This window comes from Homo sapiens, chromosome 5 (assembly GCF_000001405.40).
Source record: "Homo sapiens chromosome 5, GRCh38.p14 Primary Assembly".
Lineage (NCBI taxonomy): Eukaryota > Metazoa > Chordata > Mammalia > Primates > Hominidae > Homo > Homo sapiens.
This window is the reverse complement of record NC_000005.10, coordinates 51,529,539-51,601,627: the sequence shown is the minus strand read 5'-3', so window position 1 is coordinate 51,601,627 and position 72,089 is coordinate 51,529,539. Positions and strand designations below refer to the sequence as shown.

Below are 72,089 nucleotides of genomic sequence, written 5' to 3'. Positions count from 1 at the left end.
TCTCAAGCTTATGGTTGTGACCAGTGTCTCTAGAATCATTTTACCTTTGTGGGGAGCAGAGGGTGATCATCAGGAACTACAAGTCATTCCATGCCAGCAACTTTTTTATAGCAAAGTTTCAGAAAATAAACCCTATCCCTTAATAGAGTCTGTGTATATACCACTTAGACTTCAACTAATAAAACAGAAGAGAAATGAATAAATAGTTGCTCAATTCTATTCTCAACCCTGTGTCCTAACATTATTAAAAGTCAAAATATATCCTCAGATTAGACACTATTTCCTCCACATTTTCATGGTTTCACATGTGTTCTTCAGTTAGAATCCTTATGGTTTCAGAATGGAAACAATGAACATTTTACAGATGACTTGAAATGTGACAGGGTCCAAGATTTTTATTCTTCAACCTACATGTCAATCTGCCCTAATCAATACTTACAGGCTTTTAGTTGAGGAAAACAAAACCATTTCCATTTGACTACTGTGATAAATAAAAATTTATTTAAAAAGTTCTAGAATACTTATCCATGATTACACAACTCAATATATGAAGAGTATTAGCTGGAAGAACAGATTCTTAAAAGCTTATTAGTTTCATTCTAATCACTATTAAAACTTGTTTTTGAATCACCTCCACAGCAAAATAGTGGAACCACTGATTCCACTGTAGCTCATTCCTATGGTCTCATGACTAAAAATGCACACTAGTCTAACCCTTTTACAATATTCTGTTCATCCAAGCTAATCAATACTTCATTTATAGAATGATTCCAGGCCAAATTGAACTTGAACAAGCTTTTAAAGTAAAAAAGTATAGGTCTTTGTCTGGAATATTTTAATTTGGCTTTCACTGTGATTTAAGAGAAGTGGTATTCCTATAATAGCATGTGGTCCTGGAATCAGAACCACTGGCATGAGCAAGCAGAGACCCAAGTAGAACAAATGGGAAAAAAAATGGCTTCTCTCCAAGCAGCAAATTTCCTTGAAACATATTCTCTTAGAGCATATTAAAAAGAACTAGAATGTCTGGTTAATGTTTAGATCACTTTATAAGATCTCACATGTAGGCTTCAGGTTGTGTACAATAGTGGCCATATAATAAATCCACTGGAGATTTTGGTTTTGTCTAGATTTATTGTTTTATCCATCATTCAAAAGATCTTACTTGATTTCATTTACAAGGCCATTGTGAAAACTCCCCACTTCTAGATGGCTTATAGGGAATGGGGTGTTTTAATTTAAAAGCCAACAAGCAGCAATATATGCAGTAAGGATCTCTGTTCTAGAGCCTTAGAAAGCCTTTCATATACCTTGATAGTTAATTGTCAGATATCTGAAATCTTTTCAAATTTGATTCCTCTATAGTAATTTAAGTTAAATTTAGGAAATATTTTGTGAAACTTGGTCATTTTCAGATATGAATCATAAAGTACTGTAATAAGTCAGTGTACATTTTAGAATAGCTGTGAATTGTTCTCACTGTAATAAAAAGATAACCCTTCTAATATTTGTAAATTTAACCATTTCAATGGATTAATATTTTATCTCACTTCTGACAGTAGAAAAAATTCTCATTTCTGTCCAAATTAATTGTTAATAATTTTCTTGATCTTTAAGTGAGATTAGGTACAGAATTCTCATACAAGTTAGAATAAGCTATCGAAAAGAAACTGACCTCATGGGGGTTTTATCCAAACCTACAAATCTTTGAAAGTTTATGCATCACCACTTTTTAACTTGAATTAGGAATTCCAGCCAGAAGAAGCAGAAGGACATGAGCCAAGTGAATTATAATACCTAATAGTTGTTATTACACTGGGAAGAATTGGTTGAAAAACTGGGCCTGGAGCCAGGCAGCTTTTAGCTACTAACACTATACACAAAAATCATGGTCCATATTCTCAGCATGGGTTAGAGGAGTAATAACAGAGTGGAGCTTACAGACCACACCCCTAAAGAACTAAATTAAAATTACCTTATCTCTAATTAAAAGTTGGCAGAAGTCACTCTATTTCATCTGTCAGTTCTCATAGTACAAGCATGCATTGCTTAAAGAGGGGGATATATTCTGAGAAATGTGTCATTAGGTGATTTTGTCATTGTGTGATCATCTAAAGTATACTTACACAAACGTTAATGGTAGAGTCTACTATTCCCCTAGGTCACATGGTATCATCTATTATCCTAGGCTACAAACCTATACAGCTTGTTACTGTTTTGAATACTGTAGGCAATTGTAACACGATGGTAAATATTTGTGTATATAAACATATCTAATCATAGAAAAGTTGCAGAAAAAAATATGATATAAACTTAAAATGTGGTATACCCTTATAGGACACACAGCATGAATGGAGGTTGTAGAACTGAAAGTTACTGCAGGTGAGTCAGTGAGTGAGCCATAAATGAATGTGGAGATCTAGGGCATTACTGTACACTACTGTAGACATTATAAGCACTGTACATATAGGCTATACTAAATTCATGTCAAAATAGTTTTCTTCATTAATAAATTAACCTTAGCTTACTATTTTTTATTAAATTTTATTTTAAATGTTTTTTAATTGAATTTTTTTTTAACATTTTGACTCTTTTGTGAAAACACTTTGGTTGGCCAAGTGCGGTGGCTCATGCCTGTAATCTCAGCGCTTTGGGAGGCCGAGGCGGGTGGATCACTTAAGGTCAGGAGTTCAAGACCAGCCTGGCCCACATGGTGAAACCCTGTCTCTACTGATAACAAAATTAACTGGGCATGGTAGCGCACGCTTGTAATCCCAGCTACACGGAAGGCTGAGGCAGGAGAATAGCTTGAACCTGAGAGGCAAAGGTTGCAGTGAGCCAGGATCGCGCCATTGCACTCCAGCCTGGGCAACAAGAGTGAAACTCTACCTCAAAAAAAAAAAAGAAAAAGAAAAAAAAGAAAACTTGGGTTAAATACAAACACATTGTACAACTGAACAAAAATATCATCTGTCTTTCTATCTTTATTGTATAAGCTTTTCTATTTTTAGATATTTTTACTGTTAAAACTTTTTTTTTGTTAAAAAGTAAGACACAAGTACACATACTAGCCTAGGCCTACACAGGGTCAGGTTCATTAATATCAATGTCCGCCACCTCCACATCTTGTTGCACTGGAAGGTCTTAGGGGTAATAACATGCATGGAGCAGTCATCGCCTATGACAATGCCTTCTTTTGGATACCTCCTGAAGGGCCTGCCTAAGGCTGTTTTACAGTTAACTTTTTTTATATGTAGAAAAAGTGCACTCTAAAATAAAGGTGAAAAGTATAGTATAGTAAATCCATAAGCCAGTAACATAATTGTTTAATATCACTATCAAGTATTAATAACTGTTTGTAATTGTACGTGCTAGGCTCTTACGCAACTGCCATTGCCACAGACATGTGAGTAATGCCTTGCACTATGATGTTAAGATGGCTACAAAATCACTGGGCAATAGGTCTTTTTCAGCTGCATTATAATCTTATGGAACCACCATCATAACTGCAGCCTGTCATTGACTGAAATGTCATAATGCAGTGCATGACTATATTTTGAGAAAGCCTGTATTGATTATCATTAGCTCTGAAGGGCCTAATGTCATGCCTAAGAAATGTTCATAATAACACAATTTCTGCTGCGCATGGTGGCTCACGCTTGTAATCCCATCACTTTGGGAGGCTGAGGCAGGTGGATCACTTGAGGTCAGTTTGAGACCAGCCTGGCCAACATGGCGAAACCCCATCTCTACTAAAAATACAAAAAATTAGCTGGGCAAGGTCCTGCATCCCTGCAATCCCAAGTACTCGGGAGGCTGAGGCAGGATAATCACTTGAACCTGGAGGCAGAAGTGAGCCAAAATAACACTGCTGCACTCCAGTCTGGGTGACAGAGTGAGACTCTGTCTCAAAAAAAACAAAAACAAAACAAACAAACAAACAAACAAAACACACACAAAAAAACCACATACACACATAGTTTCCAACCAAACTATTTATCAGCAATAAGAAATTATTTACATGTGAAACTCCTGGTTTTAAATATATTTATGCTTTTGTGGACAGAGCTACTAGTTGAGTATCATATGATTAAAAATTGGAATATTATAGGAAATTATAAATAAAATATTGCATGAATGATTTACATAAAGACTTAATGATACAGTCAGATGTAAAGTACACTTTTTCTTTTGAATTATGAACTCATCGTAATGTTACTCAGGCCTAATAAGACATGTGAGTCCTTTGTTTTAAATTACATATATTCAGCTTCCCTTCTCATTCACTAATCATGCAATCACCAGTTTATATTTTTGTTATTGCTGCTACTCTTCTGTGGATAATATAAAAGGGTATAATTTACTTGAATTAGAAAGATGAAGAAAAAGAAGCGTCTTTATCCTGAATTGAATAACCAGGGTTGGTCCTCGTTGCAATGGAGGTAACAATTGATGGTTTTCAGAGATCATCCTGTGAGTTTTATAGTTAGACTGTAAAACACTGTGAGAACACGGACTGCCCCCTAAAAGTAAAACTACAAAGAAAGATCACTCCAAGGAGTGGGCACATTGATAATTGTATCAGTTGTCAGGCACAATAAATGTTTTCAATTATTCAAGAAAAAAATGAGTGTATATTAATATTAATAGAAATTATTTAGAACAAAGCATTTTAGATCACACTGAGTTTGGATTCCATTCAGTTTTCACCAAACAAAAATATTTAGTTTATTTTCTTTACCTTGCTACTGTGACAGGTAAGCTATATATATAAAGTAAAATCAAAAGTAAGAGATATTTAATTTTTAAAAATATTGGATGGAAAGGCTTTTCCAAGAAGACTTAATGCAAACAATTCAAAATTTACTACGATTTCTTTTTTAATCCTATACAATAACAAAATATCATAAAACAAGTCAGTAGCCAAATGATAATCAGTAAGAAATATTTTCAACTCACAAGAGTCAAAGTGCTGATAGCCTTAAAATGAAAAGATCACTTACAACTCAATAGCAAACTGATGTGCAAATGAAATAGAGGGATGAAAAAAATGAAATAAGCAGATAATGAAAAAAGAAATATAAAAAGGTAGTAAATATAGGAAAAGTGCTGATCAATTCTCATAATTTAAAAAATGTACATCAAAATGTAATACTGTCTTTTATCTATCATGTTGATTAAAATTTCACAAAGAAACAGAAAAATAGATCTTTTCATACTACTCTAGTAATTGATCCAATCTCTATGGAAGATGTTTTGTCAATATCAAAATTTGAAATACTTAAAATTTTGACCCAGATTCCTATTCTAGAAATTTGTTCTATGAACATTTCCCCACTGCTACACAAAGGCACACATGCAAGGACCATCAAGATATATTTCAATAGTAATAAGTTAAAAACAAACTAAATATTCACTCATAGGACACTAGTTAATTAAGCAATGGTACATCTATACAATGGGTTTCTGGGCAACAGATCCAAGTAATGTTGCAAGTGTTGTTATGGAAAATAGCCATAATATATTATTAACTGTTAAAAATCAAGTTGAGAACAGTGTATACTGTAATTATATAATATAATCCAATCTGTAATAATATTTTAAGAAGTGTGTATGTGTGTAGATATGGATAGCATCTTTTCCTCTGGTTATTAGCTTATTAGCTTTTTATATTTCTTCTTTTTACCCATTTATTTCATTTTACTATAAAATTTTGTAGTAAATATTTTAATATTGCAATTACATAAGCATCATGGAATCTGTTCAAAATCATTCTTTGTCTTTGAGTTTTCTGTAGAATGTCTATATTCTTTAAAAACATAATTTCTCTACATGAGTGCTATATTTCATTATTTACATCTTCTGGTTTCCATTGTAAAGTACAACTTTATCTACACATATGCACAAGTTGAGAACAGTATATACTGTAATTATATACCCCAATCCAATTGGTAATCATATTTTAAGATGTGTATGAGTATGCAGATATGGATACAGAAGAACCTATTAGCAATAGTACCTATGTGAAGTAGAAAGGTGGGTATGGAGAGTTTTAATTTTTACTTACTTTCTTCAGTACAGTTTGAAACTTAAGCATCTCTTGTACAAAACTTTCATTTTATACCTATAATTTACTTAAGACCCCCCCCTTAAATTGAATGGTAATTTTTTCCACTCCATCTTTATTTTCAAATATATACAAATATTTTAATATTGTAAATACTTAAGCATCACAGAATCTGTTCAAAATAATTCCTTGTCTTTGAGTTTTCCATAGAATGTCTACATTCTTTAGAACACAGTTTTTCTCCGCTAGCACTAATTTTATTACTTTTTTTCTGATTTCTATTGTAAATTAAAACTCAGTCTATACATACACACAATTTAGACATGACAGATAATTTTTCTGTATTAGTTGTTAACTTTGTAGTTGGTGATTTGGGGCACCTTTTTAATTCAGAGTAGCATCTCCATCTCTTAATGATGAAACTAACCAATGTCTGCAATCGTATAGACCTAGTTGCACTAACTTTATTATAGGTTATTGATCATGTTTTTGTAATGTCTTTGGCCTTCAGGCCAGGCAGTATCATTTTTGCACAGAATGGTCCCCTTGTTGATGAGGACCAATTCCCAGTTTAGTTATCATATGCCACTAGGTAATGTTTCTTTAAATATCTACATATGTTCTTAATGAATATAGTATTAGAAACTAAGGTGCATTAAAATAGCAAACAAAAGTTATTTTGAAAACACAGGATTAGAGCCATATTATAAATAATTAAAACACAATAAGAACCTCTTTGTAGCATGTGAATGACCTGATTGCTTGCTGGGAAATTTACCCACCAAAAGTGTAACAACAAAAGTACTGCATTTATTCGGTATGCAATTTAACATACTCTAATGAATACTGCATAATATTAATAATTGTATATGAATTGTAAGACCAATATATCAATATTCACAAGGGGTCTAATCTATGTTTAAACTAAGAATTTATAAGTAGTACCTGTAGAAGAAAATTGTGTTTCTTTTGTGAAATATGATCTTTAGATAAAGAGATTAAAGAGTGAGTGAAATGTTCTGGAAACCCTAGTCAATATTTGTTTGGATTTCAGTTGTTTAAAAAAGTGACTACCAATAATGAGGCTAATTTCCTAGAATAATATGATAGTATTTTAGATCTTTCTCAGTATTCATATCACAAATAAATTTGTGGGATTCAGCTCCACACAAAACAATTTGATAGCTAAAATGGCTTTTGATAACTTCTTCATCTTTTCTTCATTTCCTAAGTACTCGGTGCTAACCATACATTACCAAATTATTATATACTTACAGAATTTCAAACCCAACTTCTAGTGTCCATAGCTACAAGCACCAGAAGGAATTATGCAATATACAAAACACTGTAATAAATGCTTCTGAATTTTAATTTTAGAAACTGCTTCTTCTATTTACGTTTTCTCTTTAATACAATTACATGCACTTGGCAAGAATAAGATGTGCTTTTAAAAATTCTTTGAACTTTCTGGATCTTAAGACTTATTCGGTTGGGTGTGGTGGCTTACGCCTGTAATCCCAGCACTTTGGGAGACCGAGGCGGGCGGATCACTTGGGGCCAGGAGTTGGAGACCAGCCTGGCTAATATGGAGAAATTCCGTCTCTACTAAAAACACAAAAAAATTAGCAGGACATGTGGCACACGATTGTCATCCCAGCTACAATCCAGTGAGGCTGAAGTCGGATAATTGCTTGAACCCGGGAGGTGGAGGTTGCAGCGAGCCGAGATCGGCGCCACTGCACTCCAGCCTGAGTGACAGAGCATGACTCTGTCTCAAAAAAAAAAAAAAAAAAAAAAGGAATTATTCATTCACAAATATGCATAAATCAACCTAAACATTCAACACAATGATGTTAACCCATGCAACATCCAATGTTCTTACTCCGACAAGATGCTGGAAAAGAGAACACTGAGGATTAAAGAGCTTGGCTTTTTGGAATCAGACAATTTGAGTTAGAATGCCAGTTCCTCCAGCTGCTAGATGTATCACTGAGCCACAGTTTTCTCATCCGAGAAACAATTATTTATTGAATGCCACTATGTGCCAAGCATCAGATCATAACACTTCCCATGTAAATTCACTGGGGGAATTAATTATTATAGGGATTCTTGATAAGGCAATTTACACAGTGTCTGAAACACAGACCATATTCTTTACATGGTAGCCACAGTAATTTTATTGTAGAAAGGGATTTCATCCTTCTTGAAATCACCTTTAAATATTATATATGGCCCTCAAAACAACTTCATTTCCTTTACTGATAATCTGTCGTGAGCATTTTGGGCTGAATATATTTAAACATTTTTTAAGTGATGCTGTCTGCAGTCCATAGTGCCTCTTTAAACTGTTTTATCCATTGCATGCTTTGATTCCTTATGCTCCATTACAGAGTGTCACTGTATGTTTAGAATAATTGAATTCAAGGTGAATAAGCAGTTCTTATTGACTAATGCTTGTCAAGTACAACATGCTTATACTTTTATACATTGTGTTTTAGAGACTTGAAATTCTCTTTTTATGTGTGGCAAAACCTGAGATAATGAGACGTGTCCCGTGTGAGCACAAATATAATAATTTTGACAAGCTCTTTTACGTTGCTTCCAAAGTACAGTTTGCTACTCTTTGATCATAAACATAATCCCCAAGCCAAAGCCATGATGGTAAAGCAAGCATTGCAGAGTGACAAATACTTGTGTTACTAGAAATAAACTTGTGGCAGGGTCTTAACTAGGAGACCACGTAATCATGTTTAAAAAACAATTCAGTGTTTTTTATACACAAGATTGGACATCATGAGACCTGAATTCTAGTACTGGCTCTGACACTGACCAGCTGTACCCCTCTCTACCTGATCCAGATATTTATTGCCTATATAAAGAAAATTCTGGGCTGGGCGCGGCGGCTTACGCCTGTAATCTCGGCACTTTGGGAGGCCGAGGCGGGTGGATCACGAGGTCAGGAGATCGAGACCACCCTGGCTAACACGGTGAAACCCCGTCTCTACTGAAAATAAAAAAAAAATAGCTGGGCGTGGTGGCGGGTGCCTGTAGTCCTAGCTACTCGGGAGGCTGAGGCAGGAGAATGGCATGAACCTGTGGGGTGGAGCTTGCAGTGAGCCGAGATCGCACCACTGCACTCCAGCCTGGGTGACAAAGTGAGACTCCGTATCAAAAAAAAAAAAAAAAAAAAAAAAAGAATGTGAAGATCTCATTCAGATAAAAATTGTCACATTCTTATGGTGAGCAGAGCTTCTGAATGCTTTGGTAAGCAGCTAAAACAATCTTTGACCTGGATTCTTCAACCTGTATCTCTACAGCTTCAAACATTTCTGAACAGATGCAGAACCACTGACTCTAAAACTATGGATAGAGCATAAAGCAATGATTAGAGATGGTGTATTTAATAAACAGGAAGCTCTTAATAGGTGCCATGCACACTCCTAAGTATTTTACAGTTGTTAATTTATTAAATCCTCATAACAACCTTATGAGGTCATCACTACTATAAATCCGTATTACAGATGAGAAAACTGAGGTAAGTAATTCACCTAAGGTAATACAAATAGTAACTGGCAGAGCAGAGCTTCAAATTAAGGCAGTCCAGTTCATATGGGCTCTTGACTGCTATGCAACTTGCATAATCATTTGATGTAATTAATTTATTTTAGGAATCATCTAGTCTTTGGTAAGGAAGGCAAGACTTTTCCCCCTTTTGATTAGTCATGAGTTTTAAGCACCGACAGGAACTGATAAATAATATTATCATGAGGCCTGAAATGTAGATGGTGGTGCTGATATGGAAAAATAAAACTTGGTCACTTGGGAAGGCAATAGTGAGGTGATTGTTAATGTGGACTCCAAAGTGAGCAGCTTCAACAAGTGTTTGCAGTGTGCCTTTGAGCAAGTGAAAGTACCTCTCTAAAGTTCGGTTTTCTCATCTTGGGATAATTACTGTATCTCACAGAAGTGATGTGAAAATAAAGAAAATATTGCTTATAAAATGCTTACCACAATACTCACAAAAATAGCAAGTGCTCGATAAATGCCAGTTATTGTGATTCTAAGGTTATTGTGAAGTATACTCCAAAATGTTTAATTAAAAGCTTTCATGTAAGTAAAATAAAAATTCCATCTTTATTCACTTTTTCCATGGCCATTCTCAGCCATGTCACCATCAACTTCATCTGTGCTATGACAACCCACTTCTAAGTAGTTCTCTTGCTTCTACCCATGTCTTCTTCTCAAATCCATTCTCTCCGTACCGATCAACACGGCTTTTAAAAACTCTCATGCCTTTTTACTGCTATTAGAACAAAATGCAAATTCCATACGCTAGCCTTTAAGAAACTTCATTGTTTCATGAAAAACCAGTCTGATTCCTGCCCTAGAGTCTTCACACTGGTTAGTTCCTCAGCCTAGAATATTCCACTTCCAGAACTGGTTCTTTCTGCTTACAAACCTCTCAGGAAAACTAATCCCTCCTCATCCCTTCACTTACCCAGCTTCTTGTTTTATTTGCATCATAGAACCAGAGTACATCCTTAATTATTTAGCTGCTAGATTATTCTCTCTCATGTCCATCATGATAGTAGGGACTGTGCTCTCAAATTTTTCACTTCTTTTGGATTTTTCTCATCGGTCCACAAATACGTTAATTTTTTTCCATTAAATAATCCTTTCTTGGTTTCACTTACAACTTCAGCCACCACTCCTTTTCCTTTAATAATATATATATATATGAAATTTATATTGAATGAATGTATTCTGCCTAATGGGAGAATTTCAGGAAATCTAATGAGATTGTCAACTGCAATTACTTCTGGTTGGTGTTGCATCCTAAAATCTCGTATTCAGTATGTAAGACTATTTTTTCCTGACTCAATGAGAGTCATTGAAGAGTACTCTATTTTAGCGCATTCCTGTACTTGAAGTCAATAGGAGGAGGAGAAATATGCCTTCTCTATGAATACATTATAATTGCTAACTTTTACTCTTTTAGAGATGGGCAATGAATAGACTACTCTTCAAAATGATTTCACTCTAAGGAAGTATTTTAAGACCCTTTAAATATGTTAATGACAAGTGAATCCTCTTATATATTAAGTACCCTCACACCACATGGCCAGACAGGAACTTCCATTTTAAAGTATTTAACAGGGAATCAAATATCACAAAACAAATAGAGTATCACTTTCATGGATTAGACAGTTATAATGCATACTCAGGTAAACTTGATTTACTACTTCAAGGCTCATGCCTGAAAGCTTTTAAAGGAGACTCATATATTTTTTAAAAAATCAAAATTCTTAGGACAAGGACATCTAAGTGATGTTCTCTTGAGCACAGAGCCAAGTTACACAATTAGAAATATATGACTCTATGACCACACAACTTCCTAGGCTGAAAAGATACTTCTCATGCTTAATACACTTGGCTGTCTTCTTGCTACATAAAGAATGAATCTGATTTTAAGCTTCCACATGAATTATTCTTTATTGTATTAAATTATAGTTCTTTTCTTATTTACAGTCTTCATAGAATATAAGAACTATTCTATAATGTGCATTTCAGGCAATGAAGGAAACTTTCTAGAATCAATCAGATTTTTGGAGAAAACTACAAATAATATATAGCTTACAAATAGTTGTGTAAATCTATAGATTAAGAAGATGTATTTTTATGCTTTCAACTTTTATAATAAATAGAAACTTTTATGTATAATGAGAGTATGCATTGGCCATGTCAAATCCTTTTTCATTTGTTGATTCATACATTCAAAAATATTTAGGACTTATATCCTTCTCACCCCCACCATTGAATTTAGCTTAAGCTGTTTCAGAAGTAAGTGGAGAATAAATTTTATATTAATGAATTATCTATTCATCAGCAACCTCTAATAGCAGGATTTAAATATATATACTTTTTAATGTTTTATGTAATAGTCAAAAAAGATATTGTAGGTTTAAATTGCTCTCCCAAGTTAAACACAATGAATTAGTTAATTTATGAGACTAAAACCTATTACAGATTTTTGTGACATTGGAAGTTTCTCCTTCAATATGAATTTGTTTCTATCAGAATGTATGCCTATGAACACCAGCAAAAACAAGACTGCCTTACTCACCATTACAGCAATAAATTTGGGGTGTTAGAATAACCATGAAATTTAAACATCAAGTAATTAACGTTGCTCTCTTATTCCTTTAAGTTTTCATCAATATACTTAGTTTTTACTAGCAAAAATAATGCAAGGTATTTGTAGCTATTAATTATAAATATTATAATTTTAAATTATAATATAAATTATTGATATCCCTGTGACACGAGTTTACCTATATAACAAACTTGCACATGTATCCCTGAACTTTTATTTTAATGAAAGTTTAAACAATTTTTAAAAAGGAAAATGAGTGAAAAAACTTTTTTCACCTTTAAAATTTCTCTTATCAACATGCATGACTCTCTTTACCAATGCAAAAAAGTAATTAGAGTTTGCCCTTTACATAAGAAAGCATATACTGCTTCATAATAGGACATGAAGTCCTATTTTTCCTGTATTATATTTTCTCCTCATTATTCTTAAGAAAAAATGGCTATTTTTATAATATCAACTCTGCCTAAGTAATCACATGAACTTATATAAATTAATAGACTCTTTAAGATACATTGCATGTTTATTTAAAAATGTCATCCTGCAGTAAGACAGAGAGGCCTGAATGGAGATCATCAAGTCACAGTGAAAAACTAGAGACCACTAACCAGAGTAATAAACAGGAAGGGCTCATTTAGGTTCTGCAATTAAAATCTTTGTGTGAGAACGGGAATGAGTAGCACAGGGAAAGGGGACTGTGTCTGTCATCATTCTTGTAGATAAGTTTATTATAAAAGTGATCAATATCTAAGCCACTAATCATTGAGGCTGAGGTACCAAAGTACCAAGAGGAACAAAATATGAGACTTTTAATTATGTCTTGTTCCTATCAGGTAGATGATGAAGATATTATTTCAGAAACTCTGTGAAAATATTATTGCCTCTGCAATGAAATTATATATATATTTTAAATCCACTATTTGAGGTTTTGACTTAAATTGAAATAAAAATGCCAGCTGATTGATAGATGCTTAATAAAACCTGTGCTGTGCACTGTGTGAAGAGATTAGAGAGGTATTAGACACAGTTTCTGTCCATAGAAATTTTACAATCTCTTTGGAGATATAGTATGCATATTCAGAAAAATGTACCAAGCAATGACTCCTTGGAAATACTGCTACTATTGGATGTGTAAGAGCCAAGAATATAAATGAATCTTTAGAAGTAAAAGTATATGTGTGCTCACTTATGTGTTCCATAGGGAATTAAATAAAAATTAACATGACCAATAATGTTTCCTTTTTCCAAGCCCTGAATCATCTAAGTTTCTCTTTTCCTGTCAGATTCAATCACCACATTTTGTTCATCTTAATTCCTAGACCTTTTTCCTGTATTTATATCCATCCACAATTCTCCACCCTCTACCACCACTCCCCTGGGTCAGGCTTCTCTCTCTCTTATCAATAACTACCAAAATGTGTGTTCGTTTATTCAACAAAAATCTATTGAGCACCTGCTCACTTTGCAGGTAATTGTGACAGTGGTGAATAGGAAAAACACTGTTTCTGCAGTTCTGAAGCCTAGAGTCTTTGCACCATCACTCCCCAAGGACAGCAGAACAATGCAGCCAGAGACATCAGTTTAAAATACAAATACAGTTATGCCTTGCCCCTACTGAAAACCACGTAATGCCTCCATTACCTGCAGTGTTAATTCCAAATTCCAGAAGGTGGCTATAAGCCCCCTTCTGACCTCACCAGTCCCTGTCCAGCTACATAGCTTCAACTTTTATCAACCTCCAACTTCAGCCTCACCCAATTATTTCACACTTGATACGCTAAGAATTACAAACTCTTTGTGCTCCTGCTAGCACCACAGAAATCCTGTCTTTTAGTTAGTCTCTATCTGCTGAAGGATATTCACTACTCATTCTTATAGACAGCTGAGCCCTACTTCCTCCAAGACGTCTTGCTCAATTCCTGGAAGGTCCTGCTCTGTGTTCCCAGACATCCTGCATGGGCTGCTCCGTTCTTACAATTTGCCACAATATTTTTGAATTATCTGTTTATTTGTCTACTTTGGAAGACTATGAAAGTCTCAAGGGCAAGGCGTGTGTCTTACCTATATGTGTACTCTGCCTTCCACCACTTACAAGGTATTTAATCCGTGTTTACTGAATCCATTTGAATCATGTTGTGTGCTCTCCCCCACATGCTGATTGCATAGCTTTTGCCAACGATTTAGTTGATTTAGATTATTACACGTATCTTTTATTTATACTGAATATAATACAAGAAAATAAGAGAACAAGGAATACAATGTTTTTACTTCTGAATGTTCAGTGCAACCAACATAAAAGCAGTGGTTTCTCTTTTCCTTTGAACTGTAATATCTATGCTTGAATGTTGGGAACCTCTGGAATAGTTGTTGCATTTAGTGGTATAATTTTGAAGGACACAAGACAATCATAATGAAGAACACAGTACTAGAGAAACTTCCTGGATTCTCTACCAATATTTTTAAAGTAAATAAACTAAGAAAAGCTCTTTGTGATCTAGCCCAAACCTGAGTCTTTTAATTACATCAAACTATTCTGTGCCCCATAAATATGTTAATCTCACTCCCTCCTTGGGACCTTGATTCCTACCCTCATCATCTGGGATGTCTCCCACATGCACCCTTTTGGTCAGCTTTCTACCTGGTGAACTTCTAATTATCTTCTAAGGCATATAGCTCAGATATTAAATTTGCTCCATTTTTAAAATTCTTGTACTGTGTTGTACACATTTCTACTATTCACAATTCCATTATATCTTCATTATGAATTTCATTGCATGTCTTTCACATTAGGTAGGAAACTCTTCATACATGTTTTTAGCCCACAGTCTTAACAGAAAGCTCATTCCCAAAAATGTTTGTTGAATCTAAGAATGAACAAATGTAGTGTCTTAATTTGTTAAAAGATCTACACTGACTTTTTATATCAAAATATATTTTATTTACCCCAAAGGAGAGGAGATTATCAAAATAAACCAATCAGTCATCTATCTAACAAAATACCCTTAATATGTATGATTATTTTTTATTCAAACCAAAGCATTAGCATTAATAAAATTAGTTTAATTTTCCAAGGATTCTAAAAAAATTATGTGATCATTTTTATTTGTATTTGATATGAGGATAGAGGTGAATGTGTCTGAACAATCACTGTTAGAGATGCAATTAAATATTTGAACAGTCTATTTTTTATTACAAATAAACTTTTTTATTTTTCTTCAACAGTATAGTAGAGTAGCTACATATGTTATATAAAGCTATTTATAAATTGTCGGTAATTAGAAATTGGCTGTTAGTAGAAATGAACAGAAACATGAGCTAAATGTAACTATGGTGTTCCTAATCTCAGCACCATATTTTCTTATTACTGTATAACTTTTTGTATATAATTAGCTATGATTAGAAGGAAATTTATTTTATATAACAATTTATTCCTCTGAAGATGGAAGGAGAATAACAGATTTATAAAGTCTAAAAAGTTTGATAATTGTTTCAAAATCTTATTTAACAATAAAATAAATGTTTCTAGTATAAGTTAAAATAAATTGAAATTTTTGTGAATTAAATAATTTTAGATTTTAAAATTCAAAAGATATAAATTAATAAGTAGTACACATCAGCAATGAAATGAGTTTTTAAAGATAAAAATCTTTAAATATGTACCTTATTAGGAAGGCTAATGTTTTGACAGACAAAACTGTGTTTGGGAATTGCTAGAAGATTATTCCTCAAGGGAAAGTCACTTGCACATCACAAGAAAAGGACATGGAATCTGTCAAAGAGATTAATTAATTTTTTAAAAAACAGTCACTGGACTCTAAAATAGTGATCTGGGTTATTCCACTGTCTATTAGATTTGTACGGCCAAATTCATACTCTATATACTCATACAACTCCCATGGAAGCCAGAAGGAGGACAGAGGTTGATGTATGCTGTCTGACATTCACCTCAGACACCATTTAATAAAAGCAAAGCCATCCTGCTCTAACTGGGTCACAATTAGTCTGGCTCCTCAAAGTCCACAAAACCAGCCTTTTCTGGTCACAATAAAACTAATTTAAAAATGGGATCTAGTTCATCAGAGTTGCTTGCAGTGAACACAGTACCAAATAGAAAGTTTTATTAAGAGTTATATTTTTAATTAGAATTCAAATATTTAAAAGAATATAGCCACAATAATCAAAATAACATCCTCTCTGTCTCTCTCTCTCTCTCTCTCTCCCTGGAAGTTGGAATGCATCCTAGACTAACAGAATCAAAGAAGATTTAGGGATCAATGAGACTCAAGAGAGGACTAAATCTACATGAAATTCAGATTTTTGTTTACCTGTTTTCAAAAGTCCTCCCTGAAGGAGATTATACTTTTTGCTAACTCACATCACTATGTTAGCAAGATGCAAACGTGAGAGATCTTGATCATAACTTTAATAATTAACACATATAAAAGCCTAAAAGAAAAGTGAAGAAAAACGTATTAAATTTGACTTATCTAATAGCACCAGAAATTTTTCATATGTAAACATCAACCTCAGGCAAATAAAGAGTGTGATCAAATATGAGCAAATCCTAAATAGAAATTCTCAGCTTTGATTCTTTAGGTCACATGAGGTTTAAAATTCCAAAACCACTGCCCTGCTCCCGTGGGGCCCTTCTTGTCCTCTGCTCCCAGTTGATTTTTCTTCATAGCACTTGTGCTTGTCGGACACACTCTATTTTGTATTTCCTCTCTCTGCAGTGAATTTCCTATAGGGTAGAATTCTTTTCCTAATTATTCATTGTTCTAGCTCCAATGCCTAGTGCCATGCCTATCATAATACAGGCACAAAAATCATTAATAAATAGATTAATTAATGTGTGAGACAATACATTGTGTATTGTTCATGAGACTGAAGTCATGGGACAGATGTATATTCAAAATATAAAAATTCATCCTATCTTTTGATTCCTAGCCTAGATTAAGATTTGGAAAATTTGAGAAAAAAATATGTGATACCTTATAAATTAACTGAACAAGAAGACCAAGAATATGCATATATCCCTCTTACAAATACGTATCGTTATTTTATTCTTTCCTTTAAACAAGGGCCAGTTTTGGCCTATTATAAAGTCTGTACTGGGCATACCAGTTAGAGGAGTGATAGAGCCAGAAAATGATAGATTCTGGCCTTTGGGCAGCCTACTTGGTGTTCTGTATAACTGTCCTTGTGATTACATGAATTACCTTCTATTTTTGTTAGTTGGTCTAATACCTGACCACTCACCACTCAGCTTTCAAGAAAAAAGGGAAAGAGTGTACATTTAGTCCTATTTAACTAATCAAAGATAGTTTAAAATTATTTATTGCATTTAATTTCATTTTTCCTGGAATAAAATATTTCTGTGCAAATCAAATCAGAGCATTCATGTGAGTATAGCCTGATTTAAGACTTACCTTTTATTTCTTTCTTTAGTAGAAAAGATTCAGTAGTTGCATAGGATTATTAGTAAATATGGCATATTAAATGGCACCAACCAATCAAAATGGATAGCAATGGATTATCTTAGTGAAAACAGCATAAAATGGTGGTTTTAGTGGCCTTTTGACAGGAATGCCAAAGGAAGCTTCTGACCACTTACAATAGAATGTTAATAGCTCATGCCACTTCAATACTGACAGCTCTGAAGTGAGAGGCCACTAATCTCTGTTTGTAATATCCACAATTGAAAAGAAAAAAATAAGTATTTCTTCTTAAGCATGGGATAAGCATTAACTGTCTAAAAATTTCGGGAATGTTCTACATGTCTGAAAGTCAGAGAAAAAAGAAGGCAACAATAGACAAGGATTCAGTTTTTTTCACTCCTGAACCAAAATATATGATTAAAATGGAATGCAGTTTTCAAGACCAATCAATTCATCATTCAGTTCGTATTAGAATAGCTGTATATGTGCTATAGCAATTTACACATAATTTTAATGAAAAATTTAGCATCTATATGAAGACAGAGGTTGTGCTGAGAAGAGTCTCTATATTTTTATTTTTACTTATGTATTTTTTTAGTAAGCCAAATCACACACACAGAAAAACCTTTGCTAGAGAGCTGATGCTTTCAGATCTAAAATGGAATCTGTTCATTAGCTCTACATTATTCAGGACTATAAAAAGGAGACATTTTAACAATCCCAGGCTCAATTAGGCATCAACTGTTATCCTGGCAGAAACCTGGCATGCATCTTGTTCTCAGGAATTTGGATGGCGTTATTTACAATTCGTTCCTTAGGGAATGCCCTAAAAAAGAAAAAAAAAAAAAAGGAGTCTGGTTGCCATCATAACTTATGTCTTAACCTCATAATTCTTTACCTGACAGCTCAATTGTACATCCTTCATTTAATTAGATGGGAATACACTCCCGCTTAAATGGCAGCCATTCACCACTCAGCTTTCAAGAAACAAGGGCAAGTGTGTACATTTATGAAATTATCTTACCTAAGCATCAACTTTTGTGAATTTCAGTTTTACCCAAAGGTAAGCACTGAAAGAGTCAGAGTCAATAGTTCCTATTAAATAAACTGATTTAAACTTCAAATTTTCCCAAGTGCTCAATATATAGTTAAAATCAACTATATCACTACATTGTTCTCTATATTCTTACCCACTATTTTATTTGAATGCTTGGAATCTGTACTTTTGTTTGCTGTAACAAACCCAGTGATCTGACTTGCCCTTTAAGTCAGATGAAATTTTTTTTAATATAGATATTGCATAAAATGGAAGTCAAGGGGTTTTTAAACAAAACTTAAATACAAAATAACAAAAAAATTGCTAATTGTGTTTAACAAATTATATTTTAGAAAATGTATAGTAATGCATTTTCATCCTTAGATTTATTTCATGGCAGAGTCATCTATGGGGTTAAATTTTAGAAACTAGTTAAATTCTTTTTATTTGTGTCAATTTTACTTATTATTCCTTTTCTTTTCCTTTTAGTCTTACTTTAGTTCATTAGATGCCATAATATCTCCCTTGTCTGTGACAATTTCCATTAATATCTCAAAAGCAGCTATTAAGTCTCATTACAAGAAAAGATTACAGAAGGATACTGCACACAATAACAGTGGAGATAAAGACAATAGTCACATTTTCATTTATTTCTTTGTTCTTAAGATGCAAATCAAATGACTCTTTTTCTAGCCTGCTTTTCTCAGCTTATACTTTCAAAGCTTTTGGAAAAGGAAAAACCTCCACAGCTAAATACATTCTAGTACTTGGATTATTTCTTTCTCAGAATGCAACAAAGAAATGTACCTGCTGTCAGAAATTTGCCACACTTATTACTCTCAAAGTCTCATTGTCAGGAAATTCAGAAAAACTAATAGAGTTTCATCATTTACATAAGTTATTCACAAGAATTAGCTGTGGGCTATAATGAAGCTAATTAGTGGTTGTTGCAGAGACACTTTATAAAGCATTCATTATTACCAACAATAGTCCATCATTTCATCAAAATACTTAAAACATCAATTCTTAGACAATTATCTAAACATATCCTTGTGAAAGTATGTCTGAGAAAAACTCAGTCAAACCCCCAAGAAATCAAATGTTCATCAGTTTTTAATCTAAATAGATTAATTTTAATAAATATATTAGTGGCTTTTAGGAAAGGTATGAAATCAAGCCCTGTGTTAATATTTTTTCTACTTAGAAGATATTAAAATATTGATCATAATTCTAAAACATCAATACCAAATGCATTAATTTTTCACTTACAGAACTACAAAGTTGCAGAATGAGGAATATATACAGGTCAGGGGCTTAACCCCTAATGTCTAGACAAAAGGACAATTATCTTGCCATGTTTTCCTTTTGAACTGTATTCTAGATTACAGGCTTAATAAAGATGAAGATATAATTGGTCATTGTATAAATCTCATTGCTCAATACATAGATGTGGAATTCAATTACTAAAATTAATAAATGGTGAAAAGAAAACTTTAAATAAAATATTATGCTTCGTATTCCATATTAGTGATAAGAAATTCTACAGTAGGTGCTACCTTACCTGTGAAATTAAACATTTATGAATTTCTATGCCACAAAAAGAGAAATGAAACTATACTAAAACACTTTGGCCTGTATTTGTTGCTTCCTTTGTCAGCAGAATGGCTCTCCTTCTTCCTGGACCCTCCACTTTCCTCTTCCATCTGCCTCTCTGTCTCCTTTCATCTCCTCTACTTCCCTGGTTCATTCTCCTACATTTGCAATAATGCTCACAACTTCCCTACTCTTATTTACCATCATCCTTCAGAGTGTAATTCCACTGAGAAAATAGTTGTAATTTGCTGCTTTTTCCTTCTTTCTTTGTTTCTTATTTTATTTTATTTATTTTATTTTTTTTGAGACAGGGTCTCACTCTGTCACCGAGGCTGGAGTGCAGTGTGCAATGGCGTGATCTTGGCTCACTGCAGCCTTGAATTCCTGGGCTCAAGTGATCTTTATGCCTCATCCTTCCAAGGAGCTGAGACTGCAGGCGTGGGCCACCACACCCAGCGATGCTTGTTTGTTTATTTATTTATTTACTTATTTAGTAGAGACAGGGTTTCCACATGTTGCCCAGGCTGATCTGGAACTTCTGGGCTCTAGCGATCTGCCGGCCCTATCCTCCTAAAGTGCTAAGATTACAGGCATGAGCCACTGCACCTGGCCACTGTCTCTTCTTTCTAACTACAAATCCACCATTTGCTGCCTGGTCTCTTGTTTTCATCATTTGTTCAAAAGTGCTCACTTGTGGATCAGCATTAGCATCCTCATTACCAAATTCAAGAGCGTCTGTTCAATATGTTCCCCTCTTACCTCCCATGGTATAAACAGAGTTGACTAGCCTGTCTCTCTCCTGTGTGACACCAGTGCACCCTTCTATTCCGATTCTTCAGTATCTCTCACTGCTCCTCTTAGTCCCTGCATAAATTTGTTTACAGTTTTGTTTTCAGAGGTTTCAATGTTTATACTTCTTTTCCTGGCAATTCAGTCCACACTCCTCACTGACTTTGAATATCCCCAGACATACTTCCGAACTGCCTGCCAAAAACACTGGTTTGAATACAACAAACTGTCGTTCATAGAACCCTCTTTCCCATAAGGGATTAATAGGTATTCAAGATTACAAATATATATATAATGTATAATTATTGAAATGTGTGTATATATTCATACATATATAGTATATCAATGTATCTATATATCTAGAAATATATAGATACCTATATCTATATTATAGAAAACATAGGTAAAATAACAGTTTCGTTTATTTTGATTTTGCAAGATCTCTACTCACTACCATTGGTAAAGACTTAATACTGGAAAATAGCATACAGAAGTCTACTTGGCCATGAACCAAGGCATCCTTTCTTTCTCTCTATCTCTCTGCCTTTCTTTGATATATATATGTATATACATATCTATAGATATTTGGATGTAGCTATAAATACACACACACACACACACACACACACACACACTCACACACATATATATATATAGAGAGAGAGAGAGAGAAATCGAGAAATAGCCAGATAGTTATATCTGGCTATCTAGCTATTTCTCTCTCTCTCTGTGTGTGTGTGTGTGTGTGTGTGTGTGTGTATTTATAGCTACATCCAAATATCTATCTCTCTCTATATATATACATATACATACCTATCTCTATAGCTATGTATATATCTATAGATAGAGATAGAGATGAAGATAGTATATATAGAGAGAAATTCTATCACTTGGTCGATGGTCAAGTAAAATTTTGCACACTATTTCCTACCCTTGTGTCTTTACAATGGGAATGAGCAGAAGTTTTACAAAATCAAAATCAACAAAACTTTTCTTTTACCCATATTTTCTATAATTTATTTAATCATAGGGTGACTGTTTTGAAGGGGGGATAGCTTAACATCTTATGGAACATAGTGTTCTAGAGAACACATTTTAAGATGGGCATTGCTATAAATCCTCAACTCTTATGCACTCTTTTTCCTTGTTTAATATGTATATATATTTAAACACCTCTTCTCCAAACATTCCAAGACCTCCATCTCATCTTATTCTTCCTAGTCTCTCATCCCCAAGTTCAATCATGTAATAAATATGGTCACTTCTACTTTTAAAGATTTACCCTGTCTCACTTAACCTTTGCTCTCTGTTTCTACATCTTAGCATGGGGCCTCTAATGATTTTGGAGAAATATTTCAAAACTTTAAAATCAAACACACTACAATAAAATGTTTTTGAATTATATAAATGTAATATTCTACTCATATGTTAAGTGTATTGTAATATATACATAATTAGAAATGTTTAAATATGAGATAAATAGGAGATTAATAAGTAGCTCATGACTTGTTAACCCTGATGAATTTTTAATATCAGTGTATTTACAAGTGTATACATTGAGGCCAAGGTTCGTTATTAACATTAGTGGTGGCAAATCTAATTTCAAGCTATCTTGATAATTTCATTTTTTTCCCTGACTTCTTATCACTCCAGTTAGGTCCTAAGTAAATCCATAATGTGGCTGAGAAGAAGTGTCAGTCTGCTATCCTGTGGATTTTTGCCTTGTACTTGCTTTGTCATAATGTCTTTAATCTTCAGTTTTATTGCAAACATCTATTTAAGCCCCTTGTACATGATGTGCTAGTTTAAAAAGTATGTATATAATCTACCCATGCACTTACTTAGCTTTCTATACATTGTAGTAGATTGCAGTAAGTTTTACTCTAACAAGGGCGGGTGACTTTTCCAAACCCGCTTGGTTTGTGGAAGACCCACCCTTCCCTAGTCAACAGCCAGCATAATAAGCCATCTCATAGAGAGTTACGCAGAGAAGACACCAGAGGCAGTCAACACATTAAATACTGAAAAGGCTAAGTTATTTCTTATATTTTAAATAAAAGTAAAATATAGAGACCAGTTCAAGTATTTCCTCTTGATCTCAACCCATCACTGTCTTCATCTTCTCCTAGACGACCACCAATTTACATTTCAGTATACCCTGATTAATTTATCTAATTCTTACCCTTCTCTAACCTGTTATATTAGAGTAAAAGCTCCCTGAAGACACGGATGATGTCTTCTTCATTTTTGTTTCGGATGACCATGGCAATATTTGGCACATAAAATTTTCTGAATAAATATTTGTTACATTATAGAATAAATGAGATAAGCCACTATGACTATTTTAAAAATATTTTATCGTTATATAATATTTGTATGTTTCTATGGGGTACATGTGTAATTTTATTACATTCATACAATATGTAATGATCAAAGTCAGTGTATTTAGGGTGTGCATCACCTCAAGTATTTATCATTTTTATGTGTTAGAAACATTTCAAGTCCTCTCTTCCAGCTACTTTGAAATGTACAACACATTGTTGTTAAAAATAGTCACCTACTCTGTTTGAACATTGGAACTTATTCTAACTGTATGTTTGCACCCATTAATCAACCTCTCTTCATCCCCCCAAAGAATCTTCCCAGTTTCTAGTATCTATCATTCTACTCTCAACCTCTATGAGATGAACTCTTTTAGCTCCCACATAGGAGTGAGAACATGCCAAATTTGTCTTTCTGTGCCTGACATATTTCACTTAACATAATGACATCCAGTTCCATTCACGTTGCTGCAAATGGTAGGATTTCATTATTTTTTATGGCTGAGTAGTATTCCTTTGTGTATGTATACCAGATTTTCTTTATCTATTCATTCATTGATGGACACTTAGGTTGATTCCATCTTTGCTATTGTCAATAGTGCTGGAGTAAATGTAGGGGTGCAGGCATCCCTTTGATATAATGGTTTCCTTTCTTTTGTATAAATACCAAATATTGGGACTGCTGGATCATACAATAGTTCTATTTTTAACCTTTTGAGAACCCTCCATACTGTTTTCCATAAAGGCTTTACTAATTTACATTCCTGACAAAGGTGTATAAGAGTTACCTCTTCTCCACATCCTCACCAACAGCTGTCATTTTATTGTCTTTTTAGTAATAGGCATTCTAACTAGGGTAAAATGATATTTCACTGTGGTTTTGATTTGCATTTTCCCTGATAATTAGTGACATGAAAATGGAACAGAATATTTTTTCATATACCTGTTGGTCATTTGTATGCCTTTTTTTAAAAGAAATGTCCATTCACACATTTTGTCTACATTTTTTTTTTTGAGACAGAGTCTTGCTGTGTTGCCCAGGCTGGAGTGCAGTGGCTCAGCTCACTGCAACCTCCACCTCCCAGGTTCAAGCAATTCTCCCACCTCAGCGTCCCAAGTAGCTGGGATTACAGGCACACGCCACCATGCCCAGCTAAATTTTGTATTTCTTTAGTAGACATGGGGTTTCACCATGTTGGCCAGGCTGGTCTTGAACTCCTGACCTTGTGATCCACCCACCTCGGCCTCCCAAAGTGCTGGGATTACAGGCATGAGCCACCTTGCCCGGCCTTGTCTGCTTTTTAATTGGATTATTAGGTTTTGTGGTTTTGTTTGGTGGGGGCAGGGGGAGTTTGTTGTTGTTTTGCTGTTGAGCTGAATTCCTTATATATTTTGGATATTAATTTCTTATTGGATAAATAATTTGCAAATATTTTCTCCCATTCAACAGGTTGTCTCTTCATTCTACTGATTATTTCCTTTGCTGTACAGAAGCTTTTTAGTTTAATATTGTTCCATTTGTCTATTTTTTGTTTCATTGCCTACACTTTTGAGGTGTTAGATGTAAAACCTTTGCCTAGACTAATGTCCTTTAATGTTTCCCCCATGTTTTCTTTTAATGGTTTTGTAATTTTGGTCTTACATTTAGGTCTTCAATCCATTTTGAGTTAATTTTTATATATGGTGACCAATATGGGCCTGGTTTCATTCTTCTGCAGATGGATATCCACTTTTCCTTGTGCCATGTAATTAAGAGGTGTCTAGAACAATGTATTTTCTTGGCAACTTTGCTGAAAATCAGTTGTCTATAAATATGTGGATTTATTTTGGGTCCTCTATTCTGTTCCACTGGTCTATGTGTCTGTTTTTATACCAACACCATTCTGTTTTGGTTACTATAGCTTGGTAATATATTTTGAAGTCAAGTAATGTGATGCCTCCAGCTTTGCTTTTTTTGCTCAGTATTGCTTTGGCTATTTCGGCTTTTACTGGTTCCATACCAGTTTTAAGACTTTTTTTTTCTGCTGCTGTGAAACATGATGTTGATATTTTGATAGAGATTGCATTCAATCTGTAAATTGTTTGGGGTAGTGGTATGGTCATTTTAACAGTATTAATTTTTCTGATACATGAGCATGAGATGTCTTTCCATGTGTTGGTGTCCTTTTCAATTTCTTTCTTCAGTGTTTTGTAGTTTTCATTTCAGAGGTCTTTCACCTCCTTGGTTAAATTTATTCCTAGGTATTTCAGTATTTTTTGTAGCTATTGTCAATGAGATTGCCTTATTGATTTCTTTTTTGGCTATTTTCTTACTGATGTATAGAAACACAACTGATTTTTTTCATGTTAGTTATGTATCCTGCAACTTTACTGGATTTGTTCATGATGTCTAAGAGTTGTTTTGATGGAGTCTTTAGGTTTTTCTAAATATAAGATCATGTCATCTGCAAAGAGAGACAATTGACTTCTTTTCTAATTTGGATGCCTTATATTTCTTTCTTTTGCCTGATTGCTCTGGCTAGGACTTACAGCATTATATTCAATAGGAATGGCAAAATTGGGCATCCTTGTCTTGTTCCAGTTCTTAGAACAAAGACTGTTGGCTTTTTTTCATTCAGTATGATGTTACCTGTGGTTTTGTCATATATGGCTTTTATTATGTTTAGGTATATTCCTTCTGTGCCTAGTTTGTTGAGAGTTTTTATCATGAAGCGTTGTTGGACTTTATCAAAAGCTTTTTCTTTGTCTATTGAGATGATCATATGATTTTTGTCTTTTATTCTGTTGATACAATCTATGATGTTTTTTGATTTGCATATGTTGAACCATCATTGCATTCCTGGACGAAATCTCATTTAATTTTATGTATTATCTTTTTGATGTGCTGTTGGATTCAGTTTGCTGGTATTTTGTTGAATATTTTTCTGTTTATCTTCATTAGTCTATAGTTTTCTTTTTTGTTGTTGCTGTCTGGTTTTTCTGTGTCAGTTGAGATTTGTTGATAGTCTTTTAATTCTAGACATTAATTTTTGGAGAATAGGAAACAGAGATTATGATATAAGGTCATGTCTACCACCAACTTGGGTCTAACAGGAGCAAATTGACATCTAAGTGCAAAGAGAGGAAAATTTCAGTGCTCAAAGTTGTAATATTTTAATAACATATATTTTAATTAAAGTATTTTATACCAGAAATAGAAATAATTAGTAGCTATTGATTATCATCTTCTCTAAAGGAGAGGCTATACTAATTTTGAGATGCCTACCTGAAATGTAGTAGTAAGAAAAGAATACACTAGCTCATCAGTATGAAATTGTTCATTAATATAACATAATATAAAATAAATCACATGTAAAATAAAATTATTATATTAGCCTAATTTTTTATCATCCTGAATTGCTTTTCAAATGTCCATCATTGCATCTCTGGACTAAATCCCATTTAATTTTGGATTACTCATGTAAATAACCGAATATTGCTATTTTTAATAACTGGCTTTCTCTATTTACACCTAGCTTTTAACCCAACCAATGTAGATCAGCTTCCAAGAATATTGTCTATAGGAATACCTATAAGAATCATATTTATAGCAATGACTACATTCATTCAAACATTTTAAAGCTACATTCATAGGCATTTTCTTTGATCAAATTCTTTCAAATTTCCATTGACTCTTTTCCCCAAAAGGATTTATTTTTATCAGAAATATTCAATCCTGATCCAAAGAGCTGAGTGCCCTCATGTACACATATTATTTCATGATGATTATAAACAAATATAGAATATACTTAACTCTGAAATTTCTGTGACAATTGGGTCAATAATGAAATGAAGTTTATCTAAGTCTTCTTTCTTTCTGTCCTCTCTTACTCTTTCTTATTCCTATTCTTCTACCTCCTATTTAAATTTCTAAAGGCAGCAAAAGTCACTTATCTCTCACTGATTGTCCTCCATTAGAGGACACTGAAAGAAAAAGAAGTAATGAGCATGAATATTTACAAGCACCTGGTTGGCACCGTTTAGTGAAAAATAATAAAACTCTTATTCAACATCTGGAACTAAGACACCTTTTGCATAAAATTAAGATCTCTTTGCACAATAAGACTGATCTCAGCGTAAAACTAAGGTCTCTTTGCACAATAAGACTAATCTCAAAAAACAGCAAACTCTCAAGAGAGCAACCAAAGACCCAACACGGATTACTTTAGGAACAGGGAGTCAGACGAATGGCCTAAGGATTAGTGCTTTCTGTAATACAATAAGAGCGTGACAGTATGAGAACTCTGTTTAATATAGTATGATCTTTTTCAAGAAAGATTGTATTCCATCAAGGAGAATTATGAAGCTGTAAATTACATTGTGTCACAGCTAGTAGTATTAAATACCAAGTGTTTAATTAGCAGTTTTAATTTTATATTCTTGCTTAGATATACCTCTACAATACTTGAAAGATGCTTTTTGCTGAAAACATTTTTAATCAGATAAAAATCAAAGAAGAAATGTCTAAGCACCACAAATATGATGTATGACTTGGCAGTGAAGAAAAACTAAATTATTAGTAAGATAAAGTAATCTATATTTATATTGTACTTGCTTACAATGTATTATATTAAACCTAAAAGTAATAGCAATCTAAGATACTTCTGACACTGAGAATTCTTTCCAGAAATCTTAGAAAAGGCATTAAGAAAAATTAATCCAACAAATGTATTATGAGAGCATGTGCCACTTGTATACACATCTCCAATCTTCTGCTTGTCATAATACTTTTGGGTTGCTTAAGTTCACTTAAATTAAAAGGAATTAATTGCCTTGGAATCAGCTGTCTTGGAACTGTCTTGAAATCAGCTCCACCATTTGATTGACAAAATAATTTTATCTCTTTGGTCTTGTGGTGCTACATAACTGAATTTATACATCAACCTACGCCCTTGTAGTTCTTGAGCAGGACACTACAAAGAGACAAAGGGGAAACTGTATAAAAACCACATAACAAACTTGGGGCAGTTCTTTCTTCATCTCCCTAGAATTAATCAGTCTTCTAACATTTGTAATTATGATATCCTTGCTTTTCATTTTAGTTTTGCAGCACACACATACACACATCTATGATATACATATACATATACATTATATATGTATATATGTAGGTATGTGTGTGTGCTACAAAAAGACTAGTACAAAAGGATTAAGCCCTTAATGGAATACAATCTTTCTTTGCTTTCTTCTACAGAAAAATCATAACGTATTAAACAGTTCTGATACTGTCATGCTCTTATATTACAGAAAGCACTAATCCGTCGGCCAAATAAGCACACACATGTGGACATATTACAAACACATATGTGTATATATGTGTGTGTATCATACATGTTTTGGTTTGAATGTTTCTGTTCCCTAAAAGTTAGTATGTTGAAATTCTAATCCCTGAAGTGATGACATTAGGAGGTAGGGCCCTTAGGAGGTGATTAGACCATGAGAGTAGAGGCCTCATGGGGAAATGTACTTATAAAAGAGGCTGGGCGCGGTGGCTCACACTTGTAATCTCAGCACTTTGGGAGGCCGAGGCGGGCGGATCACGAGGTCAGGAGATCGAGACCATCCTGGCTAACACGGTGAAACCTCGTCTCAACTAAAAATAGAAAAAAATTAGCCGGGCGTGGTGGCGGGCGCCTGTGGTCCCAGATACTCTGGAGGCTGAGGCAGGAGAATGGCGTGAACCTGGGAGGCGGAGCTTGCAGTGAGCCGAGATGGCACCACTGCACTCTAGCCTGGGCGACAGAGCGAGATTCCATCTCAATAAAAAATAAAAATTAAAAAAATTTAAAAAAATTTTTTAAAAAAGGCCCAAGGGAACTAGCTAGCCCCTTCCACCATCGGAGGACACAGTGAGAAAGCATAGTCTTTGAACAAGAAAGAGCTTTCACTACACACTAAATCTGTCAGTGTGTTGATCTTGGACTCCCCGCCTCCAGAATGGTGAGAAAATATATTGCTGTTGTTTATAAGCTACACAGTCTATGGTATTTTGTTAAATCAGCCCAAAGATTAAGGCAATTCGTGTGTGTGTTTGTTTCTGAATGATATAGAGTCGCTCTGTCTGATTTTGAACTATATGTAAATAATGTCATTTAATATGTTTGTACTTTGCTTCTTTCACATAACGTTTGTAGAATAGGAATTCACCTATGTTGTATGTACAGCTCTAGTTCTCACATTTAACATGTGCTACATAACATTAATTCCTCTGAATGTATCGTAAATTATACATCAATTCCACTTTTTTTTTCAATAAGTAGTTTTGTTGCCCAGGCTGGAGTGCAATGGCATGATCTCGGCTCACTGCAACCTTTGCCTCCCGGGTTCAAGCGATTCTCCTGCCTCAGCCTCCTGAGTAACTGGGATTACTGGGGACCACCACCATGCCCGGCTAATTTTTTTGTATTTTTGATAGAGACGGGGTTTCACCATGTTGGCCAGGCTCTTCTGGAACTCCTGACCTCAAGTGATCCACCCTCCTCGGCCTCCCAAAGCGCTGGGATTACAGGCTTCAGCCACTGCGCCCTGCCCCATTCCACTATTAACAGACATTTTAGTTTTTCTGGGTTGGGGCTATCGTGAACATTGCTGCTATAAAAATTCATGTGCATGTCACCTGGTTCACACTGACAAGAGTTTCTCTGGGGTATACAGCAAGAAGTAAAATTATTAAATATTAGCAAAGTTTTCTCTATTATGTTTAAGAAATCCTTTACTGGCATGAGATGAAGGACCTATTCTCCCAGGTTATTTCCTGAAGTCTGATAGCTTTGCCCTTCACATTTATGTTTTTCATTTATTAGCAATTGATTTTTTAGTATAGGGTGTGGTCAGGATATAATTTCATTTTTTAAGTTTGAATACTTATATGTTAGTAATTGTTGTATACATTAATTTTATATTAACCCTTTGATAAATTATTTATATTTTCAATTTTATTTATGTATGTTCCACTTATTTATTTCACTTGTTATTTCTTCCATATGACAACTTTATTTGGATTTCTGTTTCTTATCAATGGAGTACATTCATGAAAGTTTTCTTCAGCTGGGTACATTGGTGGACTGACTTTTATTTTGCCTGAATTCTTAAAATATATGTTTGTTTATTGTGGAATTTGAGGTTGGCATTTATTTGTAATTTTCAGTGACAGAGAAGTCAGTTGTCTGTCTAACTTTTGCTTCTTTGTAGTTAATTTATCATCTCTGACTGCGTCCAACATCTGTTTGTCTTTCATATTCTACGTTATATTTTTGATGTTTCTAAGTGTAGATGAATTTTTAAATTTCTTGCTTTGGATGTGCAAATTTTTGAGTTTATATAGGGTAGAATATTCTGAGTTATTTGCCCTTCAGGTATAAAAACTCTGTCACATTCTCTTTCTTCTCTCTGGAATTCTGATTAGATAAGTATTAGAATGTCTTGCTATATTTTCCTCATCTATTAACCTCTCTTTCATATTTTCTATTTTTCTGTGCTGCACTCTGATTGGTTTCCATTAACCCATCATCCAGGACACTCTAGTTGTATTTAATTTACTGTTAAATAGATCTTTATGCTTGTAATTTCAATTATCTCATTCTTATAATTTCTAGAATTCTGTTGGACAATTTTTCAAATTTCTCAGTCACTTTTATAGTTTACTGTTCTCTGGGTGTATTTTCTGGTTTGTCTTTAAATTTTTTTTAACAAAATAAACACAGTTATTTTATAATCTGTGTCCGGTAATTCCCATATCTGCAATCTTTGCAGGTTTGGCTTATGGCATTCTTTTTTCTACTAGATCTGAGTTTAATCTGAGTTTAGAGCTGTTCTTTTTTTCTTTTAGCTACTCAGTTACTTTAAAAAATTATTTGGGCCTTATATATAGCTTCTTTCCTCCAGAAGAGACTAGAATTTGCTTATGCTTGATTTTTGGAGCCACTACCAGCAAAGGTATTCTTTTAAATATATGACTTGATATATTTTTGCTCCATCCAGGTAATAGTAGTTTGTTGCATGTCTGTACAAAGATTGGCTAGTCATTACACCACCTTGTGAATTTTCCTTCTTTTCTGCTCTGCTCAGCATTAAATCAAATTTCCTGCAGAGTAAGGAGGAAGTGGAGAACTTTACCTCTCCTTCCCACTTAAACTGAGAAGGTAGGCTTTCAGGTCCTGCCTTAAGCAGGGAGACTTAAGGCCCCAACTTGAGTGGACCCAGGCTTTGGTTTTTGGTCATTTCCTCCCCACAGGACCTTGGAAAATGAATGCCAGTTTCTACTGGTTCTACGAATCCCCTCGGGACAGAAAAAGGTGCAGTGTTCTTCCTATCTTTCAGATTCTCTCCTCCATCAGGAGGAGAGATTTTGGCCTGATCATTTCTTACTGTTGTGTTTATTATTTGATGCTTTTAAGAATATTTTCAAGGTAATGGTTGCCAGGACATTTAATAGTTTTTAAAGAGAGAGTTTGCCCAGATACCTATAGAATTAAATATATATATATATATATGTTTATATATACAGACATCGATATATACACATACACACACGTACATGTATATGAAAAGCACTTATAAATTAATAAGGGCTTTATGAATAAAAGATAGTATCTGAAGTTTCACAAAAGAAGAAAGGAATAAAGAAAGAAAGGGAGACGAGGGAGAGAGAATGGAAATTGAGAGAGAGAAAAAGAAAGAGCAAAATGCTAAATAAAATGTAAAATAAATGCTTAGCTCTGCTCATTATTAAAGCAGCGCAATATAAAAAAATAAATAATAGATATGTGTCAGATGGGAAAATATAGAAAGTGGGGAAATAGGCACTTTTCTGCTTGTTTCAGAGGTGTACATTAATACAAAGTTTCAGGAACAAAATATAAAATAACTATCAAACTGTTAAATATACTTAAATGTCTATCTAGCTTCTTATATTTTTAGAAATTTATCTTGCACACACTGGTACCAGAGCAAAACATATATGCATTAGAATACATTTTGTAGCACTGTTTAATAGAAAAAAAAAACAGAAAGAACTTCAGTCATTATCTGAAATACAGATTGAGCATGACTAAACTAGAAATTCAACTAAAATGTGTTTGAAATGCTCTGAAATCCAAAATTTTTTGAGTTCCCACATGACTCCACAATAGAAAATTCCACACCTAACCTCATGTGATAGGTTACAGTCAAAATGTGGTTAAAACTTTGTTTCATGTACAATATTATATAAAATATTTTATAAAATTACTTTCAGGCTAAATATTTAAGGTGTATATAAAACATGAATAAATTTTGTGTTAAACTTGAGTCCCATCCCCAAGATACCTCATTATGATATGTAAATATTCCAAAACCCAAAAAAAAATCCAAAATCTGAAACACTTCTGGTCTCAAGTATTTCAGATTAGGGATATTCAATCTGTAATTAAATATATTATGGCATTGCTTGTGCATAAAATGCAATATTATGTAAACATTAGAAATAAGCTATTTATTTATATTCAAATGTGGAAAATTCCCAAGATAGACTGAGATTTTTTTTTAAACAGCAAGCTGCAACACATACAAAATGTTCTCATTTTTAAAATATTCTGAAAGGATACACAAAAAACTGTTAATGGTAGAAATGTCTGCAAGTCAGATCAGGCATCTGATGGGAAGAAAACACCTATTCATATTTAAACCTGTCTATACTTTATGAATTTTTCCCTATGAATATGTATTAATAAAAATCCATTAGAACAAAAATCAGCAATATATGCAATATTTTACAAACATGAACCCTCAGTATAATTGTAAAATAAAAATGTTGAAAAAGAGTCTAGTTTAAATAAATTATGATATTTCACCTCTTGTAATATCATGCTATCATTAGTGCATCTTCATTTTTTTCCGTAACATGGAAAATGCTCATGATGCAATGTGAAAACTGTAGGGTACACACACATATAATATGACTTCAATATTATGAAAATAAGAGAGAAAATGCAAACATGGACAACTTCATTGAAAAACTGTCCCAAAATACTAACTTTTTCTGGATGGAAACACTTGTTTATTTTAATTTCCTCTTTATTTTTTCTCTATTTTCAATGTTTTTATACTAAAATATCCATTATTTCAATAATGTGTAGAAAACGACACTGTTACAAATGTGATTGTTTATAAATGTTTAGAGCCATAATAGAGTGCCCAATGAAAAGTTACTTATCTTCCCTAGAAAGCATTATCTTTATATTTTAACCTTTATAAAAGCATACAAATAACAGTAAAACAAAAGGTGAAGTTACATAACAGGACAGTCATGTATTTACAGCTTCCAACAAGCAAACTCAAGTTGATGCAAAGGCCTGACCTAAGAACAGTGATGCTTATCTACTTGGAATTATGATTCACTTGCTGTTGTAACAGAAGCATCAGAAAGCTGTTCAGTGTCTGGAATGAACACACAGAAAGATATATGTGAGGTACTACTAAAGTGAGTGGAAGATAATACTGAGGGTCATTTAAAAAAATACTGGTGCATGTTTCTTTAAAACAGCAATAGGTTCTGGTGTATATAACTTTTTTCTCTCTGCTCAAGAAAAGGGATGATGGACTTGAAAACTATCAAATTAATACATTTGTTGTTTTTACCCAGATGAGTGTCATGATGCTATTTTTTTCAGCTATTAAAAATGAAGAAGGAAAGTGAAATTAAAAAGATATTGAAATATAAGCAACACACACACACACACACACACACACACACACACATATATATATATATATATACAGTCACAATTAGGAAAGTCTCTACCTGATTCTATGATACGGCAAGTTAAAGGTTCATATGTATGTTCTCATTCTATTTGGAAACATCACAGTTCTGGTTTCCTGGTTTGTAATTGTACAGTATGTTCTGTACAGAAGAAGCACAGCCAAGTCCCCTCGACATATGTCTCAGTTCTATCTCTCTCTCCCTCTCTCTGTGAGTGATAGAAATCTCCTAACAAAAATAAACCTCTTATTTATTATGGTTCATCACAAGGCCTAATAAGTACCCTCAGGCAAAATTAGATTTGTTAACCATAACTCATAACTCAACAAGTTGTCCAAAATATTTTATTTTAATCCTTGAGTAACAATAAACATATGTAATTCTTCAAGTGTTCAAGAAAGAATGCTCTCATCTTTAGTATTTTTAATTGCATCTAGTTATTTTCCATTAATTTTCATATGAAATATCATTAATCATAGCTTTTCTGACAGCTGAATTGCTTGCATGCAGAGAAATTCTTTGAAGCTTAATGTTAGTACTCATTTACCTGCTTCAGGGAAGCTTTAAGACAATAAATGTATATTCACCTGAGGAAAAAAAAAGTCTGTCTTCAATATGAAGAGGACTCAAGAAGTATTTGAGAGTAGGGGCTCCTGAGAAAAACAGACCCAAAAGCTTCCTGACCCAGGTTAAGTCTTTAGAGGTTGGTTTTGTTGCTCTCTGAGAAGGGAATTTTCTACTATCAGAAATGCCTGAATCCAAAATTCACAGTTCACAATTGAATATTAATTCTTTATATAACTTCCTTGACAACATAAAAATAGCTTATATTTCTTATGTATTTCTCATTACATACATTGTAATGAGTCCGTAGTTTTGAACAAATAACCTCCAGAGTTGAATTAATTATTTAATTTGCCTTTTTCCATTATGTAGTTTTTGCTACTCTCAAATATTTGGAATAATCTAAAGTTGTGTATATTTATTTTTATCATATTTCATAGTCGCATTCACCAATTTAATAGCTTCCCATTGCCTCATATACTCATTAAAAGTTTTGTAATAAGTGAATTCATTACTAAATAAAAGCTTGTGTGATTAATGAATGAATTAATAATAAATGGCTGAGATCTTTGAAATAATAGAAGACACCAATATTATCCTCCCTTCAGTGACTTTAAAAATAAGGAAAATACAGTAAGGCCTAGTTACTCTACTGTTTGAAAAAAAAAAAAATATATATATATATATATATATATATACTTTTAGACTCTTATACTTGAAATAAGAAAACAATATTATTATATTTATAAGAGTGAACTTTTGCAAATGATCCACTATTATATGTCTGTATTTGATTTGAGGGGTTAGGGGAAGGAATGAGATGAGTTTTAGGAAAATTTTGAAACTGGTAAAAAAATCTTTATTAATATTTATATACCACTTAACTATTTAGCTGAACACTCTTAACCTAACTTAAAAGCCATTTGTCTATAGATGTATATATATGATTCTCCAAAAAAGTTTACTTTTAGATGAGGAAAACATGAAGAAAAATACTTGAACATGTTAATCAAAATATCATTTTAGAATCATGACACCTTCACCATAGGATAACTTAAAACAAATAGTTTGCATATATTCCCTCTTGCTCCTATTGTAGTTATTATATTTGGTTATTAAAAGCGTTTATTTAGAAATATTTCTATATCTAAAACTGACTTGCTGAAAACATATAAAATAAAATGTAGTAAACATTGGATATCTAAGATTTATGTTGTCCTACATTGTAGGCAAAGATAAGGATGACATATAAGAAGATCTCCATAATTAAGTATAAAGGAGCATAATTATCCTTAGAAGAGAAGGAAATGTAACAAGTTAAAATAATTTAAAAGTGTTTACTAAGAAAACCTACCTATGATAATAATTTTTGAATTTTTAAAAGTCTTACCTTTCTCTATAAAGCATATTCAATTAAGATCAAAGTTTAGAATTTTGTTTTAGGATTTAAAAACATTAGTATTTACAACTATTTTAGTCAACTAGTAGAAAAGAGGTAAGCTTATTTGGTAATTTGATGCCAGAGCAGATTGATTTTTATTTTTGAAAAGAGCTTCTTAATCAAATAGTTTTAAATTGTCACAAGTTGGGGAGGGGGAGATTATTTTTCTCATCTTGGTATTATTGGACTGCTTTTCTTTTTGACATTCAGCAAAATTTCCCCATACACAAGAAAGGAAAATAGAGTTGCTAGCGTTCTGCAGCAAGATCCAATATTTTTCTTCCTTTGCAGAGAAACCACACTGGGACCCAGATGGTCAAATGGTCATTCTGCACATTGTACCTATTTTCTCAGGTATCTAAAATATATTCACAGCTGGTAATGCTAGACTTCTAGTATCTTGATAAACTAAGAATGTTTCACATATGTGTAACCAATACTTTAGAGAATATTAGGAAATAAAAGAAGCCAGTACCTTATCAGTCATGGAGACTTTTCAACATTTTTAGAAGTGAACAATTGATCAAGTTATAGCAGGTTCATTGTAAATAAAATAGTATTCTCATATATTCCCATCCGTAGTTTACTTTTAAAGTAAAGACAGAGACGATTTGCAGTTTTATTGTGAATATTTTGGTTTTATAGAAGGGTCTTTCTATAGAAGCACATTCAGATGATTCTTTTCTTGACTATTACCTTTGAGAAAGAAGGCTGCTTTCTCAAGGCAGTGAAAGATCATGCTGATTAATGCATGCCCTATATGATAACAGTAAACCTAGCTAGATTTCATTTGAGAATTTCAGTACAGGTGGGCCTTTGTTAATGTGACTTGTACCAACTGTTTTTAAACTCTTGGAAGAAACAAAGACAAAATCAGCTCCAATGCAGCAAAAACCTCGTGGGAATCTTTAACTCATTAAAACTCAAAGGTAGATGGATCTGTAGAAAGAAAAAAGTCTTTCAAATGAACAATCAGTGTTGTTTAATCTTAGGCAATAATTTCTTCAGCATCAGGGAAAAAAAAGAAGACAATTACTATTGAAAAATTACTGTTGAAAAATGCGAGAGGAAACGACAGGAAAGGATATCTTTGGCAACAAAAATTTTCCTGCATTTACAGTTTTAATAAAGCACTATACTTTGGTTTTTGCCCTTCCAAAATCACAATTTTTATTCATTTGATCATATCAGGAGTTAATATTTAGTAATAATTATGTTAGTTTAGTACTATATAGCCAAAAGTTTAATCATACTTTTGCAAAGTGCTTTAGCTTCTCAGGGCACTGTACACAATACCTAACACAAGTCTAAACCATGATTATTGTTACCAAGATGATAACTAGTAAAGCAAAAATATGCCAAAACTTGGACAATCCAGTTTAACAGCTTCTGTTCTTGATATCTAAGTCACTCTCAACTATTTAAAAATAAATGGGCTTAACAGCTAAGGCAAGAGAAGGAACGGTTATTACTCAGTACCAGATATATTAAGTGTTACACAGTAGTTTCAGATACTTTCAGAAAGTGGCTTAATATATGGGAGATAAAAATCCTCTGGGTTCAAAATACAAACATACGGATCTATTGATCATTCCAACAGCAAGTAAGTCAGCCTCAGAATTTTTTTCTAAAACCACAATTTATTAGGATCAAATTTTTCAGAAATTCAATGATTATTATTATAGCCATGATTATAAATACCAAATTGCAAAGCCTCCACAGATACTAATATCCTGAGCATAGCTATTGCCTAATAAAGAACTCTAGGGTATCATATAGTTTTTATTATACAAAGTTTAGTGTTTTATTAAGCTCTTAAATCAGATGGTTAAAATGAAGTTCCATGATACAGAAAACTGCTTTTAAACCAACTAGTCAAAAAATCCAAGACCTAATTGTCCTTGTTTCTATGCTTTATTCAGTGCTCATTTGAATGCTGTCCAACATACTTACACCTGCAAATAAATTGTGTAATTTTGCTCAAATGTTAAGGGAAAGATCATCCTTTCTCATGCAATGGACTATGAATTCTCCTGCAAATAAATAACATTCTTGCTAACTTTACATTTATGACAAGAAGTGAAAATCTGAATCTTAATAATGCAAACATTTGAACATCTAAACAGAAATGGAACTGCAATAATTATTAATGTATTTTTTAGTTTTTTTAATCAGAGTAGCTTCTTTAGTTCATTATAGATTGAAAATCCAGATAAATTTCTCATCAATTTACTATCTTTTTTCTGATGCTTAAGATTTACTTTCATCTGGTAAAGTCATTTTTCTTTAGGTTTATGAATTTAAGTATCAGGAAAAATTCCCTGATTATGAAATAACCAAGGAAGATTGTGCAGTTTTTTTTTCTGGTTTATTCTCAACTCAATAAGTCCAGGCGTCTATTACTGCACTAAGTACCAGCTTTTATGTTTATATTTTGCATCGTAAGTGACATATTAACAGGAAACTATAGGTCATAGGCCAATCGTTTTCTTAGTAACCACAGAAAAGAACCAATGAACAAATGGCCACTTTGTTATGAGGGAAGTTTCCAGACTTGGGAAAGAAGTGTTCCCTGGCCCTAGCAAATGGTAAAGTTTATACTCAGCAAGACTCTTCTCATTATAATTTGAGAGCTCTATATAACAGGGTGTTTATTTTCTTTGACAAAACCAAGAAACTTGAAGAATAAAACTAGACCAGAAAATGATTTGATCCAAACACTAAATACTTTTTTAAATTCTAAAACTCTTCAAGATTCTTCTCCTCTAAGTTTCAACTTAAATTGAGATATGTTTTTTCTCAGTATGGACATATGAATGTAATACTTTCATACCTAGAAAAAAAATTCCTTCACTATGCTTTATAACTTATTATAATGATTGAATTATCACCATGCATTTTACAGTGCAGTGACTTTTAAAATATAGTGAATTAATGGTTGTAATTCTGTATATATTTTAAAGTTGCCTATGTTATCTGTCAGTTCAAAATCTGAAAAATTATTTTCAAATTAGAATCTTATTGGGAATTCATACCATTAATTCAAATCTACTTCAAAATGTTTGGTATTTCAGTATAAAAATTATTTATTGTCTATCAAGTTTTTGAAACAAAATATTCAGGAATGTCAGTAACATGAAAAGTCACACAAATGACTAATTATTCTTTACTACTTTTAGATATGTATGTGTCTTACACAAGCCTTCTTAAATTTAACCTAAAATGTTAATGGGGAAAAAAAATCTCATCCTAGCTGGAAACCAAGTTATTTTTCTTAATTAACAAAATGATAATAAAGCCTTTCAACAGGCTGAAGCTGGTTTTAAGCTCATGTCTTATGAACTGGTGTATTTCTCCCCAACACACTTGTCATATAGATGGAAACTTTGCTTTTTCTAATCCAATTCCATACTTATTTTGCATTCCTTTTGATGTCTCCAGTTTGGCAAAGAATCTGATTCTGCCTATACAACTTTAAAGGATGTGATGTTTCCAAAGGTTTTTGTCAGCCTGAATCACCACAGTTCATGAACTATTGAAATCTGTGGGCTTTGAATCTCTTTACTTCCATCATCAAATTGTTCATATATATGATTGAATTATAGAGTTTAAAAATATATCAATGGCCATGTTTGATTATATTTCATAAAAACCCTTTCTCTGTTATTAGAATAGAAAGATAGAAAATGGACCATATATCATAAGTGTGTAATATACAAATCACAATTAGTGGTTTAAATCTCAATTATATACAATCACAGTGGCAACTCTCGAATAGATACAAACACACCACTGTGTATCATGTATGCATACATACATAAAATCATATTTAAAAATACGTATCCAAAAATTATTCACGGCATTGGGAAGAACATATTACAATTCAGCCAGGCTATGGTTCAAACCTATATTGATTCATTACTCATTTTTTGGTCTTGAATTCTTTACTTAAACTAACTCACCTCAATCTTATACTTTATAAAATGGAAACAATAATACTTATATCTTTAGTTGTGTAGAAGAATTGAATAAAATATATGTAAACACCAAACCCTGCATCTTCACGTAGTAGGGGCTCAATAAAAGGGAGCTACTGTTATTTTACATGCATGTAATTTGTTCTAGGTAACACATAAAAATAATAATCAAGATTATTGTTTTATCGGCAATTAATACAGCAGCTGCCATTGGACACTCAAGTATAACATTTAATATTAACACATAAGAAGCACCTTAATATGTTTGCAAGCCAATAATTTCACTGTTTTATACACATACCCTTATCAAAATGTCCCAGGTTTCAATTATTTAATAGACTGCATCTGTTAAATTTTTTAAAATACTAGTCAGTTTATCAAATTAAAAATAAATGACAGGGGAGGGAGACAATCAATCAATACATTAAAGAAGAAAACCTCAAGCGATTGGCATTATTCTTATATTAAAATATAATACTTTGTTACTAAATTTTGCAGTTTCTGTGTTTATAGAATCTATGTGTATGACATCCTCAATGTCTTCAAATGTAATGTCAGCAATATGGCCAAATGTTTGCTCAGGAGGCCACGACTTTATCCCAGGACTTTATATAAGTAAAATTGTCTACATAATCCACATCCTATCATAATCTCCACAAATTTTTAGTCTATTTTTGGCAATGATTGTAAATCTAAAAAGAGTAAAAGAGGTAAGTTAAGATAAAATGGCAGTAATGATAAGGGTGTTACATAAAATCCTAAGTGCATCTGCACTGTCCAGTGTAACTATATCTGAGTTCTAAACTAACAGAGCAGATTCTAATTGTAAAAACAATAATGCAGCCTGCATAAATGATTGTTCGCAAATAGTTCTTGCAGTTCATACTTTCATAAGATGTTGCTTTAGAACAGGTTAAATATAGTATCTAATTACTAACTGCAAAACCTGTTTATAAAATATGATACTTAGTTTTTCCACTTGGACAGGCAAAGTGGTTATCTCTTTGTAAAATCACAGGGCTTGAGTTAGAACAGGCTCACTAGTTCTGTTGAAAATCAATGAAAACCAAATAAAATATCTGAAAAAATTGTGGAAGTCTCCAAATAATACTGTGATTATATGAAATCTATCTTATTCTCTTGAATATTGATATAAACATCATTTTTCTAAAGAAATTATTTCCCTTTGAATAGCTTTTGAAAAAATAAATTTTGTTTTATGAAATGTCAGTAACTCTAATTGTAAATTAATAGCTTTACATTTAGAATGTATCACAAGGAGACAATTTTCTCTACTCCATTTTAACATTGGCCTCATTCAACCATGGATTGGCTGACTGGTGCATTCTGTGATGACAAACTTTAGCATGTCACTACTGCTTCATTTAATAGTTAACAAACAAACTCTTCTGGGAGGTAGGAATGTCACAAACGTCTATTTTCTATATCATGCACAATATTTTCTTTCTTAAGAACTGACTGCTTTGTAATAATCTGTTTTGACAATAGGTACACATACATAAATGTTGTGTTAAATGTTTTTAGCTATGATAGAGTATGGACATATGGCTAGAGTGTGGGCCTTGTCTAATTATATGCATTATATGATTTGCTATTATTGGGGACCATCTTCCATTCATTTAATAAGGCTTTTGCAAATTGGCAGATAGCATTTGGGCTAAAATACACACAGGATATTTGCAATGAAAAAAGAAAAAAAAAACCCTCTGCCTTTTCTCTCGTGTAGAGCAATTTGTCAAGTAATTAGCCAACCTAATTAAATTTTTGTAGCACTAATCAAACGAATATGCTAAAATTTTCTTTGCACAGCCAGTTTGCTGTCTGCTTGCATTTAACTTGATGGTTTGAAAGGGGCCCTACTCTGTCTGCCACTCCACTTAATAACCTAATTTGCATTTTATATTGGTAAATCAAATTAAGCACCAGTGGCTTTTAGTATGATTGACTGTGGTCAGGCCTGTTCAGATGGGACTTTTTCACAGAAAATTAGGCACATTTTAATATGACTAAGGCTGTGCTTTCTGTGTTCAACAAACTGCATTCACTCAGCTAATTAAAAGTGCTTGCTTCCCCTACTCCCCCCTGCACATGATAGATTTATCCAGCTGGTGTGTCCATTTTCTTTGTACAATTTCTTGATGGAAGTTTTTATTCTTAAATATAATAAGATTGTCTAAGCAACACTTCAGACCAATTTGCATGAAACATATAAACAATACTTTGTTAGAAACTGATTACTTTAAGAGGTAGGTGCATCTGTTTGTAAATACAGGTTCTTGTGAGGGCTTATAGGTTTTAGCTTATCTGTTGAGCAACATCAAACTTGGAACATTTTCACTGATCAGTATATTAATAGCAGCCAATGTTGATGAATCATATATTATGCCAAATTAAAGAAGACTTCCTACTTTTTTATTGTTGTTTTTGTAAAAAGCTATTTATATTTTTAATGAGAAATGATAAAATAAATACAAGCTTAAAAACATCCCTCTTACCCAACAAAAGCAAGATTCATTCCTAGTGAGACTTAACAATACATTTCATCATAAATAGATATTATCTCCAGTCTGCAAATGAAACATAGAGGAAAATGAGACACAGAGAGATTAAGTGACTTGTCCATTAAAATGGGAAGAACTGAGATTTGATTATAGCTTTCTTGACTTTCAATCTGTGTTCTTCCCAATATCCCGCCATCCCTTTACCTGAACCCAAATACCAGCCACTTTGTTACCTAAATATTTGCAATATCTCACTGAGAAAAATTACAAATTCCCTTAGAATTTTAGACTCTATAATACTGAATACAATTATTCTTTCCATGTACTTCTCACAACACAGTTTTTATGTGCAGTAGTAGAATTGTCAAGAGCTAGTTTTATATTTCTTTAGGAATACTCTATATACCCCATCATACTTTTAACAACAGCAACAACAAAATGTCCTTATCTGCTAAACTTATGCTTGTCTTAAAAATAACATTTTAAAAATTGAGAAAACTAATGATCTAAATACCAAATTGACCTGAATCATCAGCAAGTGAGTCAGAAACATCCTTCTCACACTGGTAGAACAACATCTTTAGCTTGGGACTACTTTATAATCAATTATGCAGCCCTAGGTAGCTTTGGAGAGGGATGGAAGAATGTACACCTTAAATGTCCTAAGAGTAAACAACAAAAATTATCCCTGGGAACATAAAAGAAAATATGCTGTGTTGCCTAACCATTATCTTATACTCTGACTTTCTCTAACAGAAGTTTGAGATAAATGCACTAATACCATGCTCCAACTATCTTAAAACTGATCATTAAGATCAACCTTTAATTAAAAAGAGAACTAAGATTATGGAAGAAATGGAGCCAAACATGGCAATCATCAGAAGCCCTCTTGGATTTTCTGTTTTATTTTAACTAAGGTAATGATGCACATGTTCTGAAACCTCAGTTCAGTTCATTTTTTTTAAAAGCAGGGGTCATAATTCTGAAAGAAAACTCAAGAAATTGTCTGATGACAGTGCTTGTCCTAAAGAAAGGCCAAATTTCAAACTCCGAAGTCTCTCAGACCTCCAGAAATTGACACTGGTAAAATGTGTATGTATAGGTTTATCCCATTTTATCACATGCTTAGATTCTTGTAACCGCAGCTATAATCAAGACACCGGACAATTTGATCACCATGAGCTTCCTCTTGATACCTTTTACATTCACAGCCAGTCCTATGTGTTCATTTCCTTCCATCTCTACACCTTGAAACCACTAATCTGTTCATCTCTATAATTTTGTCATTTCAAGAATGTTATGTAAATGGAATTATGCAACCTGTAACTTATCGAGATTGGCATTTTTTGCAATCAGATTAATGCTCTTGAGATCCAAGTTGCTGTACAGTAAGGATATACCACATTTTGTTTAAGCAATTAACCAGGGGAAACCATTTGGCTTTTTCTAATTTGGGGCAATTATGAATATAGCTTCAGTGAATATTCATGTACAAGTTGTTGTGTATTCATAAATTTTCCTTTCTCTGGAAAAGAAAGTGTGTTGGTAAATGTATGTTTACATTTTAAGAAACTGCCATACTGTTTTCCAGAGTTTTGGTACCATTTTGCCTTCCCATCATTAATGTCTGAGAGATTCAGTTTCTCCACATCCTCATCAACATTTGATATTGTCACTTTTTAAAAATGTTTATCTGTTTTAACAGACATATAGTTCAGTAGTCCCGCTTATCCATGGTTTTGCTTTCCCTGGTTACAGTTAACCACGGTAACTAAAACTATGGGGAACTGAAACTGTCAATGGCGTTCCAAAAATATTACATGGACAATTCCAGAAATAAACAATTCATAAATTTTAAGTTGCATATCATTCTGAGATGTGTGATGAAATCTCAGTCCATCTTACTCATCTCTTCCCAGGACATTAATCATCCCTTTCTCCAGCGTATCCACACTATATATGCTATCAGCCCATTAGCTATCTAAGTTATCAGCTAGCCTGTTCTGATTATTGCATTGCTTGTGTTCAAGTAACCCTTATTTTACTTAAAATACTCCCAAAGTGCAAATGGTGATGCATACTGTTATACTTGTTCTATTTTTTATTAGTTATTGTTAATCTCTTACTGTGTTAAATTTATACATTAAACTTTATCATAGGTACATATATATATATGTACTATGATATATGTACCTATATAAACATTGTATATATACATATACACACACACACACACACACACACATATATATGGTTTGGTACTATCTCTAGTTTCAGGCATCCACTGGGGATCCTGGAACATATCCCTCCAAATATAAGGGGAAAGTACTGTCTATCTCATTGTGTCATTATTACACATTTTCCTAGATTTATTGTTAAACATATTTTCTCATGCTTATTTGCCATTCATATATTACCTCTTTGGTGAAATGACTCTTTATGTCTCTTGAATATTTTCTAATTACATTTTTTGCTTTTACTTTAAATTTTTGAGAATTTTTCATATATTCTAGATATGAGTCCATGTTTCATATAAGGTTTTCAAAATTTTTCCCACCCTGGAATTTATCTTTTCATCCTCTTAAGAGGATCTTGAAGAGCAAAAGTTTTAAATTTTGATGAAGTCGTATTTGTTGACTATTTGTTCTTTATGAATAGTGCTTTTGATGTTATATCTGAGAAGTCTTCTCCATTAATAGTGGCAGAAACCTCAATTACTTTTGCACCAACCTATTATTTATTTATTCCTACACACAGAATCTTGATTACTGTAATATATGATATCTTGAAATCAGAGTGATCCTTCCCACTTTATTCTGTTTTTACAATACTATTTTCACTACTCTAGATACTTTGGGTTCATTTTTTAAATTTAGAAAAATATTGTTCATTTCTACAACAAATCATGCTGGGATTGTGATATGAATTTTGTTGAATCTGTATATTAATTTGTGGAGAATTGACATAATTACTATATTGAGCTTTGCAATCCACAAACACATTATATTCCTCCACTTATTTTGATCTTCTTTGATTTCTTTTATCAGCTTTTTATAGTTTCCAGCATGTGACTCCTATATGTGCTTTGACATATTTTGAGATAGTTATCCCTAAGCAGTTTTTTAGTGCTTATAAGTGCATTGTATTTTTAATTTTGGTTTCCACATGTTCATTATTAGTGTGTAAAAACACAGTTGATTTTTAAGCATAGATCTTATATCACATGACCTTGCTAAACTCACTTATTAATTCTACGAGGTTTTTGGGAATTCCTTGGAAATTTTTATAGACCACCATGGCATATATAAATAGGAATGGTTTTATTTCTTCTTTTCTGTTTTATATGCCTTTTATTTCCTTTCAATGCCTTATTGCATTGGCTAGAACTTCCAGTATAACGCTAAATATCAGCAATACAAGTGAACATCCTTGCCTTGCTCTGAATCTTAGAGGGAAAGCATTCAGGCTTTTAGCATTGAATACCACAATAGCTGTAGGGTTTTTATAGATGTTCTTCATCAAGTTGAGACAGTTCCACATTACACCTAGCTTTCTGAGAGATTTTATCATGAATGGATGTTAAATTCTTTAAATAATTTTTCTGCATCAATTTATATCATCATGTGATTTTTCTTATTTGGCATGTTAATATAATAGATTACATTGATTGATTTTCAAATATTGAACCAGCTTTGCACCCTGGTATCGAACCCAATTGGTTAGGGTATGTAATTCTTTCTATATATTACAGGATTCTAATTGCTAATATTTTGTGATGGATTATTACTCTATAAATTGGCAGTAATAATATTCCAAGAATTTGTAAGTTGTTTTTAATTTTTCTTTTCTTTTCTTCTTTATTTTTTAGTACTATCTTTGGTTTGGGTATTAAGGTAATATTGGCTTTATAAAATACATTTGTAGTGTTATCTCTCACTTACATCTTTTGGAAGAGAATGTGTAGGATTGATGTTAATTCTTTAAATGTTTGGCAGAATTCTCCAGTAAAACGATCTAGGCTTAGAGATTTCTTTTTTTATGAATTTTTTAAATTAAGAAGTCAATAACCTTAATAGTTATAGGATTATTCAAATATAAATTATCTAATTCTCACTGGATAAGTTATGATAGTTTGTATGTTTTTAGGAATTATTTCATGTCATCTAATTTGTGAAATGTATATGTAGAGTTGTTCATAGTATTCTCTTGTCTTTTTGATGTAAAACAGTTCATAGCAACAGCCCTTGGTTATTTTTTGTTTGTTTATTTTTCCTGATATTGATAATTTGTGCCTTCTCCTTCTCTCTTTACCAGTTTTGCTAGATGTACACACGGTCAGGATTCTCCAGAGAAACAGAACAAACAGGGTGTGTAAATATATACAGAAAAACATTTGCTCGAAGGAATTGTTGCACACAATAGTGGAGGCTGGTAAATCCAAAATCTGCAGGGCAGGCCAGCAGGCTAGAGACCCAGGCAAGAGTCCACATCGCCATCTCAAATTCAGAGGTAGCCTGGAGGCAGAATTCTTTCTCCTTGGGGACCTCAGTCTTTTCTCTAAAGACTTGCAACTGATTGAATGAGGCCCCGCCATATTATGGAGAGTAATCTGCTTTACTCAAAGTCTACTGATTAAAAAGGTAATTACTTCTAAAAAATACCTTCATAGCAATATCTAGACTGGTGTTTTACTGAAAACTGGGTACCATGTCTTAGCCAAGTTGACACATAAAATTAACTATTACAGGAAAGATTTGCCAATTTCATTAATCTTTTTAAAGAATCAGTTTGGTTTTATTAATTTTCTCTCTTGTTTTCAACTTCACTGATTTCTGTTTGTGTCTTAACAATCTGATTCCTTCTTGTTTTGATTTATTTTGCTCTGATTTTTCTACTTTCTTGAGATGAGAGATTAGGTTATTTATTTGAGACTTTTCTTTTATCTAATATAAACATTTAGTGCTATAAATTTTCCTCTCAACACTCTTTAACTGGATCCAACAAATTTTGATATATTACATTTCACTGTCATTCACTTCAATGTGTTTTTGTTTAATTTCCCTTTAAACTTTCTCTTTGACCCATGGATTATTTCGAAGTTTGTTGTTTACAAGCATTATTGTATTGGATTTGTAGATTGGTGACTCAGCTTATTGGATTTGTAGATTGGTGACTTTTGAAAAATTTGGTAAGTTTTAACCTATTATTTATTTGAATACTTTTCAGACCCACCCTCTTTTCTTCTCTCTCAGGACTCCAATAGCAAAAATATTAATCTTGTAGAATAGTTCCACGGGTTCTCTTTTTTTTTTTCAGCATATTTTCTCTCTGTTGTTTAGATTGAGTAATTCTATTATCCTATCTTCAGGCTCATTGGTTCTTTCCTCTGCACTTTCCATTCTGTTGTTGAGTTTTTTATTTTATTCATTATACTTTTTAGTTCTGCAATTTTATTTTGGTTCTTCTTCAGATTTTCAATTTTTATTTGCTGAGACTTTCTATTTTTGTATGTGTGTTTATTTCAGGTACATGCCTAAATACTTGATGAACATTTTCATGATAGATGCTTTAAAATGCTTGTCAGAGAAGTCTGCCATTTGTTTTGTCTCAGTGTTGACATCTGTTGATTGTTTTTTCTCTTTTCATTTGAGATTTTCCCTGCTCATAGTATGATGGGTAATTTTTAACTGAAACTTGGACATATTGGAGTGTCATGAATCTCTGGATCTTATTTAAATATTTTGCTTTAACCGATCTTTTTTTGACAATAATCTGAACATGGGAAGTGAGAAGTGACTGAGTTATTGCCACTTGGGTATGGAAGTTCAAGTTCCCATCTCGGCTTCCTTCTATAACCAGAGAAAGGCTGCTAATTATTGCTGGTGAGGAGTGAGCGTTCTGGCTCCCCACTAGGCCTCCACTGATACCACCCTCTGAGAATGAGAGCAGCTCCTTCTTACTCTTCTCCATGTGGCCTCCACTGACACCATGGAAAAATGCCCTCATTACTGTGGGATGGTGATGAAAGTCCTGACTCTCCACTAGGCCTCATCTAACATGACATCAGCAAGGCAGGAGTGTGGTGCCCTGTTATCTTCTGTTGGGAGCAGAAGTCCAGAATCAATATGCAGTCTCCACTGACACTATCTCTCTCTCTCTCTCTCTCACACACACACACACACACACACACACACACATGCTTTTTTCAAGTTAAAGAGAAAGATCTAGCTTTACACTAAAGAATTCTTCACACTGTGATATGATAACAGCCCATCTTATACAAAAAATAATTGAAAATTTTATCTTTTTGCTCTGTTCTGTATTCCCTAATGCTCTTACTTGTTTTCTTGAGGCCCGTTGCTCTCAACAGAGGTGAACTATATGACTAACGGTGGAATGAAAAGCTAAATCCCATGTAAATAAACTGTAGGTAATACTGGGCACATGGGGAAAATATTTTGAAAGGAAGTGTCTTCCTGGGTCCCCCCATGTCATCTTCTGTAGACAGTAAACAATTCAAGTAATGAACCATTCCAGTTAGATATAATTCATGAATGATAATGGACTCACTGTGTATTGTTGAGTTAAAACATCTTTTTTTTAAAATCTGAAAACCTTATGGGAATATTCCAAAGCTGTGAAATTACAAATGTGTTTGTTACATTCAGTTTACTATATAAATATAAACAACAAAATAAGTTGATTTTAAAGTGGTACAACAAAACAATAGACATTGAGTCAACAAGAGCCAGATAATACAAAGAAACAAACTGTAAGATAGATGAAGCAGAGGTTTGTTGGAGAAATGACAGAACTGAGAAGCATAAATGTCACTGGGTGAACTAACAAAATGACAGCACCATAGAGGAGAAGGCAAGAGTCTCTGATCTCACTAGGGATGAAGTACGAAGGCTTATTTTTGTTGTTGTTATTTACTTGAAACACAGAAACACAATCATCTTTAATCTATGTGAGATTTCTCTTTTTTATGATTTTTTTTCATTACCAAAAATCACTTCCATTCTACACATATTTCATTCTCATGTAATATAGTACTTGGAAATATTTATATTCCTGAATAATGTAATGCTGTTTTATATATGGATGTATTTTGATTCTAGATGTTATATCAGTCTGTAAATGTTCTATTTCTTGTATTTTTTTAACCCGCCACTTTAAGATCCATTTTGCTGTATATTTATCTTTTTTATTGATTGTAGCTCCTTCATGACATCATATTGTTTGTATGTATATCTTTTTCACTTGTTTATTCCCACAGTGATGGAAACCTAGTTTATTTCTATATCTTTGCTATCACAAAACGTATAACAATTAGCTATGCAAAGATTTATTTCAAGTAAATACCCAGCAGTGTAATATGACTGGATCATAGATTGGATCATAGATTACATGTATACTTAATTTCATCAAAACCTTTAAAATGTATCTCATAAAGAATCATATCATCTTCTCTTGCCTCAGGCAGTACATAAAAAATTGTCTTTTCCAATATCCTGAACTGACTTTCTTGATACTGACTTTCTAATTTTCAATAATTGGATCCTTATAAGTGTCTATTTATTATTAACTTACATTTATCTGATTAGCTGTGTGATTAATCGTTTTTCATATATTTGTGAACCATTTGGATTTTGCTTCTCTTTTTTTGACAATTTTTCTACTCATTTTCTTTTTTTTTTCTTATTGATTTGTATGAGTCATATTTAGGTATTAAATCTTTGTCAGTTTTAGAAGAATGCAAATATATTCTCACCACCTGCTAGTGGTATTCTCGATTCTGCTCTTTTTTGAAAAAAAGTCCTTAATTTTGATGTGGTCAGTCTCTTATATTTTCCTTATGGTATTTCTTTGGGTGTCTCATTTAAGAAATTCTTTACCACAAAACTGTAATTATTTATTGTTTTATTCATCACATTATATTTTTTATTTACCCTAAATATTCCTTTTTATTTATTAAAAATTTAGTTTTCTTTTATAATAAGGTAGCTGTCCCGAAATCATCATATCTGCAGACTTAATATTTTAGTGGCACAATAGAAAAATAGAAAAATATGGAATTATGGGAATTTTTAAGCAAAAAGGAAACTAACATAATTGGAAAATTATAGCAAATAAAGAGATGGAATATAATTGATAATTTTCTGGATTATTAGCAGATAATTTCTGTTCCAGAAAGCAAATATTTGTTGCTTCCCTACTCTATACCACTCTAGAAAAAATCATTGCACCTTAAAGTTTTAAATAGTAAAAATTAGTGTCAAAATGAGGGACAAATTTGAATGATTAAAGTAAAAAGTTTTTTTTTAAAAAAATATTATCTGTATATTTTGCATTTAAGAGAGAAATGCGGGATTTCATTTATTGAGACAATTACTTTGGTTCATTATTTTCTTTTTCATATGTGAATCCGGGCTCCAAGGAAGAGATTTTTATATGTCTATTTGAGTAAACTTTCTAATGCCTTAAATTAATCAACTGAAGCCTAACATTTTACTTCTGACTCAATTCCCCAGACATATTTTAGCCCTGCTAATGGAGTTATTTACCTATGTGGACCAAGTCTCAAAGTCAGAAAGTTCACAAGAATTAGAAACTTTAAATAATATGATCTAACTATATACATTATTTGAGAGGGAACTGGGGTAATTCTACATACTCAGGTTTAGAAAAAGAAGATTGTATCTGAAATATACAGTAATGAGAAAAAAAGTATTTTACTTCAATTATCTGAATAATTGGCTCCATTTTCCACGTCACTTTGCTAGTTTAGACTTGTCCTAACACAAGAGAATAAATTTATGATAATAGAAAGAATTTTGAGCAAAGAGGTAGGATTTAAGAGATTTGAAAGAGTGTCATTAATTGAAATACTGCAATCCCCAAAGAGCTAAATCTTTTCACAGTCTGCATTTATTCTTCTTCCAAGACATAAGTATAACAAATTTATTTCACTGCTTCAGGTAAGAGAAAATCCTTTCTAAATTTCAAAGTAAACTCAACTTGGTACTTAATAAAGTCAAGGGGAGAGCTGTCAATTAATAAATGTATTTCCTTCACCAGACATATGGGAGAAGTCATAATATAAAATTTACCCTAGACACAAATAATTCACTTTCTTGACTTTGGCATTCACTAGGTGATTAATAACAATTTAAATGTATTAAGTAGCCTTATCTTAAAACTGCATTTTGTTGCTGCTTTACACTAATGGTTTTATGGTGATTAAATTGTATTATTTTTATTTACAGAGGAGTATTTTAAAGCTATCCCAGTATTTACTAAGTGAATATAATGTACAAAGCACACCAAGGTGAGAGGGAAGGAGAGGAAAAGGATTCATTGCCCTGAAGAGAATTTACCATATAATGATGGACACAAAATTAATATAAGAAAATGAGTAAAGATGATAGAGAAGGTAATTCCTAAAATTAATTGTGGAATTTGTCAACTTGGGAGTTATAAATTGAAACATTTGCGTTACAGTGTAATTAATAAATCCTGTGACAGTTGGACTGTAGATATTAGAAAGTCTATCTTTGGTTGAGGAATGAAAGAACAAAATTCCACTAAAAAGACCATCTTTAAATTTTGTTCCAGCAGTAAAGTTCATAGTTCACTGCCTCACTGCTTCTGGAAACAAACAAACAAACAAAATGATTGAGATAATGTATAAATTATCTGTGCCAAGGAAAAATGATCTACCCAATTCTGAAGGAAAACTTAGTAGAGATGAGAAATATAAGGCCTTACGAAATGTATACTCATCAACGAGGCAGCTATTCATAATTGAATCCTAGAAGAGATGGTTGGATTGAATCTCCTTCATTTAATCCCTGGTAGCATTACAGGCCTCAGACATGAACTCTGATTTCACTTGCAATCTCTCTAGATTTCAAGTTCTGTCTCTCACTACCAGTGGAAAATATAGTTTCATAACTGCATAATGTCTTTAAGTTATAGTTAAGGAAGTATCCCCTAAGATAGGTAATTTCTTGAGATAAATAATTTCTACCTTGAGGGAAATATCCCTCAAGATAGAAATTTCCACACTGGGAACTACCAAATTGCATTTTTAAGATCAAGGGATGCATTTTAGATTTCACTCTAGTAATTCTAAGTCTAAACAGACTACAGTCCCATTTCATGTCTTTGGAGATTGCTTGTTCAAATAAGATTCATTGCATAGAAGCCACCTTGTCAAGCTGATAAATGTGAGCCTAGGGAAAGAGATGAAACCAACAACTATGGATTAAGGCACATGTACATGCAAACTTGCTGAGAAAACTTGATCAGAATGTTACGTCTGTCACAAGAATCCATGCTAACTACATCTTTTAGATGTAATTTTTAATTATGACCCCAGATGCTTATCACAGGGCTGTCTGATATTCCAAAGTCAAAGTATCTCTGACAATCTTGACATTCTCTCGAATATTTCTTCTACTATAGGTAGGAAGTACTCCCTAAAAGTTTTCTAAAGCCATGTTGAACTACATCCTCCGCACTCACACCTGACCCCCTCTGTTAGTTTCTAGTAATAAACTACCCTCCTCAAGGCAAATCCTTTCCTGAAAGCGAAGTATGCAAACTGACAACAATCTGCTAAGCTAAGTCATAGCTAAACCCATTAGAGTCAACATCTTCCCAGGAGTTTTCCGCTTTCCCCATTATTGTAAGACAAATTGTGTCCCCGACAAAAATATGTTCAAGTCCTAACTGCCAGTACTTGTGAATGTGACCTCATTTGAAAATACGGTATTTGCAGATGTAAATTGTTAGGCAATGAAAATACAAAAGAGGTGTACACTGAGGTCACACTGAATTAGAGTAGGCTTTAAGTTTAATTACTGGTGTCCTCAAAAGGAGACAGACATTTGAAGACATAGACACACACAAAGGGAAAAAGGCAATGTGACCATAGAGGCAGAGATTGAAGAGATACAGCTGTAAGTCAAGGAGCACCAAGGATTGCCAACACCAAGAAGCTATGAAACAGCAAGGAATCCTTTCCTAGAATCTTCAATGGGGACATGGCCCTGCTGACACCTTGATTTCAGACTTTCTGCCTGCAAAACTGTGAGAGAATACATTTCTGTTGTGTTAATCCACCCAGTTTGTAGTAATTTGTTATGGTAGCCCCGGGAAGTTAAAACACCCACCATGCTTCAGACATCTACATTATTACCCTGACTTCTGTAAGTATGTGAGTTTGTGAGCTATGATTTAAAGCAACAAAGACAGAATTTTATCTTGTTTGTTAAGAACTTATTTCCTAACTCCAAAGGGATCCTGCTTCCTATGCATTCCCTGCATTTTAGATTTCACTCTAGTGAAATCTAAAGGCCCTGTTTGCCTCAGGGCCTTTGCATTATCAATTGCTGCCTGTCTTTCAGATCTCTTGCCCCAGATAGCTGATGAATTTTCCCCTCACTTCCTTCATATCTTTATTCAATCTCATCTGCTTCTCTGGCCACTCTACCTAAAATGTCAACCCCTCCAACACTTAGCCTACTGCTCTTTCTGCCTTATTTTTCTTCTTAGCATTCATCACTATTTAACATTCTGTGTAATTTATTTATTTAATTTTGTTTAATGATTGACATTGAGTAATCTTCATTGGGACATTTATTCAAAGATCATCTCTAATATGGATCTTGAAACAACCCAGAATTTTCAATTAAAAACATGCTTTTTCTTTTTTAGAAAATAAAAAACTTGTGCAAGTAATTATTTATTTAGCTCCCTTTTCAGCTTGGTGCTTAGATTCTCACATGTGATTCAGATGAAAATTAGCCCCTGCTCTCCAAGCAACAACATAGATTAATTACAGTTTTATTTGATAACCATTAAGTTGGATCTGAACTTCTTAGACCTAATTTGTTTCAACACAGGAAAGCTAGGTAATGTACTCGAGCATTTTCTAATATGGCTTCTGCTTACATTTCAGTCTATTATGCCCTTTGTGAAGCCATTTGGGGCTTCCCCTTCTTCTTTGGCACTCCTGCAAAATTTCCTAATTGACTACAACCACACCAAACACTCATATATTTCTCCTCCCACCTGTCTATAGACACTTAGAATGAGGCTCCTTTATCTGCATTGGTTTATTTTACTTCATTATCTTCTTTGATTCATGAAGATATCTTTTGTTTACCTCAGTATTTCTTCCCTAAAACTATTTCCATGCCTACCCATTTGGCCACTATTTTGAAATTTCTTATAAGAATCATCATTATAAGTATCTCCAAAACCCATAACTTACATATAGAAGTTGTATCTACTACAAAAGCAGGTGTGAACATTAAAATAGGCCTGTGAATGGAGGAAGATAATATTTACACATCCAATCTTTAGCATAGATACTAGAGTCCAGAAAAAGATATCTTCTAATTAATGCTTATTCAAAATAATGAGCTTATTAGTAATTTTAACTTGACTTTAAATGATTCTTTTAAGGAATCATTACTGTGTATTTATCTGCTTCTGTTAGTCCTTTGAATATAGATTTGATATTCAAAGAAACATGATTTGATATTCAAAGAAACATGCAGGTAAAATTGGAAGAGAGTATGAAGATTAAGGCAAGTTTAACCTCTATATATTTTCACACGTACATATATGAGTTTAGTATACTCTACAGAGGCATTACTAAATGTCAGGCACTGTATCAGGCAAGATGAAAATGATATCAACTTTGTCTTCCAGCTGCTCCATATATATTTGAAGAAAAACCTACAAAAATCATGTGTGTACAAATACTGAGGTACAGATGAATTTGGAAACATGTAAAACACCACCAAACAGCCTGTAGGGATAGCATAGGAGGGCACCAGAATGGGGTCTTAGACAAAGAGTTAGCCTAAGCCAAGTTAAAATCTATTTACTTATAATTACACAAAGATATTTATTATAAGGATTCTGTTCCATATGATTTGGGAAGGTAAGGAGTCCTAACATGTAATAGTTGACAAGCTGGAGATCCAGGAGAGGTAACAGTATAATTGCTGTCTGAGTCCAGAGTCCTGGGAATCAGGAGAGTTGACAGTATAAGTTCCAGTCTGTGTCAAAGTCCAAAGCCAAGAGAAGACTGATACCCCAGCTCAAAGGCAATTGAAAAGAGAGGAAACTCTGCCTTACTCAGACTTTTTCTTTCTATCCAGGTGTTCAGTAGATTGGATGAGGACCACCTACACTGGGGAGGGCCCTCTGCTCTACTCCGTCTACTGATGCAAATGTTAATCTCATCCAGAAACATCCTCACAGACACACACAGAATAATGTTTAATGAAATATCTGGGCACCCCATGGACCAGTCAAGTTGATACCTAAAATTAACCATCACATCTATGTTTTTCAAAGATCTCATTTCCAGCAATAACTTTATGGGCTACTTAGAGAGTAAGTCAACATAAGCTTCTATTTACAGAAAATATAAAATGTGTCTGACTTTTGCTATGTTAGTCATTACTGTAACAATAAGAATTCACAACAGACAAACTCAGCATTCATAATATATGCACCAAAAGTACAGAAAAATAATCTCACCGAAACTTAAAACAAGTTAAGCATTGCTTAAGGGGAACAAAGGGCAATAAAGCATTCTCCTTTCAACCAAAGAAAAAAAGTACGTTATCCAGTGAAAAAGAGCTTTAGGTGAATTTTTACCTATATGTTGTTTTAAATCACATTTTATAAACTTCAGTATCAGTTAGTTTGATAAATATCAGTTATTTTGATAAATTTCTAGCAACAAGGTCAAATACTGTTAAAATTTTATTAACTTTATAATTGTTATGGCAATTAATAAACTATTTTATATGTACAGTACTGAACATTCTTTAAGGTAATCAGAAAGTAAATAATATGCTTTAATAGTATCCATTTTATGAAAAATTATTCATTTGTCCAATGAAAATTTTTTCTGTGAGGGAGAAAAACTTTACCAACTATCAGTTGCAATCTACTGTGTCATGTTGAGAAACTTCAATGAATATGCTATTGAGAAGAGTTGGTTCTTCAGAGTAATAGCCACCAAGTCAAACAGTGATGAGCCTCTATTATTCGTTAATTGCTATGCTAGATGCAATGAGGAAGTTTTATAAGTGTAATACATTTATTTTCCTCAAGAAATTTTATTGTAATTAGAAACATAACATTATAAACAAAAATTAATATGATGATTTAAATTAAAAAATTGCTTAACAAAAAGATGTAAAATATACAGGCAATGATAGAAGGTTTAAAAATTACTCAAATAACCACAGCTAAGCCACTTCCTGCTAAGTGGTCAGGGAGACTAGCTTTTGTAAGTTTGATAGGGGAAATTGTTCTTGAATAAATAAACAAGGGGCAGTTTAGTAACAATAGAATGGGGTGTAGATAAATATAATGTGCTGGGAAGACTCAAAGTATCTCTGAACTCTGTGGAACAAGCAAGTGTAGTTGAAGTAGCAGATCTTTAGGAATGTTAGAAATCAGGTTATTTAAAACCAGGCTGAGAATGTAATTAATGTGACTGAAGATTTATCAGCAATAATGTAGCATCATCTTCAGAACATTCTGTCTCTTGCTGATTAAAATACATACCTGGCAAATTGGTAAGTGAGGAAAAAAATGGACTAGAGCATGGATCTGCAAACTATAACCCATGACCAAATCCAGCGTATGCCTGGGTTTCATAAATAAAGTTTTCTTGGAACCCAGCCAAAGTTATTTGCTTACGAATTGTTTTGGCTGCTTTTGTGCTATAATGGCAGAGTTGAGTAATTGCTACAGAGATGATATGGGCCAGAAAGCCTACAATTTTACTTTCTGGACCTTTAAAGAAAAGTATCCCAAGCCCTGGACTAAAGAGAAAAAAAGCCAGTGTGGATATGGATTGCTGAATAGAGGGATGGATGTATAAATGAACAAGGAGAAGACATTATGTGGTGATATGGTACGGTATTGCTTAAATGCATAGGTAATGGGGGGAAGTTCTGAATCTGAGTTCAGTAAAACTGAGGTTTAGATAAGGACTAACACAATAAAATGAGATTATGTATTTCTTAAGCATTGCCCCACACAGTCCTGGATCCTTGGGAAAAATATATTTAAAAAAATGAAACACACACAATTCTTTCCTTGGAGGAACTTCATTTCAAACAAGAAACACATCTTGATTTAATTAAAGAGAATTGTATATAATAAAATATAATAAAATTTTAAATGAAAACCTAAGTGCTGTTGAACGTTTGAAAAAGCATGTCATTAGGACTTAGGTCATCAAAGGAAACAAAATAGGAAGCCAGAAAAACCAACTGCTTTTAGCCTCTGATCCAGCATGGATATCATGTACCATGCAACCTAAACTGCTTGCTTGGACCTATTAGTATAATGCGAACTGCTTTTAGGTAGAGTAGCAAAGTCTAAATAACTTTTGAGGAAACTGCTCCAGGTGGGATATTTTGTTTCTTAAGTTTATATCATCAACATTTTTTAGTCTTTTATGTGTCCACAGGGGAAGAAGGCTTCTAGATACAGTAGTTTGCCAGTCTACATTGTTTCATGCTTTATTTAATGCTTCTTTTAATAAGTCCAGTTTCTTCCTGTTCTGGTTTTTGAGTAATCATTACAAGGAATGGGTAAAATTATGAACTTTATTCAGAATTTCCCATAAATTTTCAACTCTATTCTATTTTCTTAAATTAAATTTTTCCCTACTGCCTCTATCTTTTGGTTAGTTACTAAAGGGACATTTGCAAATGCAATTTTTACAATTATAGAATGCATTTCACAGAACTCTGTAAAGATTGCCTCATAATGATGATACAATTAAGTTTAATTCCAAGGGTGTGCTATAAATAGCCTTGCCTTACCATATAGTACATTGCTTAATCCTCATCTTAAAATGGCTTTTCATGAGGCAGACTGACAGAGCAGTGTCATTGTGTCCATTTGCTTGAAGATCACAATGGCATTGGCAAAACCAATGAATGGGATAAAGAGAGTGAGAACTCAATGATAGGTATTGATTAATCAGTTATTGTTGTTATTATAATTATTACTCAAATAATTAAGTTATATACTGGAGCCTCACCTCACACTGTATACTATGTATTTAAGAATCACAAGTAAAAAGATAATGTATCTTTTAGTGATGTATTTTTATGATTGTAAATATAATGCATACTCTTTATATAGAATTTTAAAAGTTTTTATGATTTTAAAGGATACCATCACCCATAATATTAATATTCATAAATACTGTTGACATTAACATGAATTTTCTTATGCTATTTTCATTTTAAAATACGTAATTTTAAAGCTAGATTTGGAAATATATACACATAGAGATAAAAGCATTTTATTTTATAATGTTCAAATTATGCTGTGCATGTAATTTTACCCTGAGTTTTTACTTACCTTGTAACATCTTTGGTAATGTAATTTTTAATGACTCCCTAAAACTTTGTAGTTTGGTTATAATGCAATTTAGGATATTCCAATTTCCCCAAAGTACACCTTATATAAAAATTCTGAATTTTCCCCACCGCCAATATAATGTGTTCACCTATGTTTTGTTTTTTTACATACCAGCTTTGTTGAGATATAATTCACATACCAAAAAAAATTCATACCCTCTTAAAGGGTACAATTTACTGATTATTAGCACGTTCACAGAGTTGTGCAATCACTGCTATCTAATTTCAGGACATTTTAATCACCTCCCAAAAAGTCTTAAACTCATTAGCCATCACTCCTCTTCATTCTCATCCCAGAACCTGGCAATACCAATCTAGTTTCTCTTTCTGTGAATTTGACCTCATCAATAAGGTTCTTGTGTAATAAGAGGGATGACAGCTGAACAAATTGCAAGCTTCTGACACTATTGAAGGAGTTTCTAGAGAAACCAAAAACAAAAAGGAGACAAAAACAAGAAAAGTAATGGAAATTTTAACCTCTGATACCACAGCAATAGTGAATAGTGAACACATCCTAACTTTTAGCCAGATAAATGTATAACTTCACATTAAAGACCCATCTACCTCAGTTCCTTTTACCCAGTACATTATGTCTGGCTTCTAACAAAAAATTACAAGGTATCATAAGAGACAAAAAATAATCAATTGGAAGATACAAAGAAAGCATCAGAACCAGACCCAGCTACAACAGAGGTTTTGGAATTATCAGATATTTGGGAATTTAAAAAAAAATAAGTATGAATTTTATGCCAAGGACTTTAATAGAAAAGATAGACAACATGCAAGAATAAATTGGTTATAGCAGAGAGAAGGAAACTCTAAGAAAAAAAATAAAGAGGAAATATAAACCAAAAGCATTGTGTATAAATAAATAATGTCTTTAATGGACTCATTAGTGGACTGGACATAGTCAAGGAAAAAAATCAGTAAGCTTGAAGATATGTCAATAGGTATTCCCAAAGTGAAAAAAGGGAAACATAATTTTTAAAAACAACAGAATATCCAATTACACAGGTGTAAAATACACATAGTGGGAATACCAGAAAAATAAAAAGAGAAAGGAACAAACATTTTTGAAGTAACAATAGCTGAGTATTTTTCAAAATTAATGGCAGACATCAAAACAAAAATCCAGGAAGCTCAGAGGACACCAAGCAAGGTAAATACCGAAAATTCTATGCTTATGCATACCATTACAGTGTATTCAAATTGCAGAATGTCAAAGACAAAGAAAAATCTTGAAATAAACTACTGGGAACAAAAACTTTACTCATAGAGTAATAAGAATTACATTTGGATATCTCTTTAGAAACCACACAAGCAATAGGAAGTTGGATAGAAATTTTTAAAGTCTTGAAAGTAGAAGCTACCAACTAGACCTAGAATTATGCATCCAGGGAAGTTATCCATCAGGAATAAAGGAGAAATAAAAACTTTCTCAGAAAAATAAAAATTGAGGGAATTTGTCACCAAAGAACCTGACTTGCAAGAAATGTTAGAAAGTGCTTCAGAGAGAACAACAACGATAGAGATTCAGACCTAGAGAAGAGAAGAGCATAGCAGAAAGAATAAATAAAGGTGATGTAATATTTCTGATAGCACTGACTTTAATTAATCTGATAGATTTTACTGAAATAATTATAACAATAATATATTCATTTATACACTTGATGGGTAATTGAAATGAATGACCACATTGCAGTAAAGAATGGGAGGGAAGAATTGGGAATACTCTACTATAAGGTACCTACACTATCCATGAAGTGGTATATTTTTTGAGAGTGAACTTAAATTAGTTGTAAATGTATACTGCAAACTCTAGAGTAACCACTGAAAAAAAATCTTTTAAAAAACATTACTGACTTGGTATAAAAGACATAAAATAAAATTATATAAAATGCTCAAATAAATCCAGAGTATAGAAAAAAGGTGGAAGACAAAAATGAAATGAAGAGCATGGAAAGTAAATAGGAAACAATTAAAAATATAATAGATATGAATCCAAATATATCAATCATCATTTTGCATATGAGTTATCTAAATATACTAGTTAAAAGAGAGAGATGGCCAGAGTGCATAATAAAACAAAACCCAACTATGCATTGTCTACAAGAAACTCACCTTAAATAAATAATCAGGTAGATTCAAATGTAAATGATAAAGATATATCATATTAACACTAATCAAAAGAAAGCTGAAGTACCTATAATATTTCTGACAAAGCAGACTTCAGAGAAGGGAAAATTACCAGGAATAAAGAAGACAATGGTTCAAGAACTGAAAAAAGAAAGACACATATCCTAATTTAGTTGGAGATTTCAAGACACTCAATCAGTAATTGACAGACCCTGCAGACAGAAAATCAGTAGGTTATAGTTAAGTGAAATAGCACCATCAACTAACTGGATCTACTTGACAATTGTAAAGTCAGACAGAACAGTAGGATACACATATTCTTCTAAAGCTCACATGGAATATACACTAAGACAAAGTATATTCTAGATAATAAAACACCTTAACAGATATAAAAGAATAGAAATAACACAGTATATACTCTCAGACCACAATGGAATTAAACCAGAAATCAGTAACAGAGAATTGGAAAATCCCAAAATGTTTTGGGATTAAACAACACACTTCTAAATAGTGAATGGGGTAAAAGAAGTCTCAAGCAAAAATTTTAAATATCTTGGAATATTTTGAAATTTTTTCAAATGAAAATACAACTTATCAAAACTTATGGGATGGAGTTAAAGCTGTGCTTAAAGATAAATTTACAGCATTAGATATGTCTAAAAATGATAATATTAGCTTCCATCTTAGTAAATTAGAAGAGCAAATTAAATCTAAATTGAGCAGAAGAGATGAGATAATAAAAATTCAAGCAGAATTCAATGAAATTGGAGAAAATAATTAGAGAAAAATAAGTAAAATCAAGAACTGATTCTTTGGAAAGAGAAAAAAATTGATAAAGTTAAAATGTTAATCAGTCTAGCCAAGGAAAAAAAGAAAGAAGAAACAAATTACAGACATAAGAAATGATGTCATCGTTATTGATCCTCGGACATTAAAAGAATAATAAAGAAATATTATTAACAATTCTATGCCCAGAGATTTGATAACCTAGATGAAAGAACCAGTTCCTTGAAAGACATAATCTACCAAAATTCATTCAAGGAGAAATAGACAACATGTATAGGTCTATATCTATTAAGAAATTAAATAATTAATAAGCTTCCAAAATAGAAAAAAAAGTCCAGATAGTTTCCTAGTGAATTCTACCAACTATTTATGGAAAATCACACTAATTCCCTACAAAATATTTCAAAAAATAGAAGCAGAGGCATGACTACTTAACTTATTCTATGAGGTAAATATTATCTTAATACCAAAACCAGACAAAGAACATGGGATAATTTTAAAATAGGAAAACTAAAGACCAATATGCCTTTTAACTATGGATGCAAAACCTCAACAAAATATTAGCAAATTGAATCCAACAATGTATAAAATTAATTGTATTCCATGACCAAGTGGGATGTATTACAGGTATTTGAAGACTATTTCAACATTTGAAAGCAATTAATGTAATACCTGACATCAACATTCCAAGAAAGAAAAATAATATGATTATAACAATATATGTATAGAAAACATTTGACAAATTCCAACACTCATTCATGATTAAACATCTCTCTGTAAGCTAGAAATAGAAAGCAACTTCCTTAACTTGATAAATAACACATACAGAGTGACACCAGCAAGATGGCCAAATAGGCGCATGCTCCCATCGAAGGTTCTAGGAAAGGATCCCTTGCTGGTTCATAGCTTCTGCGTGTTGGCAATCCTTGGTGCTCCTTGACTTACAGCTGCATCTCTCCAATCTCTGCCTCTGTGGTCACATTGCCTTTTTCCCTTTGTGTGTGTCTATGTCTTCAAATGTTTTTCTCCTCTTGAGGACACCAGTAATTAAACTTAAAGCCCACTCTAATTCAGTGTGACCTCAGTGTACACCTCTTTTGTATTTTCATTGCCTAACCATTTACATCTGCAAATACCCTATTTTCTAATAAGGCACAGCTTATCCCCCATGTTGTTCAACTGTATTTGATTGAGATTCTGTAAAGGCAGACTTAGCATACCATCTCTTCTGTACTCATCTTTTCCCACCACCCCGGTCTTTGGCATTTTGTGTGGAAATAGATACAGTAAATAAAGACACATGCACACATATGTTTATTGCACCACTGTTCACAATAGCAAAGACTTGGAACCAACCCAAATGCCCATCAATGATAGACTGGATAAAGAAAATGTGGCACATATACACATGGAATACTATGCAGCCATAAAAAAGATGAGTTCATGTTCTTTGCAGGGACATGGATGACGCTGGAAACCATCATTCTCAGCAAACTAATGCAAGAACAGAAAACCAAACACCGCGTATTCTCACTCATAAGTGGGAGTTGAACAATGGGAACACACGGACACAGGGAGGGGAACATCACACACTGGGGTCCGTCAGGGGATTGGGGGCTAGGGGAGGGATAGCATTATGAGAAATACTTAATGTAGATGACAGGTTGATGGGTGCAGCAAGCCACCATGGCACGTGTATACCTATGTAACAAACATTCACATTCTGCACATGTACTCCAGAACTTAAAGTATAATAATAAAAAAAAAAATGAAGAAAGACTAAAGACTTCTGGAACTATTGGATACCATAAAGAGACCGAACATTTTGCATAATAGGATTTCCCAAAGAAAAAAAAAAGAGGAAAAAATCCAGAAAATGTATTTAAAGAAGTAATGACTGAAGATTTCCAAAATCTGGGGAAAGGTGCTGACCCAGGTTCAGGAACCACAGAGTTCTCCAATTAAATTCAACCAAAAGAAGAGTTCACCAAGATACATTAATGATCACACTATAAAAAATCAAAGACAAAAAAAATTCTAAAAGTAGCAAGAGTTAAGAAACATATCACACACAAAGGAGTCCCTGCAGGTTTAGCAAAAAACCTGCAGGCCAAGGCAGAAATAATGATATATTCAAAGTGCTGAAGGAAAATAAGACCGAAAAAGACAAAAAACTCACCAACCAGGAATACTTTACCCAGCAAAACTATTCCTCAAAAGTGAGAAATGAAAAATTTCCCAGAAAAACAAAGCTAAGAGTTCCTCATCCCTAGGCCTACCTTAGAGGAATTACTAAAGGGAGTTGTCTACGCTAAAACAAAAACCTGTTAATTAATTACATAAAATATACAAAAATACAAATCTCAATTGTCTAAGTAACATAGAGTCATATTCAGAATACTTTAGGATTGTAATTTTAGGGCTAAAAGCAATTTTAACTCTAGTATGATGATTAAAGGACACAACTATTAAAAAACTACAGCTAAAATAAATTGTAAAGGGACATAAATTACAAAATAATGTAAATTTTAATACCACAAACATAGAATGTGGGGGATGAGTAAAATTATAGAGCTGTATGCAATCAAAGTTAAGTTATTATCTGTTTGAAATAGCCTGTTATAAGTATAAGATATTTTATGTAAGCCTCGTGGTAACCAGAAAGCAAAAATCTATAGTAGATCAACAAAAACAAAAATACAAAGGATTCAAGGCACATCACTACAGAAAACCATCAAGCCACAAAGGAAGGGAGCAAGAGAGAAAGAAACAAAGCATATCTTTAAAAAACAGACAAAAATTACAAAATGGCAATAATAAGTCTTTACCTATCAATAATTACATTGCATGTAAAAGGATTATGGATTAAACTTTTCAATAATTAGATATATGGTGGCTGAATAGTTTTTTTTAAAAAAAGGCCCAACCACATGCTACCTGCAATAGGCTCACCTCACCTTTAAGGATGCATATAGACTGAAAGCGAAGGAATGAAAAAAAAGATAGTCTATACAAATGGAAAATAAAAGACAGCAGATGTAGCTATACTTATATCAGACAATATAAACTTTAAGTCAAAAATTGTAAAATGAAACAAAGAAGGTCATTACATATTGATAAAGAAGGTCATTATATATTGATATGATATATCTCATATATATGATATATTGATATGATATATCTCATACATCTGATATATTGATATGATATATCATACATCTGATATATTGATATGAAATATCTCATACATATGATATATTGATATGAAATATCTCATACATATGATATATTAATATGATATATCTCATACATATGATATATTGATATGATATATCTCATACATATGATATATTAATATGATATATCTCATACATATGATATATTGATATATCTCATACATATGATATATTGATATGATATATCTCATACATATGATATATTGACATGATATATCTCATACATATGATATATTGTCATGATATATCTCATATATGATATATTGACATGATATATTGATATGATATATATCATATATGATATATTGATATGATATATATCATATGTGATATATTGATATGATATATATCATATGTGATATATTGATGTGATATGCATGTCACATATGTGATATATTGATGTGATATGCATGTCACATATGTGATATATTGATGTGATATGCATGTCACATATGTGATATATTGATGGGATATGCATGTCACATATGTGATATATTGATGGGATATGCATGTCACATATGTGATATATTGATGGGATATGCATGTCACATATGTGATATATTGATGGGATATGCATGTCACATATGTGATATATTGATGGGATATGCATGTCACATATGTGATATATTGATGGGATATGCATGTCACATATGTGATATATTGATGGGATATGCATGTCACATATGTGATATATTGATGTGATAAGTATGTCATTGATATGACATATTGATGTGATATGTATGTCATTGATATGATATATTGATGTGATATGTATGTCATTGATATGATATATTCATGTGATATATATGTCATTGATATGATATATTGATAAAACTCAATTTGTTGAGTATAATAATTGTAAATACAGAGGCACTACAAGTCAGAGAACCTAAGTATATAAAGCAAACATTAATAGATCTGAAGAAGGAGATAGACTGTAATAAAATAATAGTAGGGGACATCAATACCCCCACTTTCAACAATAAACAGATCATCCAAACAGAAAATCTTTCTGGAAACATTAGACTTGAACTATACTTTAAACTAAAGGACCTAACAGACATACACACACACACACACATATATACATATATATGACAGACATATATATACATATGTATGTCAGACAGATATATACATATATACATATATATGTATATGTATATATATGACATATATACATATATATGTATATGTATATATATGACATATATATACACGTCTGTTAGGTCCTTTAAAGTACATATATATATAACATGTTATCCAGCAGCAACAGAGTTCATATTCTTCTCAAGCACATACAGAAATTTCTTCAAAGATAGATAATAGTTTGGGCCACAAAACAAGTCTGAACAAATTTCAGAGGGTTGAAATCATATCATGCATTTTTTATGATCTCAGTGATATAAAACTAGAAATCAATAAAAGGAGAAATGTTGGAAAATTCACAAATATGTAAAAATTGAACAACCAACGGGTCAAAAGAAATCAAAAGGGAAATTTAGAATTACACTGACACAAATGAAAATGGAAACACAACATACCAAAACCTATGGCATGCACCAAAAGCCATTCTAAGAGGAAAATTTATAGCAATAAATGCCTATATCAAAATAAAAAGAAATATCTCCAATAAACAACCTAACATTATATCTCAACGAGCTAGAAAAAGAAAAACAAAACAAAACTATGCCCAAAGTTAGTAGAAGGAAGAAAATATCAAAGATCAGAACAAAAATAAATACAGTAGAGACTTACAAAACAATTAAATCAACAAAATCAAGAGTAAGTTTTCTGAAAAGATAAACAAAATTGACAAACCCTTAGCTGGACTAAGAAAAAAGAGAGAAGACTAATAAATAAGGTCATAAATGAAAGGGAAGACATTACCACTGATACCACAGAAATAAGAAGGATTATAAGAGATTGTTATGTAGAATTATATGCCAAACAAATAAGACAAGCTAGAAGAAATAAATAAATCCCTAGGTACGTATAACCTACTAAAACTGAATCAATAAGAAATAGAAAATCTGAACCAATCAATATTGAGGAAGGAGATTGAATCAGTAATAAAATGTTTTTCATCAATAAATGGAATCCTATGGCTTCACAGGTGAATTCCACCAAACACTTAAAGTGGAACTAATACTAACCCTTCTCAACCTCATCCAAAATCTCAAAGTGGAAGGAATACCTTCAAACCATTTTTTTGAGGCCATTATTACCTCGATACCAACAACAGATGATGACATTACAAAAAAAGAAAATTACAGGCCAATATTTCTGATGCGTATAGATGGAAAAATCCTCACCAAAATACCAGCAAACCAGATTAAACAGTACATTGAAAAAATAATTCAGCAGCCATAAAAAATGATGAGTTCATGTCCTTTGCAGGGACATGGATGAAGCTAGAAACCATCATTCTCATCAAACTAACACAAGAACAGAAAACCAAACACTGCATGTACTCACTCATAAGTGGGAATTGAACAATGAGAACACGTGGACAGAGGGAGGGGAACATCACACACCAGGTGGGGAACTAGGGGAGGGATAGCATTAGGAGAAATACCTAGGGTAGGAGACCGGTTGATGGGTGTAGCAAACCACCAATGCAGGTGTATACCTATGTAACAAAACTGCACGTTCTGCACATGTATCCCAGAATGTAAAGTAGAATAATAATAATAAATAAAAAACTAAGACATAAACACACACATTAGCCTAGGCCTACACAGGATCAGATTCATCAATATCCCTGTCTTCCACTTCCACATCTTGCCCCACTGAAAGGTCTTCAGGGCAATAACATGCATGGAGTTTTCATCTCCTGTGAAAACTATGCCTTCTTCTGGAATAGTTCCAGAAGTATTCTTGGGAAGGACCTTCCTTACGCTGCTTTACAATAACCTTTAAAAAAATAAGTAAGAGGACACTCTAAGATAACAACAGAAAGTATAATATAATACACACATAGATGTTTAACAGATTTGTTTATTATCATTATCAAGTCTTATATACTGTATAATTGCATATGCTATACTCTTCATATGACTGGCAATGCAGTACGTCTGCTTACATACACCAGCATCACCACAAGCATGTGGGTCATGCATTGCATTACAACTGTATACATAGCTGCAATGTCACTAGGCAATAAAAATCTTTCAGCTCCATTATAATCTTATGGGACCACTGTTGTATATGTCATCTGTCCTTGACTGAAACCTTGTGATGTGACACATGATTATGTGTTATAGGTCAAATAATACATTATATGCATATTATTTTATACAAATCATTTTAAAAGGGAGATAAACATGCATTCCTACTGTTTTATAATTACATAATTATCTTTACTGGTGCTTTTTATTTTGTAGGTGTGTCGATTTGAATTACCTTCTGGGATCACTTGCTTTCAGCCTAAAGAATTTCCTTTAGTATTTCTTATATTGTGTTTCTGCTGAAAATAAGTTTTTTCATTTTTTGTTGAAATATTCATTTTGTCATTGCTTTTGAAAGATAGCTTTGATAGAGGATTCTTGGTTGACAGCTTTTGGGGTGTGTGTGTGTGTGTGTGTGTGTTTGTGTGTGTGTGTGTTTTCCTTAGAGCACTTGCAATATGTTATCTCGCTGTTTTCCCGCCCTCATTGTTTCTGCAGAGAAGTCAGCTTGTATTATTATTGGGGTTCTCTTTTAAAGGTTTGGCTCCATTTGACATTTACTTTTTGTCTTTTGACTTTCAGAATTTTTACTATAATGTCTCTATTTGTACACCTCTTTGCATTTACCCTTTTGGAGTTTGTTGAGATTTGTGGATGTATATTTCAATGTTTTTCAATTGATTGGAAAGATTTTTGCCATTAGTGTTTTGAACATTTTTATGCTCCTTTTCTCTTTCTCCTCTTTTGATAGTCACATGCACATGTGTGATTAATAGTATCCCATGTTTCTCTAAGGCTCTGTTCATTTTTCTTAATTATTTTTATCTTTGTTCTTTGTATTGCATAATTTCTATAAATCTATCTTCAAGTTTAGTTCTTTCTTCTGCCAGTTTAAAACTGTTTAGCTCCCATAATAAATGTTTCATTTTAGTTTTGCATTTCTCAAATTTAAAATTTCCATTTGGTTATTATAATTTCTCATCACTGATATTTTCTTTTTTATGTGACACTGACATCATACCTTCTTTTATTTAATCAAGAGCTAATTTATTTGAACATATTTATAATGGCTACTTTGAATATTTTTTTCTTTTAAATATAACATCTGATTACTCTCAGAGATAGTTTCTATTACCTGGTTTTTTTCTGGTATATGGTCATACTTTTCTGTTTCTTTGCATATCTCATGATTTTTTGGAGAATAGATATTTTAAATAATATATTGTTGTAATACTGAGTGCTGGTAACCACCACATCCCCAAGGTCATTATGGTTATTTATTTCTTTAGTTTATAATTAACTGTAATTTAGTTAATTGTTTTAGTGGTGTCTACTTATCTTTGCAGTAGTAAGCCTCTGATATTCCTCAAAAGCTGCAGTCTTGTATATGCCCACAGTCATCCCCAATGAAAGTGACTTTATCAGGCCTCTCATTGATTCTTTCTTTCCCTGTTCAATCCCAACTGTTAATATCTGCTAATCACTGGTCGGTTGCACTCTATTGTTTTCAACAATGTATTGGTACATAAATTGCCCCACAAACTAAACCAATAAAATTCAGACTGCAGGTTGGTGTTTTAGATTTCTTATGACCCCAAGTGGGTTCTTGCTGTGGTTCTCTCATATAAACCAACCAGCTGCAGTTTAGCCTACTTGTCCAATGAGACTACCAATTTCCTTTCAATTACCTTTCCCCATAATCGCCTGCATTGTTTTTGAGAGTGTCCTTAGGCTTGAACTTCTTCATGCTATATTGTAAGTGAAATAAGATTGGGAGAAGAGTGATTTGGAGCTCTCTGTTCTCCAACCTGCTTCTTCTCCTGAGCAAAATTTCTGAGCTATGGCTCTGGTATTAGGATAGAAACAATAGCAGGCTTCTCTAAGACAGACATCCTTGCTTTAGGAGCCGTGTGCTAACAGGACAGGGGTGCAGTAGCCTCCGATCTTCTCAACTTCTCTCTCCCAGTGTGAAATCACTACCTTGAGCCAGGGCAAAGGCAAATGTTTCACAGTAGTCTCAGTGTTGCTGTGTCCAAGAAAGAGTCTGTGTCTTATCAGTTGGGGTTGGGTGGGAGAAAAGAGCCCTTACCTCTTTACCACACTTGCCTGAAACTTAGCTTCAGCAAAGGGTAGCTGGAGGCAAGATAAGAAGTACTGATGTCCTGCCCAGCATAGTTGATATCTTGAATAGTTTTTTTTTTTATTTTTTTACTTTTATTTTAGGTTCAGGGATACATGTGCAGGTTTGTTATATAGGTAAATTGCATGTCATGGGGGTTTGGTGTACAAATTATTTCGTTGCCAAGGTAATAAGCACAGTACCTGATAGGTAGTTTGTTGATCCTCTCTCTCCTCCCATTTACCACCCTCAAGTAGGCCCTAGTGACTATTGTTCCCTCCTTTGTGTCCATGTGTTCTCACTGTTTAGCTCCCACTTATAAATGAGAACATGCAGGATTTGGTGTTCTGTTCTTGCATTACTTTGCTTAGGATAATGGCTTCCAGCTCCATCCACTGCACAGTTATTTTTAACATCCAAGAATCACAATCTTACAGTTGAGAGATTTTTCCATTCATACTATAGTCACAATAATTCATATTTGGGAATGTGTATTCAGTTCTGCTGCATGCCAGAATATGTGCTGAAGATACAAAAGTGAGTAGGGCATAGTTGGTGCCCTCAAGGAGTTCTAAGTCAACTATAATAGTTCTCAAACTATAGGAGGCAAAGTTGTCTCCTGGGCATCTTGTTAAAAAAGGAGATGTCCGGATCCCATAAATAGCAACTTTGACGCTATAGGGTCAGTTAAGGCACTCTGAAGTTTTTATAAGCACTATTATGTGGCTCTGATGCCTGGCATCTTCACAACACAATTCTAGAAACACTGATCCCAGGGAAGAGGAAGTGAAAATAAGTGAAAAGACAATAACAAAGTATGTAGTAAGTTAAAATTATGACACAGATAGGGCCTCAGAGTGGTAGAAAATTCACACTTTATTCTACATAAATGGCTTTTCACAGTGCAATACGAATAGACTAAAATGTAAACAGTGGCCCTGGCGTTGAGCAGCTAAGCAGTACTATGCATGCCTTTGCCTAAGGTGCTATGGAAAAAGAAAGGGACACTAACAGCAGGGAAGGGAAGTTTTCACAAAAGAGGTAATATTGGAGAGACCTAAGGAATTATTTGTCCAAGAAAAAAGAAGGAGGAATATTATACCAAAAGAAAACTATCACTTACAAAGGTTGAGAGGAAGAGATGCTCTTATAGGGAGTCAGGAATTCAACTTGACAATCAAACAGAATGGAGATCATGAGAAACAATACTGACCATGAAACCAAAGAGTTAGTCAGGAGCCAATCATGAGAAGACTTGTACATGGTTATGTTAAGGAGTTTGTACTTCATAATGAAGGGGTAACTGAAGGAATTTTAAATAGAAGGATGTGAGTCTCAGATTTCTGAATTAAAGAGGTTGTCCTTTGGAAAACAGATTGGATAGATAGGTTGCAATTATGGCATGATGGATTTCTTAAGCCTTCCTAAATTTTTGTAGGAAGAAAACAGTTTCTTACTTGGATGCCCATTAAAATTCCT

The 72,089-nt window shown here is 33.0% G+C and overlaps 3 annotated features.

Moving 5' to 3' along the window:
• Positions 27,023–27,645: an enhancer, noted in NCBI's record as "NANOG hESC enhancer chr5:50869817-50870439 (GRCh37/hg19 assembly coordinates)". NCBI's record gives its function as "activates a minimal SCP1, AML or CMV promoter by ChIP-STARR-seq in naive H9 embryonic stem cells {active_cell/tissue: H9 hESC(naive)}" and the evidence as "EXISTENCE:reporter gene assay evidence [ECO:0000049][PMID:30033119]".
• Positions 41,249–43,018: an enhancer, noted in NCBI's record as "VISTA enhancer hs1419". NCBI's record gives its function as "enhancer in: neural tube[7/8] | hindbrain (rhombencephalon)[6/8] | midbrain (mesencephalon)[6/8] | cranial nerve[7/8]" and the evidence as "EXISTENCE:transgenic organism evidence [ECO:0001131][PMID:17130149]".
• Positions 41,717–42,441: an enhancer, noted in NCBI's record as "hCREST1 fragment used in the Tg(hCREST1/isl1-PLAP) transgene". NCBI's record gives its function as "activates a zebrafish isl1 promoter in motor neurons of transgenic mice" and the evidence as "EXISTENCE:transgenic organism evidence [ECO:0001131][PMID:15680372]".